The following is a 72,089-nucleotide window of genomic DNA, read 5'->3' as shown; positions in this document are numbered from 1 at the left end:
GTGTCCAGGTGAGAATTAAACTTGTGTGCATACACGACTACTTATGAGACTATGCTATATAAGCATATGTATTTAGGAATGTGTCTCTCTTCCCCCATAGTATGAGTAGAATTTCTAATTTCTCGTCTAACCGCAAATTCAATTTCAATTTGCAGTCTGAACCAGAATTCAGGCCACCAATGTCTGAAGTGGTTCAAGACCTATTGGACATCATACGCAGGGAGCGTCCGAGTAATGAATCAATTGGAGACTGACTTGTGTTAGGCAATACACCTGATGAATTAGTTTATGATCCGAGGTCACAGGGATTTGATCGATCAGATGTTGTGAAAACACATCCATTGTAAAGAGGCAGCAGCGCACAATTTTACATTTGAAGCTCTTGCACAAGGAGGGGGAGGTCATTCAGTAAGAACCTCGCTGCTGTGACTAGGAACAGTCTGAATTTTCAAGTCTGTTAATTTGTTATCATTCTGTTGTTCATTAAATCATGTAACAAAGTCTTGGCTATGGCATAAATATGCTAACCATTTGTTTCGTGATAACTATTATTTTGTTACTAATGATTCATTACGATTTTGTTCCCATTTCATTTCATTTGTTTTTTTTTTCTTTGAATGGATCATTGATGTGTACAACATATGAACATATATTCCTGAATAGATTGTGTGTTTTTTATTTGAAACATAGATATTTAGAATCTTTGCTTTTATCAGATGGAAGAAAGGGGAAAACTGAAACTAAATGATTTGATAAATTACAAATTTTATTAAAGTGATTTATCTAAAACAAAATTATAATCTTAAGCTATTTTATAACAACTAATAAAATGATAAATAACAAAATTTAGGATAAATATTAAACTAATTAAAATTTATCTCCGCAGGTAAAAGACCAAGAGATCCTAATCAATTTATCAGTTCTATCTATGAATCTCTCTTGCGGCAAATAAAACTTGATTTGGTTGGGCTCTGTTTGCCTGCATGGTCATTCAACTCTGTCAGCGGAGCTTTCTGTGATTCTAAATCTTCAAGGGCACTTTCTGATCAACAGCAGAGATTTAAAAAAAAAAAATGTATAATGGAAGTTGTTTGATCAAATACATTCGCAACTTCACGAACTTTGAACCAGTTTAGAAAATTGACTCAACACTGTTTTGTTCTCACCATTATATACACACACAAAACTGTTACCTGCAAGATATATCCGTATCAACCACATCGATATAAGAACTCATGTTACTGGTAGTCTCAACCCAGCTGGTGCCCCTAATCTTCTTCACTCCTCTGTCTTCCATTAGCTGCCTAACCTTTAGAGCATCATTCCACCGTCCAATTGCTCTGTATACATTAGCTAGGAGAACATAGTTCATATGATGGTTAGGTTCCAGTTCAATCATTTTCTTAGCAATACGCTCAGCATTACTGGAACTTGTACTGGTTGTGCAAGCCCCAAGAAGTACGGCCCAAAGGGATGTATCGTCTCTAAAGTCTGCACTCTCTATCAAGTTTTCAGCTTCTTCCAGTAACCCAGCACGGCCTAAGAGGTTAACCATACAGTTGTAATGTTCAATTCCAGGTTTAATCCCATATTCCCTGGTCATTAAGTTAAAATATTTTCGGCCTTGATCCACCAAGCCAGAATGACTGCAAGCAAAAAGAACTCCAATAAAACTAATATAATCAGGCTTAATGCCTTCCTTGATCATCTCATCAAATATACTTAGAGCTTCCCCACCTCTTCCATTCTGAGCAAACCCATAAATCATCGAGTTCCATGTTATCAGATTTCTATTGGACATCTGCACGAAGATGCGATGTGCAAAATCTATACAGCCACATTTTGCATAAAGATCAACTAAGGCTGACTCTACGATAACATCTCTCCAGCCACCCCGTCTCACATACTGGCAGTGAACTTCTTTCCCTAGTCTTACAGCGGCTAAACCTGCACATGCACGGAGAATAGTTCCGAAACAATAGAGATCGGATACATCCATTTCCCTGAATATTCTAATAACAGATTCGTAGTCTTTATTCTGACAGTAAACACCAAGCAATGCAGACCAAGAAACCGAATTCCTTTTCGACATCCTATCGAAAATACGCTGAGACTCATCAATCAACCCACACTTTCCATACATGTCAAGAAGACTGCTCTCGACCACCACATTTCCACAAAGTCCATAGGTAATGACCTTAGCATGCACTTGCTTCCCTTGCCTCAACCTCCCTAAATTCCCACAAGCTGTCAATACTGTTCCAAATGTAAATCCGTCAGGGATCAACCCATGATTCCTTTGCATCAAATAAAAGAAATGCAATGCTTCCTTATACAAATCATTCCTCGTGAGAGAAGAAATAATAGAAGTCCAACAAATAGCATCCGGCTCAGGCAATTCATCGAACAACTGACACGCTTCTTTCAACTGCCAAATCCTCCCATAAAAATCAATCAATGCGCACAGAATTACACTATTCGAATCAAAACCACGTTTCGTAATCACCCCGTGCAAGCACCATCCCAGCCTCAACTTCCCAAGAACGGAACACACCTTGATTATAGCAGATAAGGTGAAGGCATTTGGCTCAACTCCCAAACCCAGCATTTCCGAAAACATTTCAAGGGAACACTCAGGTTTACCCGCTTTAATATACCCCGAAACCATTGAAGTCCACGATATAACATCTTTCACAAACAACCCATCAAAAACTCTCCGAGTTTCTCTAAAATCAGGACCCAACTTAAAATACAGAGCAAGTAAACTATTACCTACAAAACGATCAGTGTCGAGACCAGATTTAATGACGTGTGCATGGAATTGAACCCCAAGAGGAAAAGCTTGAACATTTGTGCAAGTTTGCAAGAGGGAAGCGTACAGAAATCGTTTATTGGAAGAGGAGGTTAGGGTAGGAACATGTAGGGTGTTAAGGAGGTGGATGGCGGGGACAAGTTGAGCTGACCTGCAGAAATGGAGGATTTGGAAATATTTGTCTGATGGGTGTTTAACGGAGTTGTTGGGGTTAAAAGAAGCCAAAGAGCAGCAATGACGTTTAACGAAGAAGAGCTTCATCAAACTGATTTATGAATGAAATGTGGTTCCCTTATGCTGTTGGCTTCAAATGTACTCTGAATTGATTTTTCTTTTTCAATCAAGGCATCCTCTGCAATAAAGATATTGAAAATGCAACGGTACTTTCTGAAATAACTTACAAATTTATTTATTTTAAGGCTTAATGGTAAATTTTGCTATTACATATTTTGTATTTTAATTTTTTTCTTATTAATTTTTGTTATTTTTCTCACATTGCTTTTCTTAAGAGATTTGATGAAAGTATCGGATGATGAATGATGTGAAATATTTTAATGAGATATAATTTATTATTAAAGTAATTTAATAAAATAATTATATATGAAAAATAATAAATATAATTATTATGATACATGAAAATAATTTTTAAAAATAAATGTAAGTATTTAAAAATGGTTTCAAAATGAATGCATATTTTATTTACTTAGAGGTTTCAAAAGTGCGCATTCATTTGAAATATTTATTTAGATAATTACGTTTATTTTTATATTGAGAGTTATTTTAACTTTATAAATTATTTATTTTATTGTTTTCCACATGTAATTATTTTATTAGTTTATCTAAGTAATAAATCATATCTCATTAAAAATATTTCACATATAAAATTTCACATCATCCTCACAAGACTTTCATCAAATCTATTAAAAATAAATTGGGAAAAAAATATTAATGGCAAAAAAACTCAAAAATACAATTAAGACCATCTTAACAGAACATGTAAACATTAGTGATTAAATTTATCATTAAGTTTTATTTTAACCATTTCAACGTTTTCATTCTTAACAAGTATTATGAACAAACACATTTTGTAATTAATCATTTATTTTTCAATAAAAATATTTAGTTAAAATTAATCTATAAGTAAACCAAAATTTAATTAAAATAAATAAAATATATATATATATATAAATTTTAATTTAAAAACCATCATAAAAAATATCAAATTATATCCATAGGTATGAATTGATACATAATTTAAATCATTTTATATTTTCAAAATTAAATTCAAGAGTAAAATAAAAAGAATTAAATTATTGAATGTAATTAATAATTTTAAAGTTTATGTATAAAATGTAATAGAAATATATTAACATATATTTTATTTTATTAAAAAATAGAATTATAAAAAGGATATAGATGGACGAATGAGGTAAAGGAAAATGATATGCTTAAATCAACAGCGACAGAACATCGATTGCCCCAACCTAATCGCTCCACTTCCTTCCTGACACCTACTTATTGCGACCACCTCTCCCCATATTTTCCTTCTCTATACGTGTACGGTCAACATTCAGATGCCGCACACGTGTCTTAAATCTAAAGGGATACTTAAACATCGAGCAACTATTTCCCTCGATCAAATGGTCAGAATCAGACACCCAAAGTTGCTCGGCTTTTAACCCTCCCCCCCCCCCCCCTCCCTCTTCTCTTCCCCTTCGCCTATATATATATTTTTGCCCCTCAAACTCAACAATAGAAATAACTGTCCTCTCTCTCCTTCCTTTTCTTAACAGCTAAGTACTGTATATAACTGTTTAAGGGTACTGAGTTGTTCAACTCGGAGGTTCACAGCCTTGGGCTAGTCAAGTTGAAAAAGAAGAAGAAAAATCATGGTATGTTTCTGTTTTCTGGTTGATCAGACAAAGAAAGTGAGCAAAAGTAAGCCGGCGGCAGGGTTTTGCTCGAGGTGTGGCGGAGGGGCAAGTGTAGCTGATATGAAAACGTGTACAAGGTTTTGCTACGTGCCGTTTTACTGGAAATCGTGGAAGGCAATTGTATGCACTTTTTGTGGAGCCATTCTTCGATCTTACCGTTGAATTCATGGAATACTTATGTTTCTGCAACTTTTGTTTTTATTATTTTTGCAAGGTCTAAGTTGGAGACGAACTTTATTCTTTCATAATTAGATCAAAGGAGAGCGGTGTCCTCCTCCTCTATCATCAGCAGTTAACAAAGCTTTTATCTATATAAACATAGCACTAGCAGTATATTAAAACAGGATTTTACTACAGATTGATCTGAGATCTGATGGATGAGCTTATGAGTCATCGTTTCCAATGACTGGCTCAAAAGGACTTTATTGTTACAGATTTGTACTTTGAACTGTAAATATAAGTAAAAGGTTTTCTTTTGCCCTATTAGCTACTGTTCTAAAATTGCGTTTCATAAATGTTTCGTTTACGTCAAAAAGGTGGGCAGTTAGTGGGTAAAAGCTGTGTGCATTTTATATAGAAACGTATGAAACTTAAATTAGTAATATATTTTCTACAAATTTGCAAAGATAATTAATGATTTAATTTGTTGGGAAAAAAACATATAAAACGTTTATTAAGTGAGAGGTGAAGAATTTATGAGATCGCTGCGGACCATGTATGTATGATATGAACTGTTGTGGTTAGGTATTGTCCCTAAACCTGTATGATTATGTTCTTGCCTTTTGTACATATGAAGATCTTTGGCTATAAACAAATTGACAATACAACTAGCTAGGGTTGCTAAAACGTAAGGTTCCGAACACAGGAAAAGGCAAGTTGATTTAGTGGATGGACAACCGACCATGATGCCCTTCCATGTTGGGAACTGAACTGATGAAAGGCATAATGGTTAAGTCTCATTGGCTAAGCATTTGGTAGAATATAATTTCACAGGTCAAAAAACCATTAAATAGATGCGTGTTAGAGAAAGGCAAAGGTGCATGAATGTATAGCTTTTGGTTAGGAAGTTAAGTCACACACCACAAAAGCTAGCTCACACTTTTCTATCTATGTAAACAAAAATTGTACTTGGGGTTAAAAGAGTTGAAGATATTAATATCACAGGGGTGTTGCACAGAATTAAATAAGGTGCATGTGGAAAGAAACACAAGGGTATAAAAGGCGTTTTCGATCGCTTTCCTTTTTCTTGCTGGAAAGACCTTTTTGCTGTTTGGCTTTGTTAATATACACGACAAACTAGCAGTCAATACTAAATTCTGTAATCAACTATGCTAATAATTTACAGCTTTCAACATTTTATTATTCCAGGTTCATGGAGTGGTCCCCCTACTTAATAAGGTTACTTCTCCTCTGATTTTACCATCCCTCACAAATGCTATTTAAAAGTTGTTCAGATGCGATTTTTAATAAAATAAGTAATATTTGATGCATAATGATTAGTTAATAATAAGATAGTATTGTTAAAAAAAAACTGAAAATAAATATTATTAATTTTATTTAACCTAATTAAATATTAAATATTAAATACTATTATTTTATTTTTCTTATATATTTAGAGTTTTGGATTTAAGATTTTGATTTTCAAATGTTTTTGAATTTATTTATTTTAAAAATTATAATTAATATTTATTTTAAAATAATAATAATAATAATAATAATAATAATATAATAATAGGGAGATGTTTGACAACCTGAATTTAGCAATCAAATTAATCTTGAACATGTATAATTACATTGATGCTTTTTGTGATAATTTCTAACAATATTTTAATCCAAATATCTCATTCTCATTATATGGTTTTCAATGCAAGCATGCAACAAATAATTATTAACTTCTTCAAAATGGGTTCCCGTAAATTACACTTCCAAGATTCATCATTTTTAACTTACACTTTCAAAATTTATCATACCCCATGTAAAGCTTACGAAGAGCCCATAGGTATATCATTAATTTATTCATTACAATATACCTCTCTCTTATTCGCTGATTTTTTTTCTTGTTAATTTGTAATCTCTAATCTCTAAGAAGACCCTTAAAAGATAAAAAATCTCAATCAAAATTTAAATAGAATCAAAGAAGAAGGAAGTTATTTTAATATAGATGTCAATGTAAACCATGATTTAAAACAAACACTAAATGATTTGTTTGGATTCTTTGATGAAGATAGTATAATGAATAAAGAAGGAATTCTAATAGAACATCCGAAGATTGCACTCTCAAGATGTTGGTGATGAGTTTCCTAATTGCTTCATTCTATTACAATCGTTGCAATGAATAAAGAAGGAAGCAATGATGCAAAATGACCATATTTGAATTTGGAATCAAGCCCAACCAGTGAATGCGTTTTTCAACAATTGATTCATTGTTCGACTTTTATCAAAATCATGCCAAGTTGAAAAGGTTTAGCATAGTGAAGAGTTTGGTGTATAAAAAGGGTGTGAAGTCCCCAAATATGCCCTCTTATCTTGTGATAAATATGATAAATCTCGTGGTAATAGGAGTAGCAAGAGAAGTAGTTGTTTTGCAAAAGTCAATATTGTATTAGTTGACGATGGATGTTGGCATGTAACTAGAGTACTCACAAACCATTTTCATGAACTTTTTCTTCACATGTTTAGGCTTATGTTTGCACATAGGCATGTGTTGAATCAATTAAAGAAAAACTTTGAGGCAGATGATATGGAAAACATTCAAATTGTTAGGAACATTAATGGTCAAAGTTCAATAAACCGGTTCAAATGAAATGCAATGTTTATCTGAGGATTGTAGAAGTTTTATTCATGCTAGCTTATCCTCCTTAGGTGTGCTTTGGTTTAACACAAAAATGTTGGGACATTTAGGTAGTTGTTCATAATGTGGCTATTTACCATGGGAGACATTCATCATTATTGCATTTTGAAAAACTCATGTAAAAGTGATGGATGTAGAATCCACCAAAAATAAAAGTCCTATGCCTAAAACAAAATTTAAATTTGGCAGTTAAAGAAGTAGGGTCGATCCTACATGATTGGTCTAACTAGTTTTGAGATTCCTTACAACTAGAGCATCTTATGGGTAATTCCGTGCTTGTGACATTTGCAATATTGCTTAAAACAAGAAAGAGGCAGTTTAAAGTATACGAAATTAAATAAATAAAATTGGAACTACACTAAAACAAAAGGTAAAGAGCAAATTTGAAAATAAAGTAGAATAAACCAATTTAATAAAAACACCAGGCTCAGGTACGTCGTCAGTTTCAATTTCGAAATTGATTATAAATTATGAATGTCTTCTTACTGTATGATAAGTCGATTAAAGTGATCGGCAACTTCAAACCACTAATCATTTCTTAGTTGTAAATTAATTGCGGAAGTATCCTAACAATTAACCCTTGTCAAATGAACAACCTTAAGAGCAGCTCCTATAATATTGCGTAAAACAAGAAAGAGGCAGTTTAAAGTATACGAAATTAAATAAATAAAATTGGAACTACACAAAAACAAAAGGTAAAGAGCAAATTTGAAAATAAAGTAGAATAAACCAATTTAATAAAAACTCCAGGCTCAGGTACGGCGTCAGTTTCAATTTCGAAATTGATTATAAATTATGAATGTCTTCTTACTGTATGATAAGTCGATTAAAGTGATCGGCAACTTCAAACCACTAATCATTTCTTAGTTGTAAATTAACTGCGGAAGTATCCTAACAATTAACCCTTGTCAAATGAACAACCTTAAGAGCAGCTTCTATAATTTAATTCTTTGACAGCCTTACGAACGAGAAGAACATAACTTTAATTAACAATCTCAACTATATGGACTATTTAAATTAGATTGCTTGATCCCATGACGTCACCCAATTGCACACATAATCGAACTACACCAATTTGTTCTACAGTTCAATATTATTTCTTTTACCAACAATTTATTAATAAATTGACAATTATGAATTGAATTATTTCTTTTACCAACTATTTATTGTTCCAAACATCAAATAAGAGACCCTTCCCGAAAATATGCCTAAAACGATGCTATGAGATGATCCTATCTATCTCAAACTTGAAGAAAAAGCGATTATGAAGGCAAGAAAGAATTAAAGTGTGGTTTTGGATCTTATAATTCAAACACCGAGTTTTTCTCAACCTTTGGCTAGATAGAAATTAGCTACTCAAGTACTCATAGGAATATTATTGAAGGGGAATTGTTTATTCAAAAGAAAATAAAAACTTAAAACAACAATAGTTATGGTAGTTGTACTTCCCTCCCCTTCAATGTAATAATATATATAATAAAACCTAAAGCTAACCAAATAAAAGTTTGTTGCCTCTTATATTTCAACTCTTCCCAAAGTAAACCAAAAAATAATCTATCCTTAAAATAAATAGGCAAGTAAAAACTTCTTATAGGCAAGTTTAAAAATATAAGAAGTTTTTACTTGCTCTCTAAGATAAATATAATCCTAATTGATCTCTTCAAGATATATATTTTCAAATAAATAATAAAATAAATATTAAAATAAAATAATCCTAAATTCAAAGTTTTGTACACCAATTTTTTTCTTCCACGGTGAATTCATGTTTCAGCTTGTATTCTAACACATGGGTTGCACCTACATAGAAATAATCAATAAAGTGCCAAAATTAGTAGCATTCATGTCCAAAAGTAATTAGAATAAATCATAAAATATGTCAATTACGCACATTATCAAAAGCATAAAGGTTGCAATCAATGTGGTGATGCCTAACATGACTCATAGATTTTGTGTATGGTACATCTATACTAAATTGTCTTTAAAGATGAGGGGTGTAATTATAATACAACAAAGAAAGAATTCAAGGCCACATCCCAAGAAAGCTTAACTATAGTTGAATTCCAATATATGTGGGCTTTATTTATCAATAATCATGGCTTGAATGGAAATGAATGACTTATGAAGTTGTATGATGAAATGGAAAGTTAGGTTCTCATTTATCTGAGACATCTTTTCTAGGTAAAGATGAAATAAACTAAAGAAGTACTGGCATGCATGCTTATTTCAATAATTTTTTTGAACGACAAAAGCACTTTGAAGAACTTTGTGTAGCAATATGAGATAGCTTTAAGAGAAAAATAGGAGTTTAAGTTGAAAAGCTGAGCTAAAGTCGAAGTAAAGTAAAACCAATTGTTAGTCCAATTTCTTATGGAAGTGCAACTACAAAGGTCCCCGATATGGAATATATTTAAGTTGGTTCATAAAGAATTATTAAAATTGTATTATTATGATTTGAATGTTCCCATGGACGGTGTAGTAGAACCAATACCTAAACATTTATAATATGAAGACATTGAAAATAACATATAACTCTATAAGGAATGACTACTATAGAAACACATTTTTATTCATGGTGGATTATAGATCGATAGGTTAATATTTTTACTATAGTTGAAAGCTTTTTGAATCTAAAAGAATTATATGTTGCCATATTATGAAAGTGTTGGTACACAAAAGGACTTAAGAATCAAACGTCAAGTACATAAAAACAAGACGGAGAAAGGACATGCATCAGCCTCACTTAAACAAGTTTTTTAAAAGAGGGTACCCTAAAATGTCCGTGGAATACAATAAATACAAAGAGATTCTTGGTTATTTTAACAATATTGTTGATATTATTGTGAACAAAGATGCTAAGATGAATTATATCAAAACAAAGTTGATTGAACCGAAGAGTGACTTGTTGCATTGGAATGACAATAATGAAAGAAGCCCTATAATACAAAATCCTACAATAGTTGGTAATGAAGGTGCCCCTAGAATCTAGAATCTTGATGTTGCTCGACCTTGAGAGAGGCCTTGTGTCAATCATTTTTTTATTTGCAATGGAATCAAATATCATTAGCATGTTGGTGTGTAGGGATAAAAATGAACTTATGAGAAATTATAGAAGGCTTCAAGACGTGTATCAAAGTCACTTTCTTTAAGATTCTATTCACCTCCAACTATATTATGGCGTGCAAAAGAGTTATTGGCAAATAAACCTCGAGACTGTCTACGTTTAGCACTCACGAAAATAGTCCACTAAGTACTGAGCAGAGCAAGGATGTCAATTTCTATAAAGAATTTTTGCAGTAATTCTTTAAAGAATAATATAGGAATATGAAAAATGGTAAGAGAATAAAAAGAAACTTTGTTTCTATGGTTTTTTTTTTTTAGTGTGTAATGCAAATGAAATTTTTTTCCTATTTATAAGAGGTCTCATCTCTCTTCATATAGATATAACTACCCAAATGGATAGTCATATATTTAGAAATAAACATAATTATTCAATAGATCTATTCTTGATTGATTATGACTATTTGTTAATAATCAAGTGACATAATTTTGTTGTTACTTATAACTTTTCATGAAATCAATAGCATAAATGAATGTGTCTTATAATTGAATGTTCACTTGGTGCAAACATGTTAAAATTAATCAAAATTGCATGGTAAACTATGTTTTGAATCAACTATTCCTTTTGATTAACCAAACATATTTCACACAATGAATGATTTCAACACCAAACAATGCACGATATCCAAGGACACTATTAAGGACATGTGTCTATAACCTCTTTTCATGAGTGCTGTTAAAGCTAAGCCATTGGGCTCTTAGAAGAGGCCATACTTTCACTCACATAGGTAAATCACATTAAGAGTGTTCCCATAATTATAACACTCTAACATATTTATGTTATAGGTCTATTAAGAGTACAATACTCTCATCTTTTCTTCATCATTACGGGTACCTAACACTTTTTACATTGGGATGATATATTATATATTATTTTATAGTGCTAGCAAACACATATTGATGATGTCCTTTGTCTTATTGAACTAAGACTTGACGTTATACGAAGCATTGAGTTGAGTTTCCATCATGGGTGATTGATCTGCCACAATTGAAGGTGGCAAATTAGGTTCTTCTTAACACTTATGAGCTTGTTTACAAGTACTTTAGTACCGTTTTAGCTAAATTTTCATTCTAGTATGTTTTTAGTTAAAGTTAATAAAATGAGCATTTTTAAACACAAGGGACAAATACAATTCTGGTTTAGGTTTATTATTACAAATATCACGACTCGATTTTAAGAAAATTTTTAAACTTCAGTTGTAACTAAATAACTGTTTTCTTAATAAGATTTTTCCAACATAATCTCTCTGTTATATACCATTAGGAAATCTAATGGTTTTAGGTTTTAGTCCAATGATACTGTCATATGTATGTCACCCTCATAGGATATTCATGATCCCTTTAAATTTGTCTACCTAATTGGATCCATTTTATCTCATGGTCACCATTGTATCTTTCATAATGAAAATGATCATTCATGAAATTAGTAATGATAAAATCATTTATCCTAGACAAATGACTATTGATCAGGTTCCATTTTCAAAATCCCTATAATGACAATGCGCGAATATCGTTTACTCTTTTATCGAGATATGATTCCACTATTGTGAGTGAAACCTTATTATGCATAAGTCATGTACCCAACATACCAACTTTTGACCCACTATTATGAGAGTGCATGTTTTCAATTTATCAAAATACATGAGTTATGCACAGACATAATTATTCACTTTGTTAAGATTTAGGTAAGTCACACCATAAATGTCACAAGTGAATAAATCTATAAATGGATCTATTAATATAAGTTGTCTTCTCGCATTATAATTCATTCATGCAATGTAAATTTTTTTTGAACAATCTCATTATAGGTTTTAATAATATCTGCTCTTTTTGACACAATACGTAGGACTTGCCCATAGTCCCTCATCAGCCCATAAATAGGAGGATAATGCGCTTCAACGCACTCAAACCCACGTGCTCATGTACTGGCAACAATATTCATGCCAATCGAGCTAAGACTCAATTGGCTATAATGTAACTTAATATTAGTTAAACTTTACTTAATATTAGTTAAACTTTAGGTAACTAATCATTTTGCTTTGTGTGTAAAAATTACCATTGAAAACAGTCTAACATAAAAATAATAATAATAGCATTTATTTATTTCTATAAATAATCAGTTTAATTATTTCAATAATTTATCAAATATCATTACATCATTACATTAATGACACCAAAATCCTAAAATAAAGGTAGTAAGAAAATTAGCAGTAGGACACAACTCAACACCATAATCACATCAAAAGAAGTTAGGGCTCTCTCTATTCCCGAAGTTTATCCCTCGTAGAACCAAATTTGATGTGAATAAATTATTCATCCAAAGAAGAAAAGTCAATAGGGGAGGACAACTTCCATAAAGTTCTCAAGATCAAAATGTTGAAAAGTCAATTAAAGGGTGAATTAAAAAGTAAAAAATGGGAGGTGCAAGTGGCACCGAAAGGAAAAATGGTAGGCAAGTTGTTTAAAATTGAATGGGATAATTGTAATTTTGGTCCCTAATTTTTTAGGCCATTTGCAAGTTAGTCCCTGAACCTCAACTATAAATAGGCCTAACCATTTCTCATTTCAACCATCCCAACCAATTTTTCTCTCTTAGTTTTCTCTCTTCTCCCATTTGAGAATTCTTAAGGAATTCTATTTGTTTGTATTATTTTGGAGATAATAAAGTTATCATCTGGTGTTAGTGCCCGAGGACGTAGGTATAATTTATCGAACCTCGTTAAAACTCTTGTGTTTTTTTTCTTGTCCTATTTTTCTTTCAATATTTGAGGGTATAATAGTAGTATTTAATTGTGCTATTAAATTACTATAAAAAGGAATATTCTGACTAAGGAAAGACTTGGTATTTAAGAGATCCTTGTGATCCACCTCTCTTCCCTAGGAATTGAACTTTGTGTGATTTTTTAGTACAATAATTTACACGCTTCCGACCCTATTGGAACTACAAGTGGTATCAAGAGCCAAAGGTTAATCGTAGTATGCTCTGTGGTTGCAGTTTAAACTGATCTTCCACATCAGAAAAGATTTTCTTAGGTATATTGAAAGATTATGGAAAAAACGGTTGGTTTAGGAGCTTCAACATCGTCTATGTGGACAAGACCGACAATTGCAAATGCAAGATTGGCCGTGGAGATCTTTGATGGCACGGGCCATTTTGGTATGTGGCAAAGTGAGGTTCTAGATGCCCTTTTTCAGCAGGGTCTAGACATTGCCATTGATGAAGAGAAACCAGATGATGTACAGGAGAAAGATTGGAAGGCGATCAATTGGTTAGCATGTGGCACAATTCGATCATGCCTTTCTCGAGAGCAGAGGTATGCTTTTTCAAAGGAGACTTCTGCAAATAAGTTGTGGGTGGCACTTGAAGAGAAATTTTTGAAGAAAAACAGTCAAAATAAGCTCCACTTGAAGAAAAGACTGTTTCGCTTCACTTACGTCCCAAGTACCACAATGAATGATCACATCACCAAATTTAATCAGTTAGTCACTGATTTGCTAAATATGGATGATACATTCAAAGATGAAGATTTGGCTTTGATGCTGTTGGAGTCACTTCCTGAGGAGTTTGAGTTCCTAGAAACTACTCTACTTCATGGCAGGAGTGATATATCTCTGAGCGAAGTCTGTGTGGCCTTATACAGTTATGAACAGAGAAAGAAGGACAAACAGAAAAACTCAATCAGAGATACAGAAGCTTTAGTAGTCCGAGGTCATTCATACACTCGGAAGAAAACTCAGAAAGGGAGATCAAAGTCAAAGTCCAGACTTGGGAAAGATGAATGTGCCTTTTGTCATGAGAAAGGCCACTGGAAGAAAAATTGTCCAAAGCTGAAGAATAAGGGAAAAGCTGTTGTAGATGCTTGTGTTGCAAAGTATGATACCAGTGACTCTGAACTATCACTGGTTGCATCATCATCGTCATTCCATTCAGATGAGTGGATATTGGATTCGGGTTGTACCTATCATATGTCCCCTAACCAGGAGTGGTTCTTTGATTTAGTAGAACTAAATGGAGGAGTTGTTTATATGGGCAATGACAATGCTTGTAAAACTGTTGGGATAGGTTCAATCCAATTAAAAAATCAAGATGGATCAACCGAGTTCGATCGATGTTGATGCGTGCCGGTTTGAAGAAAAATCCCATCTCATTGGGAGCCTTGGAATCCAATAGTTCAGTTGTTACTATGAGAGATGAGATTTTGAAAGTGACATCTGGCGCACTTGTAATATTGAAGGGCATCAGGAAAAATAACTTGTATTACTACCAAGGTAGTACAGTTATTGGAGCGATCATTGCAGCTTAGGTAACAAAAAATTGGACTCAATGCAGTTGTGGCATATGAAGTTGGGACATGCCAGTGAAAAATCCTTGCAAATTCTGGCAAAGCAAGGATTGTTGAAAGGTGCAAAGGCTTGCAAATTAAAATTTTGTGAGCATTGTGTTCTGGAAAAGTAAAAGAGAGTGAAATTTGGCACTGCTATCCATAATACAAAAGGTATTTTGGAATATGTTCACTCAGATGTGTGGGGGCCTTCTAAAACACATTCGTTGGGAGAAAACACTACTTCGTTACTTTTGTTGATGACTTTTCCAGAAGAGTTTGGGTGTATACCATGAAAACTAAGGATGAAGTGCTTGGAGTTTTTCTTAAATGGAAAACTATGATCGAAAACCAGACTGGCAAGAAAATCAAGCGGCTTAGGACGGACAATGGAGGAATATAAAGTGATCCGTTCTTCGATGTGTGCCAAGAGTATGGTATTGTTCGACACTTCACGATTAGGGATATACCACAATGAGAATAGAGTGGCAGAGCGTATGAATCGAACATTCTTGGAGAAAGTTCGATGTATGTTGTCCAATCTTTGGGTTGGGCAAGCAATTTTAGGTCGAGGTTGTGACATACGCCGGCCATCTTGTTAATCGTTTGCCATCATCTGCATTAGAAAGAAAAACTCCTATGGAGGTATGGTCTGGAAAACCAGCTATAGATTATGATTCCTTACATGTGTTTGGATCCACTGCATATTACCATGTGAAAGAATCAAAGTTAGATCCGAGGGCAAAGAAAGCTCTCTTTATGGGAATCACTTACGAGTGAAGGGATTTCATCTTTGGTGCTTAGACACAAAGAAAATGATCTGTGGCAGAGATGTTACCTTTGATGAATCTGCCACATTGAAAAAGGTAGCAGATAAAGATATTCAGACGAGCGATACTTCATAGCAGGTGGAGTGTACTCCAAAACAGGTGAAGTTTAAGCAGATGGGGATTTGCCCAGTTAATAAGTCTAATTCTCCAGCCACAATGGAGGAATTAGAGGTTGAAGAGGTTCTGACCCAAGAACCGTTAAGTACACCAGAACCAGTTGCAGTTGCAAGGCCACGGAGAGAAATTCGTAAACCTGCTCGATTTACTGATATGGTGGCCTACGCCCTTTCCGTTGTTAATGATGATATACCTATCACTTATCAAGAAGCAATGCAAAGCTTAGAAAGTGATAAATGGAAATGCGCCATGGATGAAGAAATGCAGTCTCTCCGGAAGAACAATACTTGGGAGTTGGCGCAATTACCGAAAGGTAAAAGGGCAATCGGATGCAAGTGGGTATTCGCAAAGAAAGATGGATCTCCTAGCAAGAAAGATGTTCGCTACAAGGCAAGATTGGTAGCTAAAGGCTACGCTCAGAAGGAGGGAATTGACTACAATGATGTATTTTCCCCTGTTGTGAAGCATTCCTCCATTAGAATTTTGTTAGCCTTGGTAGCACAGTTGAATTTGGAGCTAGCTCAACTTGATGTTAAAACGCTTTTTTGCATGGTGAGTTAGAAGAGGAGATCTATATGACTCACCAAGGATACACAGATCTTGGTGGTAGAAATTGGGTTTGTAAGCTGAACAAATCGCTATATGGATTGAAGCAATCCCCGAGGCAGTGGTACAAGCGATTTGATAGCTTTATGAGAAGGCAGAAGTACACAAGAAGCAAATTTGACAATTGTGTGTATTTGTAGAAGCTGCATGACGAATCTTTCATTTATCTACTCTTGTATATTGATGATATGTTAATCGCTTCGAAGAGCCAAAAAGAGATAGATAAGCTGAAGGCTCAGTTGAATCAAGAGTTCGAGATGAAAGATCTAGGTGAGGCCAAGAAGATTCTCTGCATGGAGATAAGTAGAGATAGACAGAAAGGCAAGCTTTGTTTAAATCAGAAGCAATATCTGAAAAAGGTATTACAATGTTTTGGTGTAAATGAAAACACAAAACATGTAAGTACCCCACTTGTTTCTCATTTGAAACTCAGTGCTCAATTATCTCCTAAAACTGAAGATGAAAGAGAATATATGGCGAAAGTCCCATATGCTAATGCAGTTGGGAGTTTGATGTATGCGATGGTGTGTACGAGGCCTGACATTTCACAAGCTGTTGGAGTTGTGAGCAGGTATATGCATGATCCTGGAAAAGGACATTGGCAAGCTGTGAAATGGATTCTACGGTATCTTCGAAAAACCGTAGACGTTGGTTTAATTTTTGAGTAGGATGAAGCACTTGGTCAGTTTGTAGTTGGATATGTTGATTCCGACTTTGCTGGTGATTTAGATAAACGTCGTTCAACTACGGGATATCTGTTTACTCTTGCGAAAGCCCCAGTGAGTTGGAAGTCTACCTTACAGTCTCACAATGGTGTGTCTACTACTGAAATGAATATATGGCGATTCTGAAGGTCATTAAGGAGGCTATTTGGCTTAATGGATTGTTGAAAGACTTGGGAGTTGTTCAAAGTCACATTAATCTATATTGTGACGATCGAGCGCTATTCATTTAGCGAAAATCAAGTCTATCATTCAAGAACCAAGCATATCGACGTAAGATATCACTTTGTGCGGAAGTCTTTGAAAAAGAAAAATTCTACTTGAAGATTCCATTGCAGATAATCCCGCAGATATGATGACCAAGGTGGTAACAACAATCAAGTTTAATCATTGTTTGAACTTGATTAACATCGTGAGAATTTGAGCACCTTCAGGTGTATGGCGCTCGAGAGCGCATTTGGAGGCACTACAAAAGATAGCTTTATCGAATTTGCGGAGTTGAAGGAAGTATGTGAAGATGTGATTATTCTAATCAAATCTTCAATGTGGAGATTCTTGAAAAGTCAATTAAAGGGTGAGTTGAAAAGTCAAAAATAGGAGGTGCAAGTGGCACTGAAAGGAAAAATGGTAGGCAAGTTGTTTAAAATTGAATGGGATAATTGTAATTTTGGTCCCTAATTTTTTAGGCCATTTGCAAGTTAGTCCCTGAACCTCAACTATAAATAGGCCTAACCATTTCTCATTTCAACCACCCCAACCAATCTTTCTCTCTTAGTTTTCTCTTTTCTCCCATTTGAGAATTCTTAAGGAATTCTATTTGTTTGTATTATTTTGGAGATAATAAAGTTATCATCTGGTGTTAGTGTCCGAGGACGTAGGTATAATTTACTGAACCTCGTTAAAACTCTTCTGTTTTTTTTCTTGTCCTATTTTTCTTTCAATATTTGAGGGTATAATAGTAGTATTTAATTGTGCTATTAAATTACTATAAAAAGGAATATTCTGACTAAGGAAAGACTTGGTATTTAAGATATCCTTGTGATCCACCTCTCTTCCATGGGAATTGAACTTTGTGTGATTTTTTAGTACAATAATTTACACGCTTCCGACCCTATTAGAACTACACAAAATATTTACCTTCGAATTTGGAACACAATCCCTATGTAATAAACAAACCATCCAACATCAGGAATCCGGAAATTCACTATTATCATCACTAAGATCAATTTTGGATGTTTTCTAAATTAATGAGATAATCGTCCAAAAAATATCAATGAGATAGAGCCCTTGACAATCATGGGCTAACTCTTCCGTAATAACTGACTGAAAACATCGTGAGAACAAAAAAACTGCTAAAAACCAACTAGAACAAGGCATTAAAACTTGAAAGTACAGCGAAAAAATTGAAGGCAATAACTCACAACTACCGCGTAAAAAGAGAGAGAGAGAACGGGTGGACTCTACTTTAGATAAGAAGATATTTTAATGTAAATGCCTTATCATATTAATTAAAAATTTATACAAAAAAAAATTAGTCAAATTTAGTTAGAGACTTCATTAAAAAGATAAATAGATAGATAGATAAATATATATTTACATACATAGATGCATAGACACATAAATAGATAAAAATATATATATATATATTTTTTAATTTAAAAATATTTGTTATAATAGATGCTTAATAGAATGATTGCAATAATAATAACACATATTTTTTTTTATGTGGAAATTCATTCGGGAAAAAATCACTAGTAGAGAAGAAGAAATTCATTTATGTTAAAAAAATTATTGATACAAGAGGAGTTTCGACTACATCTATTTAAAAGGTTGAAAACCTCTTTCAGCCCTCAGCCTTAAGCCCTACATAGATCCCTTTATTTTGCCACTGTATTTTATTTATTTAACAAAGATTCAGGTCACACAACTTTAACAATATTAATTATTGAATTTTTTTAGTACGGTTCATATTTGGGGTTCGAGGTTGTCCCTCCAACAGTATAGTGTTCCAGGTTTGAACCTCGTTCTTCCCTTAAAAGTGCAACATGCCTTACAATTGTATCCAAAATTTATTAATTAATTATTGAATTTTTAAAAATTAATTAAGTTTTTATTACAACTATAATTATTCCTAAAAAATATAACCACTCAACTAATCATTTAATTAAGTTTGTTGATAGATAAAATCACATTATAAATTAAAACTATATATGCCTAACTCATAAGTTAAAAAGCAATGGTTGTAGGTTGAGTGTCCTTTCCGTTGGATTAATTAGCCTGTAGGTGGTTCGTGGCTGATAGCTGGTCGAAAATCGAAAGCACCAATTAATGCGTCTCTTGAAACTCAGGCTCCCTAATTACAACCTCCGTGGTAGGTTTTTTTTTTTATTTTCAAACTGAAATCTGCAAAAGGGTTTAAGCTTAAATACATTTTTAAGTTTTGGTTTTGTATGAAAGGGCAGTTGGGAAGTTTCCATGATAATGAAATTACTTCATTAGTTCAACTTCAATTTTTTCTGTGAAAAGCACTTCTTTCTCAGCTTCCATTTCATGAGTAAATCTTAAATAATGGAGAACGTAACTATACTAATTAATTAAGAAATTATTTAACAACAATACCAAGAACTTGATTTAAAATCTACACCATTATAATATATTTGATTAAATTAATATCATTCATTAATCAAATTTCTCTTATCAACTTTTCATCAACTTTGCAGAAATAAAATAATATCTTTGAACTATAAAAAAATGGTTATCTCTATCTTTAATTTTATCTTTATCTGATGTTATCTATTACTGGAGTTTAGCGGCCCCATTCATGAGATGACAGAAGAGAAAAGTCAGCCCCTGTGAATATATTAATACTGTTGGGAAGTGGAAATACTGGAGAAGTCAACTCCTTGAAATGTAAATAAAGAATCAGAGTAACCAAACCAAAGGCAAATGCAGGTGAAGAGTGTCGCCCCCCATGCTTTGATGTCTATGAACTTGGGGGGTTGAATTTGAAGCATGCAATCATGAATGAATTAATGAGACGAGTAAGTTGACTTCTTGAACTAACCAAGGAAATAAATAAACACTTGACAAACTCTTTTTGACTTTTGGAACAAAATAGCCACCTCTCCGCTTCTGTCTCGCGTTTTCCCAATGAACGATTGAAACAAGGCATGGATTGGGCGCCATGCATGCCGCCGCTCTTTTATAGTTACTCCACACGTTCAATTTTCAATCTGGTTAAGAGTCGACACTGCCCAAAAGGCATACGAAACTCGAAATAAAGGGTGAAATCAGGTAGCTATGTTAACTGTACCTACAACTCTATTCTATTGGCGGTGTTAAATAAGGTCGGCTGTAGCGGTTACAAACCTTGAAGGCATACAACAGCAGAAGTAACACTGCAATATTAATTACTCATTTGTAATTTAAACTTTACTTTGAGTAATTTTATATTCATGATAGATAATATACAAGCGTAATCTTATATTCCAGGCTAATATAATAATTTTACACTCGGTAATTACTGTAAATAATCAAATATTTTATATGTAACGTCCTAAGATTTTGATAGCACCCACTTTAAACTTTAATTGCATCACACCTTTCATTGATTATTAAAATTTACGATAAATTATATTGTTAGCCATTAAATTATGAGTAAATTTTCGTTTTGGTCACTTAATTAAAAGTTTTACAATTTGATTATTAAATTTTTAAAATTATTTTATTGTCACCGACTATTAAGTGACACTTTTTAGTCAGTATAATAATAATTTTAATTCTCAATTTTATAAATTTTGTATACAAAAGGATAAAAATTAAAATTCTTTTAAAAAATTAAAGTAAATAAAATTTTCAAAAATAGATAAAGAAAGAGAAAATTAAGAAATTTTTTTAAACCTCTAATTTTTCTCTTTGTATTATTTGAATAGAAATATTCAACACCTATTTTTTGATAAAATAGAAAAAAATAAGCAAAATTATTGATTATCTGTTTTTTTACCTTTTTTTGTTTCTTAACATGGATTTTTGGTTATAAGAAGAGAAAAATTTCAAATATGATTTGTTTTTGCAATTGAGTTTTAAAATTAATTTAAATGAATTGAAATTTTGAATTGAAGATGAAAAAATTGTGATATATTTTATATTTTTGTTAAAAAGGTGGCATCAAAATTGATTTGACAAACCTCTATAATATCAACTTCAGATATTCTTAAGGGATATGAAACTTGGCTTGAAAATATTAGAAAACATGTGATGTTATAACTTTTTATTTTTTTGTTTTGTTTTGTTTTGTTGTAGTTTTAATTTGTTAATGCTAGACATTCTCACTCTTTGCCCTTGAATTCTCAATCCACAACAATAATTAATGAGAATTTCTTGCAGCAACCAAAACAACAATTGCTCACAATAATTACAATGAATTTAAAATAAAAAAACAGCTGAAATAGAAACAAAAGAATCTGAAAATAAATCATTAAGTAATTCAAATAAACAAAAGATCATTTATTATTTGAATAAGAAATTTAAGTACCAACAACCTTTTGGCTTCATGTTCAGAGATTTGAGTGGTGATGGCCAAGAGAAGGCTAGGGGAAGCTTTGATATTTGACTGGAGGCTGATGTAGCGGCTGATTGAAGCAGATAGGAAAGGGAAAGTTGCGGGCTTTGGTTACATTTTCAAGGGCTTTCTGATTTTCTTTGGGGAGCTCCAAGCTAGTAGGGTTGAAGGAGGGGACGAAGGCTACCGTTGGCTTCCAACATCCCCCTTGAACAATGCCGGAATCCGATGGGAGAATGGTGGTAGTGGCGGCGTCAAAATTGAAAAGAGAACATATTCCTATTTTGAAATGTGAGATTATGGGATGTAATGGTACCTTCGACAAATCAAACACACACTCAATCTATTACTTGTAGTAATCGCAAAATAATGAAGAAAAAATTTAAATCAACAAAAAGAAATTTATGATTTTGGATTGATTTAATTCCTTATATAGTAGACATGCACTTAAATTTATAAATTCAACAACGAATGAGTAAAACATGATACGAAAAGAGATAATTTGTAACTTCGTTTATTGTCTATCCATTAAAGGAAAAAAAATTGAGGCTACCTAAAAGTTGAAAACTTATAGAACAAACTGAGTTTGAAAAATTAAGTCCGCGAGATTAGATAGAGGAGGAGATTAAGTAATCTTAAATATGATATTATTGATGTGAAATGACGCGTTTCAGCATCACACTAATCCTCGCTTGTGAAGTCTTCTCTTGCATGCTATGTAGTTCTAAACAACATGACTAAAATAGCTGACGATGGAACTGTTTTGTGGGGTATGATGCTGGAATTATTTTTGTATAATAACAGTTCTGAATAAGTTGTGCATGTTCTCCCTTCCGTTCCACCACTAGTTGTTGTCTGTTGAAGTTGATTTGTTGGCAAGCACGAATCGGAATCTCTGTCGCAAATTATTCTAGTCTTGCTATATTTTTGTTAAAACACGTCTTCAATTCTTCATGATATTTTTTTTTTTTTGGCTCTTTGTTGACTTTAAGTTGTAAACAAAACTAGCTAGTTAAAGTCTAATGATGTTTCTTAACAGATGATGGGTACCAAAGTTGTCGTTGAATAGAGCAATGTAGCTCTCTCTGAATGAAGGTTCTACTCTTTGGATAACCATGCAGATACTGGTGAATGGTTGGATCTGGTAAAAGAGAGGCATGAATGATCAGATCAGACTGAGAAACCGGAAAAGCAATAAAAAGAAAGTAGAAATGATGGCATTGTGTCAGAATCAACACAATTTCAAAGTTTGGATCGTCATATGATTGTTCATCTTCTGTTGTAGGACAATACTTGGTTTTACCATTTTCAGGCATCCCAGCAGACGCAATATGCTATTTTTCCACGCGGATTTATTGCCAAATCAGCACCAGCAGCAGTTTAATCCAATGTTAAGCAAGTACACTTCCTAATATAATATTCACAAATGAACCAATGGCAGATGGGAACTGTCGTTGGGAACCTTGAAAAGTCCCAAAATTTTAACATGGGTCATTATCAAGTCGTGAAAAAAAGGAGCGTATCATAGAGGTCATCAGCAATCCTTATGAGCAGCTTATCTTGTGCAAAATTACCATCAAAAACCAAAATTCATGTCTCGAAAGCACCATCTCTTTTTCTCAACTTCGTAATGATTATAAAAAAAGGGACATGTAAGTGCTGGTTTTTTGTAATCTTTCAAGGAAAAAAACCATGAAAAGTGAGCTTATAGCCTGGCGTTGAGATTGAGAAAAATGGAATCTGTCAATTTTATCAATGAATAAACAGATTTTAATAGTTATAGACTTTGAATAGTGTGATAAAAGAACCAAATAGCAGAGAAAAAGAAAGCGGAATATGGACCAAACAAACATTAATGTGGAGATCAAATTTAATTAATTTAAAGTTTTGAAACCAGTCAATAAGCAGCATGAAGGCTGAAGGCAGGGACTGGCAAATTTTAAGGAGTCTTAACAACATGAAACAAGATTTTATGTCTTTAGGAATGGAGGCTTTTGCATCTTCAGTGGGTATGGGCTCAAACAAAAGTAGCAAATAAAGAACCCATCCTCTACAAGGACTCAAGCTTTGGCGTTCCTAGTGAAGTCGATGCAAGTTTGGCAACTGCAATCGGTGAACCTACAGATTTCACACCCAAAGCACACACAGGAAGTACAACCCTTGCATGTTGGAGAACGGGTGCAGCCCCTGTATACCCTGCGACTTGCTCGTTCTTCTTCATCATCACAAGTTATTCTGAAATCAAATCAAATGTTGAAAACATGTTAAATCATAAAGTTTATGATTTGCAAACCAAATTCTGCATGGAATCACTTAAATGGCTTAAATTTTTGTCAAAACCTTTAACATGTTCATATCAAATCCTACTATTATGAATAAAGCTTCTAAGTATTTGCTTTCATACCATCACTAACAACAGCAATTTTTCAACTCTGAGCATTTTTTTCGGAACTCTCTCTCCCCCCCCTCCCCCCGCCCCTTCTCCCTTTTCACGTTCAATTCAAGAGCCAAAAAGATGCAGGTATTCAAGAACACATCTCAAAACAGAGCTAGAACATTTTGGCTTTGTTAGCAAATGAACAGCAAATAATGCATGTTCTGGCAGATTATAATTTAAATGTACTTGCCAATTAAAAAGGGATCTTCTAAACAAAAACCTAATGGTTAAATGTTAATGCATAAGTTGAGAAAAACACCAGCATTCAGACATGAAACCGTAGCTGGTTCTTAAAGGCAAGTAAAAACATACTTTGGTGCCAAAATTTTAGTCAAGATACTCAAGTTCAAGTACCTGCCAGCTTTTTACTAACATATCAGAGAAGAATAGGAAATATTGAATATGCAAAATAGTACATCTAGAAGCTTTCCTTGAGAAAGACATATCTAATGACCGAAGTGCCCTGAGAACTTTGATAAATAGCCTGTACCATTTCATATAAGGGAGTAATGCTCATATAGATTTTTTGACTGCACATTTCCTCTCTTTATGGCACAAGTTATAGACAAAGTCAGCTGATTAAATGAATCGTTGTTATCAAACAGCCTAAAATGCGAATATCCAGGAATTGCAGTTGAATCAAAACTATACTTCACATGCAATACTCGTTTTTCACCCAAAATTAGGGGTGAGAGTTCGATTAATTCAAAATAAAAAAATTTCGAGTTAATCGAGTTGACGAATCCTATTTTATCAACCTAACTCTATTTGAGATGGACTTTAAATCGAATCGAATATATTTGTTCAAGTTAAATTAAAAAAATGACTTCGGTGTTTTTTATTTTTATGTAATCTTTTTTGAAAATATTTTTCTTTAAAGTTTTTAAACATGATCATAGGAAGAAAAATTGGAGTAAACAAGTGAACAAATAAAAGCAACTAATGAAGAATGGGAGGCTTTTGATTTTTGGGAGTAAAGGGGTGGGGGTAATTTGGTATTTGGTTTATTTGAATTCGAAAACTCAACTCAACTCAAACCCGAAATTCAAAAAAAAAAAAAAAGAACTAGAGTTGACTCAATTAACTCAATTTGAATAATTAGAAATTCAGCCTTTTTTTTATTTTTTCGAGTCAAAATAAAATTTTCTCACCCCTACCCGAAATTACTTATCATGTTTCACAACAACAAATCAACAGATTTGAAAAAGTACAAAAGATGTGGAATAATTGGTGCTTATTACATTAGCAAAGAACATTGAAAACTTTCGGAAGAGCAAACAAATGAGCATTTATGAGCTGTAAAAAGATGCTATCCATTTTAAATCAAACAAGTCCAAGTTCAGCAAGAAAAGTTCAGGAGTTACAAAGCAAAGAATGAATGAATCATTAGTTTCCTGTAGCCATATATATAATACATCACATGAAATGGTTTCATGGTAGAGAAGTAATAGAAGAACAGGTATTGAAAAATATTTTAGATTTAGAAAATTTAAAATTCAATATATATCAAATTGGAGATCAAGAAGAGCTCTCTTACTTACCACATGTATTATCTACAAATTACATTTTAATTTTTAAAAGCCGGATCTTTTAGGGGTAAAAAAAAGGGAGCTAGACCAGAATCATGTTCTAAAATGACTAATACCTTAATATGTTGTAAGCAGCACAACGGGAGAGGACAAACCCAATTTATCAAATAAAAACTCAATCAATAACGGGGAAACAAACCTGTCATATGGAAGATCCGAACATTTCCAATTCACATCTGCTAAAGCATCATGGTGAATTCGACATTCCTCTTTTGTCCGCAATCGAAATCTTCTCTCCTTGTTACACCTGCTACAGCGAACAAACTCATCACGGTGACAAACTCTTCCATTATGGGATCTGTTAGTACCATTGGCATTTTTAGACGCTTGGTTGTAGTATTTCAGCAATGCAGTCTTTGATAAAGAAACCTTCTCCCCATTAACTATCACCCAAACATTATTCTTCCACTTTCTAGCCGTCTCTCTTCCAGAATGCTTCTCAAATGCAGCAGGAGTCAACTTGTCTAGCCATTGAAATTAACATTCACACAATGAGAACAGGAAAAAGGAACAAAAAATAAAGCTTCTACATTGGTTAGGAAAATGAAAAGGAACTAGGACCAAGTGGACAAGGGGAAAAGATGATATCATATGCACCTGACAATGGAAAGTTCTAATAAACAGTAAAGGCAGAGACAACAGTACAGACAGCTCAAGCCAGTTTTAGTTACATTTACTTGTAAGGACCCTGACCAAATAGTTCTGCCACCAAACTCACCTTGTTCTTTTTACAAGCCCCAACCTGACCAAACGTAAAAAAGAAACTATTTACCTGACGTTAGGCTCAATATTGGGGAATTCCACGAGATGAAGGTCTACCTTCAAGGTTTGAAGTGTAACACTATTCTTTCTTTTCATTTGACATGGGTATTCTTTCTTCTTGTATGAACAAACCAGTATCTTAACAGACTTAAGGTTCCTTCACATGCAGACAACAATAGGTATGCAATCTACTCCTAACTAAAAAAACTTCTGAATTAGAAACATTTGTAACACAAATCATCGATCAAACTACAAAAGTTGACAAATGTTTTAAGCTTTTATTTTACCAAACATGATCTTCTCAAGGATACTGTTTCAATGATATATAAATTTGACGCAATAATATTATGGAGTTATATGTTGAAGTGCTAAAATAATAGAATACTAGTTAGTAGAAGTACTGTTTGAACCTACTTTCACATGGTAGCATTATGTAAAGAAAAACACATGCACAAAAAAGAATAAAAAAGAAGACGTTTATCCTAGAAGCATAGCTATCCTTGTAGCATGAGTCATGAATATGCTAAAAAGCATCCTTCACAGCTACACTTCACAACGGCAAGCCATTAGAACAGGAAGAAAGAAACATACGCAGAATCCATATGGTCACATATGTTTTCTCTATGAGTTTTACTCTGTCTAGTGATAAGAAACAGAACTGAAGCTTTGAGAAACCAGATACTGAAAAGACCAGATCGAAGACCTTAGAATCACAACAATAAAGAATACAATGCGGGTGTTATTCCGAGGATGCAAACGCAGAGATCTTTAACCAACAAAAACACTCATATGAGTGTCCCAAAATATGAATAAACATCAACTTGTTGGCTTACAACCAAGGAGAGTCAAGTCACTGAGACAAAACAACATACACATAAACTGTGTCAATAAGAAACCAAAAACCGAAACTCAACCTTCCCATCATCCCCTTCTCACGCTATCCAAATCTTGATTAAATAAGAAAGCGACATTCTTTCAACGTCAAATGCACCATAACTTGAAGAAAGAACGCATTAAACATGAACAAAAATCAAAACCCATTTTTCTAACAACATCAAAGGAAAATAAAAACAAGGATGAAGATAGAAGAAAGTAAGGACGAAAAGAAAAAGGGCTAAACCGAGAGATAGAGATAGAGACAGAGAGACCTTCATTGCAACCAGGGGTGCATTCACAGGTGATTTCAAGGTCACCATTAGAGAAAACCCTAAGCTTGCCAACAGCGTCACCATATCTATGACTGGTACACCCACATGTGACTTCTATAAAATCTCTTCCTTTCTTCAATCCACTCACCTCTATCAACTCCTCATCGCTAAAGATCATCGACCCACTCTCTCTTTCTACTTCATTCTCCATTTTCTCTCTCCAAACAAGATCCCAGCAGACGCTGTATCTCTACCAAAAACACACGCACACTGTTTTCCTTATTAGGTTTCCTGAAAGGAAGAGAAGCCAGAAACCCCAAAGAAGAGAGAAAAAAAATCGAATCAACAAAAAGAAAAGAGCATATGGGTAATATCGAAGTTGTTGGCTGAGGGATTTTATAACAGGTCTAAAGCCTATATACCAAAGGAAGGGCTGGAAAAACACGCATCTTTATGGGATTACTCCCGGAGATCTGGTGGAGAATACGTTGAGATAGAGAGCGAAAGAGAGAGGGGGGTGGTTTGGTGTTGGAGTAGTGTGTTTTTGGGATGTGAATGAGCTGGCCAAGTGACACAATTAAACAAATGTCGTGGGGTGAAGGGAGTGTGTGTGAGAGAGAGAGAGAGAGAGAGCGCAGAGAGGGGTTAAAAACTTAAAAGCTTAGGTGCTACTTGCATGACATGACATGACATGAGAGACGGAGTGAGTGCGTGTGTGAGAGAGAGAGAGAGAGACTTCGGCTTTGGATTTCGGGGTCAGGGCCTTTTGGTTCATGGGAAAATCGCTCTCATGGGAAGGAGACATGTTCATTGAAATTAGTGTTGGGGAACTCCTTATTTATATAGTAATGTATTTCACCTTTTCTTTTCTCTTTCCAATGCATTGCATTCCTCCTTCACCCATATTTTCATTTCCATTTTCATTTTTTCTCTAATTTCAAATATTGGAGACCCGGTTAATAATGTTATACAATTTCATGGTGCTCTGCCCGCATCGCACTTAATTTCTGCATTGCGTCATACTCGTATATTATACTTATTATCCACTCCACTATTGGTTACAACTCGTGGAAAGGAAACTCAACCTACGGTTTTCTTTTATTTATTTTTTCTGGATTCATGAATGAATCTACTGTGATCCATGGATCCCATAAATAAGCAACAATAACATGTACAAGTCATAACAGCAGTGGCGATTCAACTGCACATAGTACGATATCTATATTGCGATGGTATGGTGATGAAGCATGTGAAGCCAGTTATTGTGCCGATTTCAACCCTTACCGATAACGTGTAAGGTTATATCGAGGTTGTTGAACTCTGCATTACATTTTTCTTTTTTTTGGTACAACATATTTATATAATATGACATTGAACTTTACAACAATTATGAAAGATGGCTTATATTTTTAAAAAGAAAAAGAGGAAAAAGAAGCTTTCATTATAGGAAGCCATAAAAGTTAGCATAAAACATTAGAAAACAGTTCACAAAAGGAATCAGGCATAACAGCAAAAAAAAAACCTCAAAAACATAAGCTCAAAGTCACAGGGAGCCTGGCTGCAGGCTCATTGTCCATCCGTAGCTGCGACAGTAATGGACCCACGACTGAAAAAAGTAGGTGGTTGCAACTCAACGTCGAAAAGGAGGCCACCACCTGACCAGGGGAAAAGAAAAAGCTACGGTGGGCTCGCCTAGCCTCACCAACGGAGGAAAAAGGAGTCACGAAACGCTCAGATAGTTCCTCTTGGAAGCTCGACACTGTCACCGCCTGAGCCACCCCTGAATTCGTCGGAGACTTTTTTTTAGAGAGAAGAAAGATTGTCTTTTTGATAAACAACATAAAAGAGCTTAGACAACACTCTATACCAGCTTTTGATGGTGAAATCCATCAAATAATGTCATTTTACATATGCATGTATATGGATATAAACTAAAATTGAATTTTTGATCAATTGGTATTAAATTATCATAAAGTTGGGGGTTGTTACTATTATAATATAAGTATCCTATATAGAACAATGTATAATACAAGTAAAACACCCTCGTCTATTAAAGCTATAATTAAGAACAAATAAATTTGTTTGTTAGTTAACGAAAATCTTTGAGAATACTATTGAAAATCATTGAGGCTAGACTTAAAAGCTATTGCTTTATGTTAAAGTAGGGCAACTAATATTCTTGATTTCTTGTTTGGTTTGACAACAGACAATAATCAAATGATAATTAACATTGGTTTAAAGGAGTGATGTTCATAAAATATTGTGTTGGGGTGGTGAAATTCCAAAATTACAACCGTAAATGAAGCAATGAAGTAGTACTATTTCTTATGACAATTAACATTTAAAAAGAAAAAAAAGAAAAAGAGCCCAACATTCAGTCATGGATATCATTCCATGTCTCCAATGCAAGGAAACAAAAGGATCTTTACCTATAATGTTACTCTTTTCCTTTTGTGTGTATGTAGCTTTTAAAATCAAAGCATTCATTATTTGGAAGAATTGTGGGTAGCTGGCAGTGACAAGGGAGATGGTGAAATGAGTTGCAAATAAATAAATAAATAAAATATATAAGATAAGAAACGATTGCATGACCCAAGAGCTCCCATTTTAATAGGGTTATCACTAACGTAATCCCTCTTAAATTTATTTACTCATTTCAAAAATATGTTTTTTTAAAAGGGTTTTCAATCACATAAATATGTTAATTTTACTCTGCTGATGTTTTAAAATAACATTTAATTTTTTTCCAAGCTTTTCCCATTAATATTATATATTGGTTAATTTATTTTTATTATCTAAAACCAATTTTATTACTTTTGACAAATTTAAGAGTATATCTCCTTTGAATTTGTGCTATGCTAACATTGATATTGATATCATTGTAAGAAGACTTGAGTTCAAAGTATATTAAAACACGTTTGTATTCTTATTTAAAGATTAGAAAATGGGTTAATATACTATTTACCCTAAAGTTACATCTAATTATCTCTTTAGTACATAAAGAAGTTTTTGTTTCGGTTTGTTATCAATTTTCAATCCGTTGTTAGTTTACCCCCACCGTTAATGCCATTAAAAAAGGGTGACATGGCACACTCAGGTCACTAAACTTTATTTTCCTTAAATAAATTTTTAAAAACTAAAAAAAGTAAAAATTCAAAATAAATTTAAAAATACATAAAAACACAAAAGATTGTCAAATAAATTCAGAAAAACCTCAAAAAAATCATTAAAAAAATGAAAAGTTATATAAATTTTCTAGAAATTAAAATTTTTTACTATTTAAAAATAAATAAATTTAAAAAAGAGAAAATTACTAAGATTGTCAAAAATCTAAAAATTTGAAAAATCTGAAAAATATGGAAAGATTTAAAATATGAAGATTGCTGGTGAATGAAAATATAAACTTAAAAAAGTGTGATTTTGGTTTTCTTTTCTTTATTTAAACAATTTCTTCCCATATAAAATAAAGAAAAAGGAACAACCAAAATTGCGGCTTTTCTCTTTTTTTTAAATTTACATTCTCCTCACTACAAATCTATGTTTTAAAGTTCGCCATGTTTTTTTATTTAAAAAATTTGCGATTTTTTTATTTTTTAGATTTTTTTGTATTTTCACTTTTTTCTAACTTCAATGTTCTTTAAAAGAATATATATATATATATTTAATTCATGGAAATTTTATATAATTTTCCATATATATTTTTATTTGTTAAAAGTTGTCAGATTTTTTGAATTTGTTTGATAATTTTCTTCGTTATTTTTTGTGTTTTATGTATTTTTAAAAATAAAATTAATTTTTATTTCAAGAATTTTTTTTTTTAATAAAGAAAATTTCTGAATTTTTGCTTTTTTTTCATGAAAATAGGATTTGGGTGACGTGGTGCGCTAAGAGCGGGCCACGCCATCCTTTCTGTAACGCCATTAACGGTCGAGGTAAACTGATAAAGATTTGGAAATTTTTGGTACCAAACTGATAAACAAATTTCTTTAGGTACCAAAATGATAACAAATGTAACTTTGGGGGGGGCAAATAGTACATTAACCCAAAAAAATTATTGGAGTAAATTTGCCAATAACGCGTTGGCTCATATGGCAAAGGCAAATGCCCTTGTTCTTGAGTGCTCAAGTTCAAGCCTTACTGTAACACCCCCATACCGACCCAATTCTTGAGTAAAGATATTAGAATGCTACATTTGATGCCAAAGCAACAAAAATTTCATTTCAATTCATTTTATCATTCCATTCAAGTTATTAGGATCATTATACATTTCTAACACAATTCAAACTGATTTTATACAAACTTTTGACAACTTTTTTAACGTCTAAGATCGATCAGGGACTAAGTTGTGAAATTTCTAAAGTTTCAGGCTAACGTCGCAACGTAGGGGGTTTTATGTTGCGATGTCACTTACTGTCTTATGTCACAACATGTACTTTGTTTTCATGAATTTTTTTTTGTTTCAATTTTCATTACCTAAAACCCAGTTCAAACATCATACTACAGTCAATTCAATTAACATGTCATTCATATAAGTTCAATTCCAAACTCAAGATTCACATAATTCATCATAAACTCATTCAATTAAGGCTAAGTTTATAAAATAAACAAAGAGTTTCAAGTTCTACCAATAGGTTCATCAAAAGACTTATACTCACAACTAGACTTTACCTATGTATATGTCATAGCGAGTACCAAAATATTCAAACCATACTTTCTTCCAAGCTTGGGACGTGATGAGATAAGTTGATGTCGATTCTCTACTCTAGCACTTCAAGTCTAGCCTTTACCTACACGTTAGAAAATAACGCATTAAGCTTATGATAGCTTAGTAAGTACTATAAAAATTAAACTTTCTATTTAAAGTATAATTAATGTTAGAATATGTATAGTTTCATAAAGTCAATACTAATAAATAAGGATCAATTCACAAGGCTTAAATCACTTATCGGATCCATTGAAAATTCTCTTACCATGTTTCATTGGTATAATTCATTGTAGACTAAATAGAACATATAGGATATACAGAACAGTTATAGTATTGCACCGAAGTGTCACTTTCATTTGCACAGAAGTGCCACATTTCAATTGCATCGAAGTGCCGCTTTCATTTGTGCGCATAAGATTTCCTAATGGCGTGTGATTCATATCCTACTAGTTATCATCTCGTCTACATGGGTTTTTAATACATTTATTCCATCTCATCCACTCATTTAAATGAAAATAATTTATTTATTTTTTTACTTTTTACAATTTAGTCTTTATTATCATAAAATTCACTATACTTTGTAATTTAACCCCACTTTCACTACTCATACATTCATTAATTCTTTACACTTCATTCACATCCAATTGATCAGAAATTTGGTTTTCATAACCATTTTGCAAACTTCATAATTTAATTAATTTTACTATTATTTCAATATATTAAATCAATTCATCACATAATAGTAAGTATATCTAACCTAATTTGGTATTGTTCTTAACTTAGCGATAAGTTAGGGATATCACATTTCTTCCTTACTTGAAATAAAATTTCATCCTCGAAATTTACCTAACTCAAACAACTATGGATATTGTTGTTTCATTATTTCTTCACTTTCTATGTTGCTTCTTTCATATTATGATGGTTACACCTTTTTTTTTTTACAGTGCTTCATATAGTGCTATTTTAATACTAGATCGATGGAACTTGGTGCTTTACTTTCACTTGCTGACAAATCAAACACTAGGAGACATATTCTACTATATCTCTTTCCAATCTTTTCCACCAACAAAAAAGCTTCAAACCATGGTACATTTTATTACATCCCAGATGCATAACAAATGAGCTACAATGAGCCTCTCACAATATGCTTTACTTCAACTCTTCTCTGTCAAGTATACACAATCTACTATGAAACCACAGATATGTTGGGAAATATGTCTATATTGAAGAAAATAATAATTTTTTTCTATGTATTTGAATGATGAATAAATAAAGTTAATTTCACATTTCACCATTATGTCTTTTATGTTTCTATCTTTCATGTTTTGCATGCATAGCGAAATTTTGACAAGAAAATGTTAGCTTATTGATTGTCTAAGTTCAAACTAATGATAAGTGACACAATAAGAACGTTTGCATTGCAAAAAAGACAACTTACTTCATTATATAATTTAAACAAGTTTGTAATCTCATAAAAGAATCAAAGTGAGCATTTGATTCAAATACTTAGAAGAACTATTATGTCGTCTACAATTCCAATTCGGGAGATGACTAATTTGGCTATCGAACAGTTGACTCCACGAGTAGAGAAGTAGATGTGTTCATTGGAAAACGATACATTAGATTAAATCCAAGATAAATTAATTTTGAATTTGTTTGTGAATTAATTTACTTGTGACTTTCATTGTGTGATTTAGCTAAATCCGAAGTTAGTCACTGACCATACGTATGTAACTCATGTGCTTTGATATAAGTGGATGTTTAAGCTCTAAATTTGATTAACCCATAGTTGATATGTTGGGTACATGGCTTGTGTATGACATGCCTATACAAGTAATAATGAAATTCATAGCTCAATTAAAGAGTTAATGATATCCTCTCATTGACATTGTGTGGATTGATAAATATGGAACGTCGCAATAGGTTATTTGTTCTCGAATAAACAATTCATCGTAGTCATTTATTGACAGTGATCATATTAATCATTAAAAAGACACAATGGTGACAATGATATAAAATATGATTATATTGAGTGAACAGATTTAACTCAAAGGAATCAATGATATCATATGAGGGTAACAAACACACAACGAGGCAATTGGATAAAACAACTGGATGAACTATTTTTGTAAATAGTATAAAATAAGGAGTTTTCAATCATAATACTTTTTGTGGACTGACTCCATGATTAAATAATTGTGAATTATCGGAACTATCCTTCTGACATAATTGTAATCATTAAATCCTAATTGTATATATCCAATTAGTCCCTCCGCTATCTCAACAAAAACTCAATTGGACTGTTGGCTTATAAATACTATAAAGAAGTTTGAGGGCATAATAATAGGGAAAAATTGTGGGGATTCCCGCTATAATCAGCGTACTTTTTTTCTCCATTTCCACACAATCAGTATCTTTAACCTTCCTTCTTATCCAAAGGCTGGCACTGCCATGGACGCAAAAGAACTCCCAAGCGAACAGTGGCTATTGCGGTACAGTAAAGGTGATGCTCTTTTCAAGATAACAACGATTTTTATTTTTAAACAACCCATTAATAACAAAAATCGATGCCGTGCTGACCCGAGTTTGACCTCTACTGTGCCAGAACATCCGCTCTCCGCTTGATAACTCTATTGTGTCCACCTCGGTGTTAGTATTTAGATAAGAATGAAATGTTAAATGTAACATCCTATTTTTTGGTGGTTTAAAGACCACAATTCCAACAAGTGAGTAAGTATTTTATTATTTATAAAAGTATTACAAGGTCATATTAAAATTTGGTTAGATAATTTCAACATTTAAATAGTTAATTAAGTAAAAGGACTAAATTATAATAGTTGAAAAAGTTAATCGTTATTAGCTTAAATGAGTAAATTCATTAAAGAAACATGATTGAAGGCATTAAAAAGGTAATTAGACCATAATATGTTATTTTGGATAGTTATGAGTTAATATTTGTTAAGTTTTTTATGTAAGCTAAGGGTAAATAAGTAATTAAGTAATTAAAAACTTTAACAAAAGAAAATACATAAGCTATCGTCATCTTCCTTTGGTCTTTGCCGAAAATTAAGAAGAAAAATAGTCATAGGAAGAGCTTGACCATTTGATCATTTAGGGTGCTTGCATATCAAGAATCTCAATGATAAGAGGGCTTACAGGGAAAAGGAAAATTTATCGAATAGCCCGTGATAGTTGAGCCATTATCACTTCGACAGGTAAGTTCATACTATCTTCTGTGGTTATAATTTGTTATTAAATGTTGTTAATTATTTGTATATAAAATGTTGAAATAGAAATCAAACTATGTTGTAATACATCGAATTCTAAGATAATTCATTTGAACTGAGTAAAAATCTCATACATGAGGTTTATGAATGATTCTCATTCTAGACCGAGCTCCAGCATTTATTGCAGACTCAGATATACATGTGACATAGATTTAGCCTGGATTGGTAATCTGTTGTCGTTTTAAAGATTTAGCCTAGACTGGTAACCTTACATGTATATATAGCCCTGGCTAGACTATTTTTCTATGTTGTTAATGGTTTAGCCCAGACGGGTAACCTGACACATGTATCTCTGTACTCAACTAGCTCGAACGAGCATTAAATGTTTTCTGCACTCGTGTACTGAGTTCTTTTACGAAGTTCCATTGGAAAAATCAAAGGATATACAACGTGTTATTAATGTGGAGAAATTATGAATTTTAACTATCAGTATTGTAACGACCAGATAATCACAAGTATCGAAAAGTGTATTTTCGGGTCTCGTTTTTGCAAAACGAACTCGTAAATATTTATTAAAAATATTTACAAAATTAGTTGTGTGGTTAATTAGGTTTTGGCTAGGTGAATTAACTTGAATTAAGGGTAATTAGGTGTAAGGAATAAATTGAATAAAGGGTGAAAGTTTAATTATAGATTAAAGAAAAAGTAAAGGGACTAATTAAGCAATTAAACCTAAAATTTACAAGTGTTTGGTAATGTAAGTGACATGTGTAATATTTATATACATATATTTATAATAATTATATATTTATTTATTATTTAAGTAAGCATTATTATATTATTATATTATACTATTATTATAAAACATAACATAAATAAATAAAAGAAATGAAATAAAAAGAAAAGAAACGAAACGAAACAAAGAAAGAAAGAATAGAAAGAATAGAGAAAGAGAAAGAAAAAGGGGAAAGTCAGGGATTTCAAGGGTTCGAGCTCAAATTGGTTAGTCAATTTAGTCCATTTTCTTGTAAATTTTATGTTTTTAAAATTCTAGTGTTAAATACTACTTAATCTATGATGAAATTTTAGAAAATATTGAATTTTTAGATGTTGTTCATGTTGTATAATTTAAGTATTTAAGGTTAAATTGATAGAATTTTAAGTTAGAAATGAAAAAATGATTGAATTGTAAGATAAATTATAAGTTTTGAATAATAAGGACTAAATTGTGACAAATGAAAAATTTAGGATTTAAGTGAAATTAGAGAGTTAAATTTAGTCTAAAATGGAAATTGAATGAAAATATGGAATTAGTTTTGAAGAAATAAAGTTAGTCTCGGTATAGGGACTAAATTGGAAATTAGGCAGAAGTTGAATAAAAATTGAAATATTCAATGTAAAATTGTGATGTATTGATAATTTTTAATTGTTGAATTTATGTACCTAATGTTGTGTCGGAAACTTCGGGTAAAAAAAGAAAGGAAAAAGTCGACAAGGAATAGCCTGGAATTTTAGTTTGTATTTCTATAATCCGAATCTAATAATTATTATTTGTTGTGATTTGATTAAATGTTATGGTAAGTATATGAGATGAGTGTTATCATCTTGATATTGAATTGAGATTAGGTGAATTTATAATTGGTGTGGATTTTGATTGAAATTGAATTGAGAAATTGAAAACCCTATTAATTGTATCGGGCTGAGTCGGATATAGATGGCATGCCATAGGATTGAAAGAGTTTAGGGATACTTCGACTTTGAGTCGATGAGACACTATTCGATGAGGTATTGGGTACCAATTTACTTCGACAAGGCTGATGAGACACTGGGTGTCAACTTAATTCTTAGAATTATCCGATGAGGCACTCGGTGCCAAACTAATGTGTTTTGGTTCGATCCGTGTATTCGTCTGAGTCATGTTAATAAGGTTATTGAATTAAACAGTGTTATGATTGATATTGAATAGTGAAATGAGATATGAATAGTGAAATGAGATATGGATAGAGATACATGAAATGAGTATTTGTGAATTGAATATGAATGATCAATATTGTGATTTAAATGATATGTGTTGATATTGTGAAAAGCTATCTGGGATAGCAATTGATGAGGATTGGATGTTTTATGAATAAATTGATCAATTGATTGATTATTATTATTGCATGTTTAAAATGTGAACATTAAATTACTTTACTTTTAAGCATTCGGATTATAGAAATACCATTGAGTTCATACTCAGCGTACGGTTTGTTTCTGTGCGCAGGTTAGGTGTTAAAGTTGATTGTGATTCAGCATCCATCCGAGATCCCGAACTCAACGTGGTGAAGTATATTTCTTTTTGGTAATGGCATGTACTTGGGATGTCTTAAGTTGTCTTAAGTTGTCATTTAGGGAAAAATGAATGTAAATATTATTATAAGATGATATTGGTTACTTATATAAATGAATATATGTATGTTAGATAAGGCTTAATATGGAATGTATGAGTAAATTGCATGAGTGAGTATGATAGACATATTTGGGTTGAAATTGACATGATTTTAGAATTAGCTTGAATGAAGTTTTAATGAATTTTTTTTTATAATAGATATGAAGTATTTATGAAGGAACATTGTTTAGGTCAATAAATTGATTGTTTTAACATGTTTTAGATGTATTTGAACGTGTTTTGGATTGGATAAACGATTGGTTTTTTAGTTGCTTGTTGTTTAAGATTGCAGGATATGGCAAACTTGATGCTTAAGGTTCATTTTGAGTCCACACGGCTATACTCATGGGCGTGTGACTGGACCATGTGAGACACACGACTAACATATAGGCATGTGGTTTAGCCATGTGACCCCCGCAACTTTAAAATTTCAAAACAGAATGCTCAGGTAATTTCACACAAGCAAAGACACGGGCGTGTGGCTGGCCGTGTGGCCTAAGTCAGAGAGTTACACGAAGTCAGACATGGCTTGCGACACAGGCGTGTGTGCCCTGCACCTAAGAAAAATTTTGAAATTTCACGAAAAATTTTCGGAGTACCCGATTAGTCCTGATTTGTTTCTAACACGTGTTTTGGGCCTCGAGGGATCATAAAAGGGACGTTATGATTGAATTATGATGTTTATGTGTGGATAATTATGTAATATTCATATTTGATCTGAAAAGTTCGATAATTTTTCGTAACCCTATTCTGACGATGGATAAGGATTGGGGGTGTTACAAGTATGACCGTTATTTGTTGATTTGAAATTATTAAACTTTGTCATGATAAGGATATTAGTTTGAACAGCGGTTTACAATTAACTATTAAATGAATAATGTAAGTTATTGAATTGAATTGTATGAACTTACTAAGTATTTGACATATGTTTTGCGGATTTTGGATTTTCTAAACATGTTGGTCGAATCAGCGGGAGCTCACACCTACCATTTTTTGACTCGGTAGATTTTGAAGTTTCAAGTTGTGGTTACTTGCTGCATGTATACAGGATGTTTACTTTGTGAATGTTGAATATGTTTTGCTACTTTAGGTGTAATTGCACTTATATGCAAACTTGATGTATGTAATGAATATTTGATATTTTGGTAATGTGTGGTTATAAGTCAAGTTTGAATGGTATTTTAAATGTTTAGGTGATAGTAAGTTTTGGTATGAACATTGCAAATTTTTTATGTTAGAATGACTGAGTTGAATGATTTGGATGGTTGTTGTTTTATGTTTGTAATGTGGTGCCACTGAAGGCATATTGGTTAGACAGTTAGGTTGGATGATTTTTGGTATGTTTTGGGCATGTTTTAATGTGTTTTGAGTAGGTAAAATGATTAGAAATGGTTTAGCTTGGAACTTAAGAAATGTTAGATGGAAAAACTTGGTTTTGAAGTTATTTCAGGTGCACATGATCTACGACACGGGTTGTCACACGACTGTGTGCCACACACACTCATATGGCCATGTGGTTGTGTTATTTTAGTTGCAAGATTTTTCACACGATCACAGGTTGTTACAAGACCCGATGACACAGCCGTGTAACCATATTTTCAAGTTGCACATGGTCTGAGAACACGGGCGTGTGGAGTAGTGAGACAACCATGTTTGGGGCCATACGGGCTGGCCTTTATCACACAGTCATGTGACCCTTGTTTACACTTTTTACTCAAATTTTCATAGAAGTTTCAATTTAATCTAGAATTGATTCCGATTTGTTTTAAATGTTTCATAAGCTCGATTAAGGTCCATATATGATTGAATAACATGGAAATGATTATGATTTATTATGAAATGATATATTTTGTCTATATTTGTTTGATTGTTGAAAGGTGATAGCGTTTTATAGTTGTATCATCTTATAACTCAGGCCAGTGATCGAACTGGGTATAGGCTTTTACATTAAAGATACTGGTTGCTTGGAAATAGAGAAAAAAATATATTGATTACACCGGAGAGCCCTCCACTTTCCCCTATGATTATGACATCAATCTTATGTATGATATACATAAGACATCCTTTGTGAGTATCCAAAATGCTTGTACTCATGACCGCATAACGACCATCAACTGATTCCCGATTATACTTGAACCCGTGACCACATCATGGCCACCAACTGATACCTCCACTTAGACTTCGACCCATGATCGTATAAAACACTGTCACCTCGAAACCTGACTTTCATAGGATGAGTTTCTGAGGTAATGATCCTATCTCGGCATGACATATGAAATGTATGTGCTCTGACGCATCCTTGGCCCCTCAATTCTACCTATAAACTTTCATGGTTTCACCTCTAAAACCCTGGCCCTAACAAAATTAAAAAACCTTAACCCTATAAAAAAATTAAAAAAAAATCGAGGAAAGAGTGTGTGAAAGTGCGCCCACACTCTCTCCAAAATTAACCTATTTTCTTAATTAAAAAAAATCCTAAAAGCCTATAACACCCCTAACCCGTATCCATCGCTGGAATAGGGTTACGAAGCATTACCGGAGTTTACAGATCAAACACATTCAAAACATGCCAAAACAATCATCCTAGGTGCCTAACCAGCGTACCCTCATTGGTACCACGTTTTTATCATCAATTCATATCATCAAAGCATTATTCAAATCCAAATTATAAACAAACCAAATTCAATCCATTTTGCCTAGTTCATAAGCACTTAAATACCAACTTAAATTCACATGCACATATTTAGATTTGGTTCAATTTACCATGCTATAATATGGCTTAAAAAATAAACACATGTTTATATATATATATATATATAGCAAACCAATATTAAACTTATAACTTCATTTACAATCAATTCACGAAATAACTATTATTTAGAGACCCTAGGTACATGCCAGCACAAAAGATAAACATCACCACATTTGAGTTCAGGATCATTGTTGGATGCTGAATCAGCGTTCAAAAGTTAAATACCTAACCTGCGCATGGAAAACAAGGCTTACGCTGAGTAAAACTCAGTGGTATTTTTGTAATCCGAATATTTAAAGACAAGATAATATAATATGCACAATTGAATTTTAAGCACATATTAATGTCTAATATCATGACTATCATATGCTATCATATTTCATTTGTTGAACAATGTCCCAATTCATACAATTGCTATATCAATAATTATTCATATATCAAACCATATTTATTTGTACAATAACATTAGTCATTCAATACTTAATTCATGAATACATCATTTCATACCATACTCAATCCTCGTCACTTGCTATACAATAGTTTTCACAATTTGACCTACATATTATTTAAACAATAGCATTACCCATTCCATATTCAATTCATTCAATTCATGAGTATATAACTCATATATTCCATGTATTTACAACATATTTCACATTCTATTTTCAATTCACTATATCACTTCCATTTCTCATACCATGCCATTTCAATATCAATTATAAAACTTTATTACTTATTTACCCCTATTAATAGGACTTGGACTCGAACGGATACACAGATTCAACCAAACACCAGTTTGGCACCTAGTGCCTCATCGGATAAATCTGAAGTAGTAACTGCGCCCAGCACTTTATAAATTTGACACCCAGTGTCTTATCGGTTAAACCGAAGTAAATTGGAGCCCAACGCCTCATCGACTCTAAGTCGAAGAATTCCCTGAACTCTTCCTATCCTATGGCATGCCATCTATATCCGACTTAGCTCAATAAAGTTAATATGGTTTAATTTCACATTTTAGATATAACTAATTTCCAATACTAATTTTTCATATAATTACATATATACACGTGAATTAAATTCAATCTATAATAATAAATATCCAAATTTCACGTTAACACATATATTCATTTCAATTCAATAATTAATACATTCAATATGTATCTACCAATTCAATCCATTTCAATCAATTATTGAATGTCAATTACTCACCTCAATACTTACCATATGCATTAAATTGAATTATAACAATTAACTACTAGGTTCGGATTATAGAAATACAAACCAGGAATTCCAAGCTATTCGACGTCAACTTTATTTTTCCCATTTTTAGTCGAGGATTCCGGTATGACGTTAGCTAGGGAATTAAACAATTAAAATTCACCAATACAACACAATTCAATTTCATATTGAATATTTCAATTTTGCCTAAATTCCAATTTAGTCCCTAAACCGAGACTAATTTTTATTATTCATAAATAATTCTATATTTTCATACAATTTTCACTTTAAACTAAATTTAACTTCTTATTTTCACTTAAATCCTTAAATTTTTATTTTTCCACAATTTAGTCCCTATTACTCAAAATTTATAATTCATTCTACAATTTAATCCTTTTCACTTCTAGCTTAAAAATCTATCAATTTAATCCCTAATATTAAAATTATTTAACATTAACAACACTTAAAAACTTAATAATTGCTAAAATTTTGAGATGAGTCGGGTAGTACTTAACACCGAGATTCCAAAAACATACAAATTACAAGAAAAGATGACTAAATTGACTAACTAATTGAACTTGGAAATTTTTGAAGCCCTTAGGCCCTGCGTCTGCTTCTTTCCTTTCTTTCTTTCTTTTCTTTCTTATTTTTGCTTTTGTCTTTCTCTATTTCTTTTACTTATTTACCTATTGGTTTTATTATTATAATATATATACTTAATACTTAAGAAAACTTTAATTATTATAATATATATAATAAATTTACAAATATCTTACTTAATGCAGTCCCACTAAAGAAATAATGGTAAAATTTTTTCTTAGTCCCTTTAATTATTCTTTAATTTATAATTCAACTTTTATCCTATATGCAATTTAGTTGTTATACCTAATTACTTTTAATTTATGCAAATTCACTTAACCGAAATCTAATTAACTACACAACTAGCTTCGTAAATATTTTTAATAAATATTTACGAATCTGATTTACAGGAACAGAGTCTCGGGAATGTACTTTTTTATTTTTTTCAATTAAGTCATTTTCTTTTACTTAACTATCGAAACGTTAAAATTTCTTAACGAAACGTTAATATCACATTAATGGTTATAAAAATATTTACGGCTCGGTTTATAAAAACAAGGTCCCGATACCTTATTTTCTAAAACCATTTGAATTTAATAAATCACTTATATAACATAAATTATTAAATCAAAAACCTTTTTAAAAATCACATTAATATTTATGAACTTATTCGTTGAATTTGATGGTCCTGAAACCATTATTTCAAACACCACTAAAAAACGAACTATTACAAAGCCAATTAATTTATTTTACATGTACCTTTAATTTAGCCCTCATATCATAAACCATAAAATTTCTAATAAAAAAATTCATTTGAATTATAATGATAATTAGTTTCTCCTCCTACTTATCTAACATTATTGCATGTCACGGGGTTAACATCATTAAGATGATGCATTTTGAAAAATATTTATTTTTAATTTAAAAATTTCTCCGCAGTATAAAGAATGCAATATTTTAATGAAAACAGTTAAAATAAATATGACATTTAATATTAAACCATTACTGAAGAAGTTTGATTCATATTAAATCAATGACAACAAAGAAATTTGAAATTAAAATATTTTATTTTCACATAAATATTGATTGTATTCATTATGACTTTATATTACTCAATGTTTGCTACACTCCTTATTTTACTAATATTTTTAATTTAATATTATATAGCATATTATAATTTATTTATTTATTAACATAACTTTTGTATGTCTATGAGATACATATATATAAAGTATATGTGATATTTATCTATATGTGATTTTGGTATAAAAATAAATTTAATTCTTAATTTAATTATTCTATTTTACTAAGTTAATTCCTCTACTTTAATTTTTCAGATTTTGATCCTCATACTTTATAAAAAATTACAAGTTATTCCAATCGATAAGATATTTAACCTAACTATTAAATTGTTGATTTAAGAATTAAAAGTTCAACAATTTATATTAAAAGTATTCGTAGGCTGAGCCAAGTCAAGAATGAGCCAATTTTATGTATGATATTAATAAACTCTCAAGCATGGCCCGACCAAAAATAAGAGGCCTAAAATTTTGCCAAGCCCATTCATATTTCTAAATGGCTAACCCAAGCCCTTTTTAGACCCCTTCACATTATTTATTTTAAAATACATTATTTTAATTTAATATTTAATGTTTTAGACATTTTATCACCTAACTTTAAAATTTTACATAATAGTCACTAACTTCATCAAATGGTTATATTTTTGTCACTTGGTTGTTAACTTCTGTTAAAAAAGTAATGTTGCATCTTAATGCAAAGGGTTAATAGCTAATTTGGTCACTGAGCAATAGTTAAAAATCATTTTGATATTTTTAAATTTTAACCAATAAATGGAAAAACAATCTTAGACTAAAATTTATTAGAAAATCTATAAAAATAATTAAAAATCATAAATTTTAAAAACTATATAAATATTCAAATAAGTATAAATCTAAAAATTCTTAAAGTTAGTAAAACATTTTTAAACTAAAATTTCTTGAAATTTCTTTATTATATAAAAATTATTAAAATTTTCAAACTAAATTTTGTTTGTTTCCACCATTAATAAACATCTTCCATCACATCAATAACTTCATGTTGTTTTGCCCGAAATTGCTTTACAAATTTTATTTTGTTTTAATGTTTTCTCAAAGCCCTAAAAGCCCTAGCAAAACAAATCTCAATGCAATATTTGAATTCCACTATTAGACAGATTGTTGCTACTCAAGTTTTCAAGAAGCAAAATATAGGCTTGCAACACTACTTTTGTAATGACCCGATTTCCAGTGGTGTCGAAAAATACAATTTTGAGACCTCGTTTCTGTAAACGAGTTCGTAAACATTAAATAGGGATGTTTATGAAGTTATTATATAAATGAATTGAAATTTAGATGATTAACAATGACTAAATTGTAAAAAATAAATTGCTATAAATTTTTAATTAGGATAAGGTTTAGGGACTTCAATAGAAATTATCCCAAGAACAAAAATGATTAATGAACCACCTTTGAATAGTGGATAGTGGAATGTGATGATGGATGGCATTATTTTATCTCAAGTATAATTAAAGTTAATTAAATTTGATTAATTAAACTAATTAAGATAAATTAGAAATTAAACATGTTATAAAAGCCAAAAGTTAGTGAGGATATTATCATTTTCTCTAATTCATGCAGTCCTCCATTAGAAAGAAAAAAAGGAAAGCTTTCACCTAGTTTGAACATTTGACCATCATTTTTAAGTAAGTCCCTAGTCATTTTTCTTTAGTTTTTATGGGAATTGAATTATAGAACTTCATTTAGTTAGCTTATGTACTAATTTGTGAAATTGTTAAAGTTTTTGAAAGTTTTCATTGTTGAGAAATGAATAAAATTGGTGTGAATTTGATAAAAAATAAGCTTAGATTATGAAAAAGACTAAATTGTAAAGCTTAATTGTTAGTTTATTACATTAGATAAGAAATTGAATAAAATGCAAAAATGTTGTGAAATTTCAATAGGAATAGAAAATTGAAGGTCCCTAATGAATATATGTGAAACCAGATTTTAATACGAAGCTTTAGATTGAAAGTTATGCCTGTCCAGGGTTTAGGGATTAAATTGAATAAATTAAAAAATATGTTTGTCTTTGTAATTGAATGCGAATTCAATGGGAAATTGATAATATATATGTTTTATGACTGTACATAGCTAATGTCGACGCAGATCTTGCGAGAGGGAAAGGAGAAATGAAAGTTATCTACGAGTGACTTGGAACTCAGTTTCTATTCTATGATTTATGATCAATTTAATTATTGCATATTCATAATATTTTGCATTATATGATGTTGAAGTGAGTTGTTAATGATTATTTGAATTGAATTGTTATGGTTGAGATTGAATATTGAGACAAATACTAAATTAAATAGAATAGAAAATAATATGATTTAATTGATATATGATATTTGGTATGAAATCAAGTTGAAGCATGCTAAATTATATGATGAATTGATGGTGAACTGGATATGACAAAATATGGATTGAACCATAAAATGAAATTGAAAAATTGGTTAACTTATTAGCTACTCGTATAGGGTCGGATATAGTTGGCATGCCATAGAGTCATGATATTATTGAAAAATATGGTTGCCAGGCAGCCGAGGTGGTAGATTGTACATATAGAGTCATCATTCTTGGGCAACAGGCTCTGCCCTGGGGATCATCTAGAGGTGCAGCCACCTAGGGCTCAAGGCTGAAAGTGGTTCAAAATATTGTTTTTTAGTTTTTAAAGGGCCCAATTTTATTTTTTTAACTTTTAAAAGTTGAAATTTTTTTACCAACTTTTAAGGGACTTAAAAAAATTTTTCTCCAACTTTTAAGGAACTTAAAACCCCATTTTATTATTTTGTATAGGGCCCAAAAATGTCAAGAACGGGCCTGCCGAGCAACCTAGGATTGACAAGATAACCAGATTGTGAAAACCATTGTTGTCGGGCAACCCGGAGTGATGGATCTGCGTATCCATTCTAAGTCCGTGTTTGTTAATAGGTTTATAAAAACATAAATTGACTATATGGTATATGAAATGAGTTGAAAACAAGCTTAATGGTTGGCTGAGTAATAACAAGCCACTCGGAAAGAGTTGAAATGTTGATATGAACTGGAACATATGTGTTTATATGTTGATGATAGTAAATGAATAAATATATATGCATAACATAAATTGATTAGGTTGTTGTGAAATGACAAGTTTAAATTGGTGAATTAGTGTGTAAAAATAATTTAGAATTCAAACATATTTAGATGTTTAAGTGACCATGTGACACTCTTTAAAAGAATTCAAATTTAAGAATTAAATTAAAAAGTTGTCAAATTTAAAATTAATATAAACAAAAACTAAGTTAAAAATTTGTTTCTAAATTTAATAATACCAAGTTACTGTTTGTCTAACTAACGTAAAATCACATGAATATTTCTTTTGATCAAAACACATGAATGTTATACCACGATTTTATATTTATATCATTTTTATAAAATATTTATCATGCTTTAATCATTAAAAATATTTTATATTTGAGAGTCTTAATAATTTATTTTATATAAATTAAAATATTCCAATTTATCATATTATATATTATAATTATTTTTAGGGCTAAAATGAGATAAAAGATAGTGAAACATTTACATGCAAAAATCATAAAAAAAAAATGAGCAATTTCTTAATCATGATTGCATTATTTCCGAGTGAATTTATAGACATGAAACCCTGAAAATATACGATGTTGCATTTGGCCTTCAGCTCAGTACCGGTTGCCGAGGTCATTGCCACGTGATTTTTAATTTTTTTCAAAATTTTCTATTTTTGCATTTTAAGAAATATTTATATATTGGTTGAGTATTTTAGATTTCATTTGTACTATCGTTTTGAAATTTTAACATTTACAAAAGATATATTTTTAAAATTTTTATATAAAATTTAAATTATTTATTAAAAAATAGTACCAAGATAATAAAATTATTCGCATGGATGTCTACATGTGCAAATTTTATTGACTCGTAATTTATTAAAGATCACATAGTTAACGAAGATTAAAGTGTTTATTTAATTAAATTTTTTCTAGTTTGAAGACTCATTTAGGTACAAAATATTTGAATGATATAATTTATTTTTTCTGCAAATGCCTTGGGATGAGAATCAAATTACTTGGGATTAAATAAAACCTTTTAACATAATACTTTCATTACTAATCAATTGTTGAATAAATAAATCAATCAATCTTGAGCCATAATGTAAGCGAAAAATTCTCAATTTGGTAATGGAAAATCAAAAGGGTTGATCTTGTTGGGGAAGATTTTGGGTGAGGTGATATGACAGGTGAGGTGGGTGGGGATTAGGTAAATTGTACATTTATTTATACCCGTTGACACTCCATCCTTTTGCTGGGTTCTACCCATCTTGGTTCAAATTGGCCAATAATCATATCACACCTTTCATTACCATGGCTCGAATTCAGGTTTTGCTTAGAAAAACTGACATATATGATGGTGAAAAGATGATTGTTGTTAAGTAACTGGATTTTTCGAAAAAGAAATACAAAGATGAGAAGACATCAACCATTAATGACCTTGAAAACTTTTAAGGATGTTGGAAGAATATGGGGGGGGGGGTGATTGTTGAAGATGGTGTGATTAGTGGAAATGAGTTAAATTGGTGGTGCTGTTGGAGGAGGAAAAACATTTACCCAATATCTGAAATTGTTTGTCCCTTACAAGAATATTCATGTCCGCTGCCTAGGAAAATGACACCATTTTGGCAGTAGAATAGTGCCACTTTCCAAAACGAAAAGAAAATAGTGCCAACTGTTAGATTAAAGATTTTAACTGCTAGGTTTTGCCCAAAAAATAATTTGTTACAACTCACTTCCACTTACTTTCAACATTTAATGTTATGAAAAGACGCGAAACGACGTTAAATTTTGAATCCTTGTAAATATTAAACAATCTAATTAACATAATAAATCTCTCCTTCCTTAATTGCATTCATGTCCCTCCAATCACTTCACTAGACTAGCAGGCATATTCGTTTATTAATTATTTTTATATACAAAATTTTAATTATTTATTTCGATATTTAAATTTTTTTTAAATTACATATATAAATAATTTCTCATAGGTAGATGACAAAAAGAATATAGTTAAATGAAGTTTATCCTAAAAACAATCATTCTCCCCATCAATATTTTGGCAAAGTTAAAAAAAAAGAAGAAAAAGAAACCCTAAAATGTAAAAGGTGTACTCCAGAAACTATGGACGTATTTCATAGAAAAAAAACTATGGAAGTATAAAATGGAAAAAATATTTAACAAGAACTTAAATAATAATAAGAAGTTGTGCGTGATTCAGTTTATAAAAAATAATTAGAGCTCTTCTTAATTATATTATAATACAATGTCTAGCATAGGGCATGAGTTTAAAAAATACAGAGCTTCAGAGTAGGAGCTGTGCAGTCTGTGTTAAGAGTGGGAATAATACGAACCCAACTCCTTTTTATATTCTTGTATTCTCCCAAAGTTCAAAGTACGCATGTCCGCATTGTTTACTATTAAATACGGACCGAATGATGATTACGATGTTTAGAGGCAGCGCATGAAGTCGTCCTCATGCTAGATATCTTCACGTTATAGATGCCTGTTGCGGTGCTCAAGATTTTGCTTACTAAAACAAAACATTCTAGTTTCAGCATTACATTAACCCATTATTATATAATCCTCATTACTGAAGCTGAAGGAGAATCATTAACGTCATGGAGGCTATAAAAAGCAGCGGTGGGATTATATCTGCTTTTGTTTTTCTTTTAGTCTAAGCAAAAAAGGCATCATTGCTGTGTTGGGATTTTGGACCGACTGTAACAGCATTTCAACTGTTTGCTCGCTATCACCTTAAATTCTGGTGTAGCTCCCCTTTGTCCATTAATACCTTGCAAAATATGCCTTGGATTGATTCAGTTAAAAACCAGGAAAAATCCCACTTTAGTGCCTGGATTTGCTTCAGCTTTAGTACTGACTTGGATTCCATATTTTCTGCATTGAAATCCAATAAGATTTTGTGTTGGTAGAAGTTATTGTCCTCCTATGCTTAATTCACGGCATTTGAAATCTCCACATATCTTGTGCCACTGCTGGGGCAGATATTCTATATCATACTAACTTCCTGTCTTTATTCTAGGTACTTCATTTCATGACAAAAAAAAAAAAAAAAAAAACCTTGGGGTTAATTACAAATAACTCAACACAAAATAATGGATTAAGCTTCAAATGGTCTGCGTCCATTGAACCAACCAACTGTGCACAGTGCAGTGCCCCTGATAAGATTGACATGCCATCATATTCTCAAAGGAAAGTATGAGGCATGACTAAATTGTCTTCCCTTCTATATAGCATGCGGCTCGCAATAAACCACTTGCCAATTCTATAACTATAAAAAGTGGTATCTAACAAAAATAAAAATTCAGTCAACCAATTATTATATTGAAGAAGTGCAACATACAATTATCGATGTGTCTAAGATAACGCATATGAAGCATTTAAATTAGGTTCATATCACTGTTACATATTCAATATATACCATGTCCTTGATTACAATGATTGCTACCTTTTTTCCCACTTTAGGACAATCAAGCCATACGAAATCGGCGCCAATTGGAAAAAGAAAAAAGAAAAGATGAAAGCTTTAGTAAAATTAGTGAAAGACTTTTGGCACATGGAGAGATGCCGTGGGTGCCGGGTGGTCGACCCAACTATATACAGGAATTGCTTGGAGAGGTTTAAGGAGCTGAGCTATCTTTGGCTTTGAATTTGAGTTTGACGACTGACTGTGAAGGGCCACTTCAATTTTTATCTTTGATAGGTGGCCTACCATTTTGAAATATCCACACTACTCTAGCTTTCTAGTTTAATGCCATATTCTTCTGACGTTTATTTGGTACTTTGGCGAATGATTAGTGGACACCAACCAGTGGCAGAGCCAAGGATTGGCAGGGTCTAGGCTCTTTCTAAAATAGAAATAATTTTCATCTACACTCCTTTATAATTTATAAAATTTTAAATCAATAATAGTAAAATTACTTTTTATCCTTCCAAAAATGATAAGAAATTAATTTAATAGTAAAATTACTTTTTGTCTTTCCAAAAATAATAAGAAATTAATTTACTCCTTTAAAAGTATAAAGATATAGACTATTAAAATAGTGAAATTATATTTTTACTATCATAAAAATATATAATGAGTTATTGGCCACCAATGTACGCTTTTCGCGTAATCCAATAGGAAGCTTGAATGTTAAACAATTGAAAGCGCTTGAAAGCAACTCAGCCCACATCACTAGGCTCCCAATGATCTATGCCCATGTTGACCAGCTGCTAAAGAGTAAAGACCCTCAAGCTGTATCGCAACCACAAGTATACCGTGAAATGCCCTTGAATCAATTCAACTCAAACAAAGAGGCTTAATTGTCCAAAACCCAAAATTTTGCATATCTTTTAGTTCACTAATCTATTAATTTGGTCACTTTGAATATTCAGATAATTGGTACATTTGATTATCATACGGCCTCAAGGCAGACCAAAAAGAAGAAAAATATATTGTAACACCTCGATACCTAATTCGATCGTCGGTTCCAAGTAACAAAGTGTCACATTCATTGTCCGAACAACTACTATCAAAAACACTATAATTAAAATTATTTAAACACCCAAACAATTCATAATACAGTCATTATACATTAAACAAACTTTTTGTAACACCTCTAATCTGTATCCGTTGCCAAAACAGGGTTACAGAGCATTATCATAATTTACAGAACAAATAAACAGATATTTCATATAATATAGCATTCATATCACATTTTAACTTTTCATAGCAGTAGTTAACAGCAATGCTAAAAGATTAAAATTCCCAAACCATAATTTTTCAAAGCAACATTTTTCAAATGCACTTTTTTTCAGACCAAACTTTTTACAACTGCAGCCATAATGCTAAGCTAAGCAACAATAAAGGTTGGACTAAAATGATAGATATATTAGGCAAGATTTGATTTTGTAATGACAAAAGCCAAAACTCAAAGAAATCAACTAGAATATTTACAGGTTTGATTTAATTCACTTCCTAATTACTTTTTTTTCTTATTTTAATAAAACAACACTTTCAAATTCACGAACAAGTCGTTAAACATGCTTATTTGCAGCTGAAGAACGACCATGAGAAGCAAAATATTCTTTTGGAAGCCTATCAAGCTTGAACCTTTCAAAAAAGAACAAAAACCAACAGTTTCCTATATTTTCTTTCACTTTCTCAGCAACCAAATAGAAAACTACTATGTTAAATTAAAAACCAAGAGAAAAAGCAATTACAAAACAGATCACAAGCATTAATAATTGAAACAAGCACATTCATCCACAAAAATGTCCAGAAATTAAAATCTAGGTTACTTACTTCACTACTCTCTCTCACTCTCAATTTCTTCAAAAACTTTAATCTAGGTTTCTTGACGACCATTTCAATATCCTTTGAGTCCTCTCAAACTAACCACACTAACTAGTCATAATTGCTGCAGCTCAGCTATGGCCTCTCAAACCCACATATCTCTCGATTTCAAGATTGGTGTTATTGGTTAGGGCTCCCAGGTACCAAACCAAACCTCTAGAATTTTATTTTTTTATCATTTTTTTATCAACAATGAAAAGAACAAAGATTAGAGATTTTTGAAACAGATCGGTTTCAATTTCAAGTTTGTTTTCGATATTTCTCTTTTCTAAAAATTTGAGTTTGGGAATCCCTAAATCATTCAGGTTTCTTCCCTAACTAAAGAAACAGAGGAAAGCATAAAATTTCGGGCATAAAATCTGTGGAGAAGTAAAGAACAAGAAGAAAAAAAGAGCTTTATGCTATACCTTAAGCCAAGACCCAGTGAAGAGGAATGGTATAATCCTGAGAAAGAGAGAAACAGATGAAATGAAACAACAGCCTGAGAAAATGATATATGCGACGGACTAGAAAATAAAGAACAGAAGAAGTAAAAGAAATAAATAAAGGAAGAATGAGAGACTTTTACCTAGATGGAGGGACTGGAAAATGTCTTACAGAGATGAAACCCGTAAGACAATTTCCCTAAAACGTAAGACATTTTACCCGTGTCTTGGAAATCATTTTCCAAATGAAAAATGTTTTCAAGCAAACAAACACTGGAAAACCAGGAAAATAGTTTTTGGAAAACCAGGAAAATATTTTTCGTAAAATATTTTCCTGGCAAACAAACGCACCCTTATTCATCAAATAATCACCTAATCATACCATTTTTAACTGGTAAAAATTATCTAACCATTCACATATATACAACCATTCAATTCTATCATTTGAAACATACTAACTCATTCATCTAAGCAGTTCAACATAGGCAATGCATAGTTATATCAACAAGGCACTAAATCATTATCACACCCTCATTTGGTGAGCTAATTGTGTTTGGGAGACTATGTTGGCAACGGCTACCTAAGTCGCGAGACTTAGATAGGTTAGGGTTGGTAATTTTGTGGCAAAGTACTTTGTTGAACTTAACTGATACTGCGAAGTTCCACTACGCAGAGTGGCGAGTTCTTTGTTGTGGTGAGAACCTTATTAGACGGACTTTCCTTCTAATAAGTCTGTCACTTGTGTTTTTTTGTCACTACTGATTTAAGTATAGTAGTTTAGTGGGACACATTTTAGTCATCTAGCATCTTAGTGAGGTAATGCGTCAGTAAATAAGACACTTGAAGAGCCTCGTAGGATGTGATTAATTACTGGAAGGGTATGGGTATGATTTCTGCTTAGATTTAATCCTAATTAGGATTTAGATGTGAGTTATCCATAAATAGGAAAGCTTGTAGTGAAGAGATGACTTTTGTTTCATTTTATTTATTAGTTTTTGTTATAATTAAAGAAAACCATAAGAGCTTTTTATCATTAAAGAAGGTGTTGTCTGTTAAGCTTAAAAGGGATTCTATTTTAAGTCTTCTGTTGGTAAACTCTTAAACCTTTCTTTAAGTTTTACCAAATAGAAAGAAGCTATTGTAAGAGAGGTTCAATAGAATTTTTATTTGGATACTGGACAGGAAGAAAACTTCTATCTAGAAACTATTTACATGTCTATAGATTCATGTTTTATAAAGTTTTGGTTGTTTTGGATGTCTAAAGAAATAGTTTTATTGTTGTAGCCAAAGAAATAGGAGAAGGTCCTAGTGCCAAAGGGAAAGAACCCATTGAGTAGATAGGGCTCTGAGTAAAGAATTTTGGTGAGTTTCTTTGTACCTTGAATCTGATATCTGCATTATTTCGCTTAACCTTTGTCACTGTACAACCAGATAAGTGGCTTTGTCCTTTGGTTCTGATACTCATGTCTAAGGAAATCTATCTAAGGAGTCAGTGCATGCAAGGGTATAAATAGTTAAATAGATCCATAAATTTAATATAGACATGGTATAAATACTCCTTCCTTGGTGCACAAGCTTTATATTTAGATTGGTGTAAGGAGGCAACGGAGGGATGTTACGTATGATAATGTAAAGAAGACACGAGATAATATGTTTTGCCTATGATATGGCACTCTGGTCCAAACTGTGACTGGTGAAAACCCGGCCTTGAGGGGAACATGTGAGTGTTTGAAACAAAGAAAAATGATGTAACACCCCTTTACCCGGTCCGGTCGCCAAACTCGAGCTACAAAATGTTATATAATCACCAAAATGGATCACATTCAATTTAGGCTAAAAAATCTAATTAAACAATAAAATATTTCATAAACAATGCAAAAAATGATTTACAAACTAAAATAAGTTTCAAACGAGTTTACGAAAGCTCTTAAGTCGACCCGAGAACAAATAAGAGTCAAACTGGAATTTTTTCAAAAAGGAGGAAAATTTTACAAACAAGGGTCACTGGATTTTATGCTTGTTTTGTGCTATTATGAAACCCAAATTGGCCAAGGGCGCCATTTGGAACCAAATGAGTGATTGAGTGTTGTAGGAGCATGTTGGTGGCCCAAAATTGAGTGGAAACCATGCCACAATAAAAAGTATTGTGACATCGGAGCTTGGGTATCGCAACACCTCAGCCAAACCCGAAATGAAGAAGAAAATGAGCCATCTACAATGGTATCGCGATATCCTCCCTAAGGTATTGCAATACCCTTGTCATATAGGGAAAAAAATTACATCAGGGGTAGACTTTGTCCACCGAATCACCAATAAAAGAAGACCTATTTAAAGGTATTTTGGGTAACAAAAAAGGGGTCAAAATAGTTGCTTAAAGAGCCAAAAAGTTTGCTAAAGAATGAGAGGTTGTAGTTTAGGTTAGAAAGCTCTTTAGTTTTAGGGTTTCTTTCATTTTTTTAGTTTAGGTTTAGGGTAGTTTTCTTCATACAATGTAGTTAGTTAATTTAGTTTCTACTGTAGCTAAATGTTGTTTACATTTAAATACTCAAACTTTACATTGTATTTTCATTTTTCATTGCAAGCTTTTAATATAGTTTAGTTTTAGTTTCAGCCTCTTAGATAAAAATCTGTTCTTTAGTGTTCTTTTACATCTCCATTGTTGCCATTGTTGTTTTTTTCAAGCTTTTCCTGTAAAGCTTGGAGCTTTTCTTGTTTTTCATGTGTTTACCATTGATGTTTATTGTGCTTGATTGTTTTTTATTTGTTTGCTTAAGTAGGAGTATGGGTAATTAGATTTAAAGTGTTTGGTTGATGAAAATGTTGTCTAGTTAATTTTCGGTAGAGGGACTAAATCACAAAATTTGGATTAAATCAAATAAACTTCAAAACTTAGGATTGATGCCCCAAGAGAAAATCAAGATAAGTGAGACCAAGAGGAGATCTTATTGGACATTAATTCGTTAGTCTTGGGTTAGTCGGGTGAGGTCAAGAGATAAACCGGACTAATTCATCTAACTTGGTAAAAATAAGATTGAGAGGTAAAATGGAGCCAAATTAAGAGTCTAAGTGATTTAGATCCCTAATCCAAAAATTAATGAGTAACATGAAATTCAACTAATTGATGTTAATTTTAATTTGTTAATTTAGCTTAATTTTATCTGTTTTATAATTTAGTCCTCCTTAGTGTTAGATAGTTAATTAGTTTAATTAAATCCAAATTATGATTTTCCGTACTATAGGAATTAGTGAGTAGCTAGCTAGACTCCTTTCTTGCATGCATTTTTTTTTATAGAAATAGCTAAATCGCTATCTCCTTTAGGTTCGATACTTGGAATACTCTAGTGTTCCATTGTAACACTACAAATATTACAACTGACCTATCACACTTATAGTAAGCCACAATATTTATTTTAGTTCCTAGTGTTGATTTCCTCCCGTCGTTCGTGAGGGCAATGAGAGAGGGCGATCACTAGGAAGGCCAATGTGGTCTTTTCGCATTGTATTTTCTTATCTTATTTAAATGTAGCAATGTGGTCTTTTCACATTGGCTCGTGATGTTGCCTTAAAAACATTGTATAAAGTTTTTTTTTTTTTAACATTTAGAAGAAAGGAGATCATCTTCGATAAAAATAATTTTCTTTAGTTCATTTTCATAGTTCTTAGGAAGGATTATTCAACTTTAGATTCACTTATGGATTTTAGTAACTCGATTGAGATTTATTTAATATTAAGTTTACTTATTTTTATTCATTTCTCTTTCATTATGCATTATTTTCATATCTTTTACGTTACTCGCAAATCGACAATGTGCTAAATTGTTTACGTGGTTGGAATATTGGTAAGTTAATGACTTATTGATCAAAATTGGATTAAGCACTTTTCACCAAAAAAATGGATTAAGCACCAATTTAGAAAAGATGTCGACAATTTAATTTTCTTGACTTGTACTCATGTCCTTAATTCTAAGTGACAAAATTTCTAGGGAAAGTGAGTTGAAATCCAGCTATCCATTTTACACTAGCGATCTAATGGAGAGATTACCTAAAATTTATTCTATGCAAAAACCTCTAGTTGAAGACCTCAATAGCCAAGGGCAAAGCTGGTAACTGTAGTTTTAACTTTGAGGCGTTGAGGAAGGTGCAATTGTGACACTCGTGCTTATGATCATATATTTCGAGATTGGTTCTAGGGAAAACGATCAATTGAGTACTACATTGCACTTCATATGAGGTTAAGTAAGTTGTAGTGTACCACTATGAGGTATTGTTGACGGAGTGCCAGAGAGAATTATGCTTTTTAAGCACTTGACTTAAAATTGGAGACTCATCTGTATAATTGATTCTACATTCAAGTTATTTTACATTAACTGAAAATGAGCCTTAATTACTCCATATCAACAAGCAATCAATATAGACATTTCCTTCCTATGTCTTTAAGGATGTGTTATTTTATTTTATCTAATCATTTTTATATTTATTATGGATATTTGTGGACTTCATAGAAAAAAAAAATCAACTCTTTATTTTGTTTTAATATTAGGATAAACTATCTAGTTGGTCACCCAACTTTTTAGGGCTCTTTCATTTTAGTCACCTAAGCGTTAAATCTCTAATAACAGTTAATTGTGCATGCCATATCAAGTTTACACTTTCATTTCGATCAACCAACTTTTAGGTCGTTTTTATTTTGGTTACCCAAAAATATTTTTTAAGTATTGATTGGGGTAAAAAAATCAAGAATTAAAGTGAAAAATTGATAGAAACTAAAATAATACCCAAAATTTGTTAAATTGTTATTGCTTATCCCATTGTTGAAATTCTATATATTTTTTTAATTTTATATTTCAAAACATCAAAATAAATTGAATAATTTGTTGAAAATTTTTTATCCATTAATAATGTCAACAAATTTTTACTATAATATTAAAATTAATTAATTTAATCTCCTTTTAAATTTTAAAAATTATTCTATATTTCTAGATCATCCTTAATGAAACCAACTTAAATAACTTGTATTTAATAATTGTCTATGAAAATTAAATTTCTTTTGATTATATAATCCCAAATCTCCCATGCTAAGCTAGAAGTAAATAAAAATACTTACAATTAATTAAATTAATTGTTTGTTCTTCGTTTGAGAAAAGAGGTGATGAAAAAATGAGTTTTGATTGGAATGGAATATTTAAGATCATATAATCCAAAAAATTGGGTGTCGTATGCAACTATTAAAGACAATAATTTTCATTGATAGTTTTAAAAATAATTTAAAAATATTAAAATAAATTAAATAAATTGTTAAAATATTATCTACCGATAATGTCAACTGGTTTGCTACTATAATTTTCATCTTAAAATTAAAAAATTTGACAATTTTTGGCAATGAGATAGACATGTAGAATTTGACAATTTTATGTAATATTTAATTTCTACTGTTTTTCACTTTAATCATGATTTTTTACTTCAATCAATACTTAAAAGATATATTTTTGGGTGATCAAAATAAAAGTGCAAACACAATTAACTATAGTTAGAGATTTAACGCTTGAATAACTAAAACGAAATTAAGTGCCCTAAAAATTAGGTGATCCCAAAATGAAAGAATCCTAAAAATTAATTGACTAAGTAAATAAATTCCCTTAACATTATAAAGATTTGACCTCTATTAGATAGCTCAGTTTCAGTTACTGAAATCAATAATTGCCCGACGATTTGGCAAAACCATTCAACATCTTGGTGCTTATATTTAACTGCCTTTACAGGAGCCAAAGTTGAGCCAGCTTTTACTTGTACAAAATGTTTGAGATTTGCTTGATCCAAGATGGCTCCCCCAATCTTTCAAGTTGTATACAGGATGGTTATTATTATTATTAAAGGTCATAATGCATTTATGTGAATTGTGTTATCTTGAGATTAATTTTTGTTGATGTTATCAAGCTTTAATAATATCAGCCAAATATATTATAAAATGAAAATCATTACTTGACACACTAATAATAAAGGAGACAGTAATTTCTGGGGTTTCTCTTGTTCTTTTTCATTTTTTTTTATTAGTTTATATTGATATAAGGAAGAGAGTATTTGGAAACAGATTTCAATTTCTCAAATTCACTTTCGTTATTCAATAACTCAATAACATCTTAACTAATTTTATTTTCCTCCAACAACCTCTCTCAATAGGGTATATCAGTTTACATTCATAATTTTTAGTTCTAGGTAACAATTTGTTGAATGAATGAAATACAGATAATGGGTTACCAAAGGACATGGCTCCAATTTAAACATCAATAATAAATCATTGATAATAACTATGGATTTGGATACATCCTTTGCTCAATGAAACAATTGAGTTATTGGTAAGCAATTATTGAATTATTATAAATTTGTAAGTTATATTATATATTCAAGTGGAGGGTATTTAATTATTTTTGCAATATAGACATTATGTGGGGTGGACTCTTGCCTATATAATGAAAACTAGATAAAAACTTGCTTTTCTTGTTGGAAATACCAAAATGGAGAATCTGTGGGCTACCCTGGGCCTAATCTCTTTGTGTAAAAAGAGTAGTGTGATGAGAATGGGGTTGCTCAGGTGAAAATGGGGTTGAATAAAAAGTGCAATAGGTTAGGGAGTTGTGCAACTAATAATCAAAGTCGCGTACATCCTCACAAGATTTATTGGAAGGGTCAGATGTAAAGACTGCACCATCAACATTTTATTATTCAGCTCTGTTAGTAGAATTTATGTAATGACTCGAACTTTATGGTTATAAGAAAAGTGTATTTTAGATTTTTATTTTTGAAAATAGATTCGTAAATATTTTAATAAATATTTACGAAGTTAAGTGAGTGGTTAATTAAAATTTAATGAAGTGAATTTAGCTTAATTAAGGATAAATGGATAAAAGGATTAAATTGAATGAAGTGTGAAAGTTTAATTATAGAATAAAGAAAATTGAGGGACTAAATAAGTAAATAAGCTAAAGTGAGTGCCAAGTGTGTGATAAAAATAAAATACATGTGTGATAAATAATATACATACATTTGTAATACATGTATGTATTTACTTATTATTTAAATAAGTATTAATGTATTTATTATTATTAAATTGATATTATATGATAAATAAATAAAAGTAAGACAAATGTATGGTAATAATTAGATACAAATGTATTAATAAAAATACATATACTTGTAATACTTGTATTTAAGTATTAATAGATATTTATTATTTATATAAGATATTTATTAATTAAATAATTATGTTATACGATATTTATATAATAAATAAATTAAATAAAGACAAGTGTATAGAAATAAATTGATACAAGTGTATTAATATATATGTATACAAATGTAAAAGAAATAATTGATTATTAAATAGATATTTATTAATGTTATTATATATATATATATATAAACAAAACAAGTGAAATAAAGGAAATAAAGAGAAAGAAACAGAATGTGGAATAAAAAGCAGGGGAAGGAAAGAAAGAAAGAAGAAAAGAAAGGAAAAAGGAGAAATGGGGATTTTAAAGCTTGGAAGTTTAATAGGTAAGTTAATTTAGTTTTTTTTATTTAATTTTAATGTTTTAGAAGCTTTGGAACAAGATTTTGATGAAATTAAGTTGATATTTTGAAAGTTATTAGATTTCTAGATAATATTCATGTTGAGTAAAATGATGAAATACGGGTTAAATTGATAGAAATTCAAGTTAGAAATGAAATAAGGATTGAATTGTAAAGTAATTCATAAGTTTTATGTTGAAGGGCTAATTTGAGGAAATTTCGAAACTAGTGAAATAAGCTGAAAATTTAGTAGTTAAATTTGAGTTTGGATGGAACTTGAACAGAAATAGAATATGAATTAAGTTAGTAAAGTGAATGAATTAGTTAGGACCTAATTGAAAATAAGGTGTAAATTGAATAGAAATTCAATTATTTGTTATAATGAGTGCTGAAAATTAATGGTATAATTATTTTAATTTCCGTAGCTAATGTTGTCTCGGGAAATCTCGGCTAAGCAAGGAAAAAGACAAAGACAACGAGAGTTAGTTCGGAAATTAAGGTTTGTATTTCTATAATCCGAACTTAATACTTAAATTGTTGAATTTATTATTTAATATATATATAGTAGGTGTTTTGAGATGATTATTTGAATTGGATTGAATATTGGTTATATTGAATTGATTTATGAATATATGTGAATGTTTGAATTGAAATGAATATTGATGTGGAAATTGAATAATAAATATTTGTTATATTAGAAAATATATGTAGTTGGAAGTGTGATGAAATTAATAGAAAAATGTGATTATTGTGAAATTGAATATTTATTAGTGAAAAGTTAATGAAATTATATTGAATTGAAAAGATATAGTTAATTAATTAAAATATGAATTAATTGAAAACTGAAAAGTGAATTAAATACCCTATTAACTAGTCGGGCTAGTCGGATATAGTTGGCATGCCATAGGATATGGAAGAGAACGGGTTTTACCGGCTTCGATCGAGCACTTATGTGCCGACTCATCATTATCATTATCACATCATTTATCGATTCGACACTTTGTGTGTCGGATATTGTTACCGTTAACGCTATCATATCGCTTTGATTTGTTCCGATGAGGTACTCGTACCGCATCTTTATCTTTACTGCTCCGGATTTGTCCCGATGAGGTACTCTATGTACCGCATCTTATCTTTATCATTATCGTTCCGACTTCGCCGATGAGGCACTATGTGTCGATCTTGGTGTGTTGGTTGGATCCGTGTATCCGCTCTAGGTCCGAGTCATGTTAATAGGGGTAAATAAAGGAACCGGAAAGATCGATCGTTCTTGAATAATTTAATTGTTATCAGATATCGATTTTTATTGAATAATTGATCATATCGGATAACCGATCAATTGATTGATACTGAATAACTGATTATTATTGAATAATTGATTGTTACCGAATAACTGTCTGTTACTGAATAAATAATTGTTCTGATTGACTAATTGTTAATGAATATTACTGATTGATTAATTGCTATTGAAAAATAACAAATGATTTTGAAGTTAAAGCAGAGCAAAACATTGGTTGGAAAATGAATGTTTGAATACTCATTGAGTTTGAATAGTTCAATATATATAAATTAATATGTTTTATAATTGTTTAAGTGTTCAGATTATAGAAAGACCACTGAGTATATACTTAGCGTACAGTTTGTTTCCGTGCATAGGTTAAGTTAAGGCTAGACTATTGAATCAGCATCTCAGGTCGATCCCGAATTCGATGAGGTAAAGTATGTTGAGTATTGGTAATGGCATGTACCTAGGATGTCTTATGAGAGTCATCTAGGTTGTGAAAGTATTGATAAAATAAGTAAATTATGGTTGGCAATGGTATATAGTATGAAGTTGAAATAATTGATAAAGTAAGTGATATACTTAAAAAGATTCATTGGATAGGTTATAAAATGTTTTAGATTGGTAAGATTTGAGTATATTTAAGTGTATTTGGATTATTTGAATGTTGGCTAATTGTTTTGGTTGAAGTTTTAATTTGCAGGGTTAGAAACATTTATTTTAATAAATGACTATAATTGAACTGTACTGACCGGTAATGCCCTGTAATCCTGTTCCGGGGACGGATAAGGGTTAGAGGGTGTTACATTAAGTTTAGATATTTATCAAGTATCATTTCAGATAAAGAATCAGTAATAGCCTGTCTCCACATCCAACCCTTCTTGGGCAGCAAGCATCTCAACCCGGGACTACACCCTGTCTCCTTCAACCCGGTTTGGTTCCAGAAGCATGCAAGCTATCTTAATTGAGTTTTCACCATGGACCAGACCTAGTGATTGGACCGTAAGGAGACCACCGCCTCTAGCGCTCACCATCCTTGCGATTCGACGAGCTACAGAAACATCTGTTGATATCATGGTTACATTGTATAGTCTAACCCATGGGCGTGCCCCGATCATGGTGATCCCTCTAGCTCGAGATACACAGGTTGGCCCTTCGTCGGGCTTTACAAAGAGGATTTCAGGCATTGTCCAGCCTGCCCATTGATTGTCCATGAAATTGGGCCTGTAATAACCAAGCTCCCGCCTGATGCTGTCTAGGGCCTTGCCTGTTGGGTGTGCTGCACCATACAAAAACACTGGCACTGCAACAATAGAGAAAATGTAACCATAAGAACCCACGATGTGCAGAAATACATTTATAAACAGTGTTCTGAATAATTATAGAATACTAATTAGACCCACCTTGGAATCGGTTGCCAATGTCTGTTGTGACAGCCTTGGTAAGCCAAGCTGCTTCATCCAAGGATGCCCGAGCCAAGGGATGCAAAACAATGTCATCAACCACACTAAGCCGAGGGTATGTACCAGAATGCTGCTTCAGGTTTATGGTCTCATAAGCAACCTCGGACATGGCTAGGATAGTTTGTTGCAAGGGGCTATAAATTGCAAAACCAGTACTGTCATGAATAACGTATGAAACTAGAGTGAAGCGTGTCTGTTGTATGCTCGATCCTAAAATTTGTTGACGATCACAATTTCTGGGTCTAGCCTTGCAGCTCTCTCTATGGTGTCAAGGGGTGCACGGCTATGGGCTTCAGAGAAAAATATCTTGCAGCATAGTGGCACCGACTGATTTGTAGCCTTTTTCTTCTGGTTAAAAAACAAGGTGAAAATTTGAGAGATTATGTATGTTGTAAAAGGGTAAATTTAAACCTTAAGATTGTGAAAAAAGTAGTGCATATGTTTATAAATAATAAAACTCATGGTCATGGAAGTATAGTTTTGGTCTGTTTTAGGAAAAGAAATGCAGCATTGGGAAATTGTTTTAAGTAGCAAGCAAATTTAACACTGACACACAACCATATTTGTAAATCACCTTGTTCCTTAATGAACAACAAAAAATACATGGCTGCTAATTAAACTCACCCCAGAATTTCTCAAAGAAAGAAAGAAAAAAAGGAGTAACTTTGTTGGTCTTAAAGAGGTTATTTAGTACTGATACGTGGTTAAAAACAGCATGGCCTTACCTTGCTACTTGAGCTAATTTCAATTGCTTCTTTCTTCTCGTGATTTCTCATCTTCTTTCTGACTTCAACCTAAAAGTTTCCCAATACTGACTGCTGGGGGCAAGCTTTTTCTGTTGCCTTTTTATGTTACGAAAGTTGAGGGCCCCAGGAGAAAGCAAATCCCCCATATGCTTCATAATAGACATGTAAAAACAACTGTTACATTGATCTTTATGAGTCAGCGTTTGGACATTTAAAGAAAAGGGCCCCGCAAGTCTATCACCATATCCTCAACCTTAGAAGGACAAGACCAGTTTAGCCTGGAACCATGTTCTACACATGGTGGGTAAAGATAATTTTTGTCGTCTATGGTGTTGGGGAACAAACCTCAAAGCAGAAATGTCAAGAAGTTTCCCTGTCCACTCAGCCTTTTCAGTTAGAAAATGGTACATCCCAAAGGGGTCAGAACCGTGGTTACTGAAAAGAATTGGCAGCCCATCTTTTTGGGCCCTTCCCAGATAAAAAAAAGAAACGCTCACAAATTCACAAAGATGTGGATAGAATTAGGTGAGCTTTTAAAGTAAACCCACGTGACTCGCCAATTAGTATACTAGTATTGCAAATTCCACCTCACAAATCGAAGATATTTTACGTACTGATCTTGTGAGTTTGAAAACGAACGAATATTACGTGTTTTTGTCGAAGGTAATCTGATTACTTGAGTTAGGTGGCATAGACATTTTAATTATAATTATGAACCAAAGAAAGAAAGAACTGAGAGTAGGTACGTGTTCAAATTGTTCATATTATTGGTAGCCTTATTCTTCCACCTGAAAAAAAATTCCAACCATACTTGTCCTTTTTTTTTCTTTTTTTTTTAAATTTTCATTACATTTATTATTATTTCCACTATATTCGAGAAAATTCAAATTAAATGGATAAGAAATCAATACTGTGGCTGCGGGACAATGCAACTAATTAATTAACAATATTTTAATAAATTGATCTAAATTCTAACATTTGTTTTGAGTAAAGACAACTCATTGATTTTTAAACCAAAATGGATAATTATCAAACGGGAATAGCAAGAGGACAAGAACGGTTAGAATTATTTTATTAACAGATATTAAAAAATTAAAATTTAAAGATATGCTAATTGGCTTTTTTACTCCAATTATACAAAATAAAAATTAAATTCATAACTGCAATGTTATTCCAATCAAATTAATTATCAAAATGGTATATTTTGAGTAGTAACTATGGATAGTGTCTGACAAGGCGACAACACCACCAATTTTTTCCCACCATCATCAGATCATTATTAGGCCATAATAGGATTTCAGAAAAAGATAATTTTTTATTGGTAGTGCCATCTTATACGGCCACACCAATATGAAGTAGAATCGGATTTAATAAACGAATGTGGCGGCGATGTGGCAGATGCAATAAATGGATCTCTATTAAACACCGGAACACCTAATCGCGACAATTAGTCTTTTCAATCTATCGAATATTATGCAAATGTTGTCTTCACTAACAATATACATCCGCAAGTTAGCTAGGAAGAATTTTCACAATTTCATGTTGGCAAACGCTATCGATAGCAAGTTTCGGTTCCCATCTTGTGCAACCGTAATAAGGAGGATCTGTGTATATTTTCCATATAACCATGTGTCATTAACCTGCACAAGCGACTTGCAGTGGGGAAAGGATTGCACTCATGGATCGAATGTCTAGAACATCTGGTGGAAAATTTTCTTCCCAGTTGTAGTTGGTCGTCCGAGTTTTAATAAGGTCATGTCTGCAACTCAACAACAGTTCCTGGCATGTACTCTCGCATAGAGGCTATCAATCCATAGAGTTCATTGTACGATGCATTCCAATCTCCGTACAACTGCTCCATGACTATCTGTTTAACTATCCATGCTTTCTGATATGACACTCGGTACTGGAATTTTTCTTACATTTTGATAATCAATACCAATACAGGAATGGTCGGCATGTCCTTCTCCATTAGCATGATGCAATTGCCACACACGCTCGTGTGCTAGGTTGTGTAACTCTCTAAGTTGTCACACACGTCCGTGTGCTAGGCCGTGTAACTCACTAACTTAAAATGCTAAGAAACTATCAAATGACACACGGCCGTGTCGCCAAGCTGTGTAAACCCAAATTTACCTAAAAATCAAGTCATTTCAAGTCCAATTTATATCTAAACATTCAAACAATTGGGCACACATTCAAGGGGTTCCAACACCATCCAAACACACATGAATGTACCATTTCAAACATCCTAAATCACCTAACCAATATGCCATTCAAAGACACCACAATTGTATCAAAACTTCAATTACCTAAAAATGCCAATATTGCCATATTGCAAGTATAAAAGTTTAATTCCTTAGCTACCACATAACATTACATTTGATTATTTACATAACACTACAAACACACCAACAAAGACTTTAAATGCAAGGACTTGAAAGTGAGCAAAATGACATAATTTGGTAAGGCACCAAGTGCACCAAACCAACACAATTTCAAAAGCTTAAACATACCAAAAAATACATTACAAAGATCCTATACATGTTATTATTAACCTTGGCAAAAATACACAAAATCTACCGAAATAGTTGATGGATAATGTGATAGTTCTCCCATAAGCTTCCAACCGATCGAGCTTCTGATAACCTATAAAAAAAAAGAAAGAAAATACATAAGGAACGAGTGCTTAGTAAGCTCATATAAACTTAAACTTAACTTACCATTTCATTTATAAATTTCATAAATTAGGCATAAATCATTACCAATACCATAAGCTTAACTTAAGCCTATACAACATCATCAAATTCACAAGTTAGCACACTTATTCATGATACTATTGAATTCTACTATAAGATAAGTAGTTTACCATATATAAACACATCATTAATGTTGTCATAAGATCATGATTCATTACATTTGCATACTTACCATTTTATTTCCTTTTCTTACCCGTTGAACCATCAAGAATTATGTCGAATACTCGGGAAAGCTCACACATAGTGTGCCTTTACATATAACCCTAACCTTTCCTTTACATCAATACTGTAACACCCTCTACCCGTATTCTGAGCCTAGAATAGGGTACGAGGCATTACCAAACTTAATATGATCAATCATGTAAAAAAATCAGCCATAAATTTTTTTCTAAATTAAAAACTTTCATACATATGTTTAACGTCCCTTATATGGGCCTACGGGGCCCAAAACATACATTCAGGGTGGTTCGGGACCAAACCGTAAACATATGAAACTTTTGCAACACTTAGAAAATTTTCACACTTTGGAGAGTCACACGTTTGTGTTTTCAACCCGTAACTCTCTGCTTATAACTTCATCACCCTTGTCATCAGACACTTCATATAAATAACAAGAAACGTGTATGGGCTTAATTCTCATTCAATTTCTCACATATATACACAATTTCACGTTATGTAATCATACAACATATATCAGCCATATCTCTGTAATCTAAATATATTTTCATAACAACTTATCTTGATTTCGACTATTTTATATTTAAGCTTAAATAACCAAAGTATTTGAAATATCATCTTTATGCAAATAGTACACATGAGGTATATAATTCTATAATTATGAATAAACACATTTATCAAACATTTTCCATATTCATATATCAATGTCTCATGTCTCCATATATCAATAACCGTCATTTTCATGAATTCCGAGTTCAATTTCATAATTATTTGTCTCGTGTTCAATTTATTCCATATCGAAATTTTATTCATTAAAACATTTGAATTATCAATACATATAGACAGTACATTCAAGATGAACAATTATATAATCACAAATGAATTCATTTATCAACCAAGTTCTATACTCGTATCTTATCAACTTGTACTTCCTTGTATCACATAATTCCATGTAACACTTACCAAACTTTGTCAAATTAGTGAACGTCTTATGAAATTGAGTACTTCATTTTCTCGATGCCATAGTTCAACTATGGTCTTACACATCTTCACATAATGATGCCATAGCCCAGCTATGGTCTTACACATATTCATATATCGATGCCATAGTCCAGCTATGGTCTTACACAAATCACATATCTCACTGATGCCATATCACAGATAAGTTCTTATACAGTAGCATATATCACACCGATGCCATATCCCAGATACGGTCATATACAGAAATCACTTGTCACTTGTCACTTGTAGCCGAAGCTACCACTATTCACTGATCAAGTAGCCGGAACTACCACTTTTCACTGATCAGGTAGCAGAAGCTACCACTTTTCACTGATCAGGTAGCTGAAGCTACCACTTTTCACTTGTCATTTGTCATTGATTAGATAAGTGTAGCCGAAGCTATCACTTATCACTTGTTGCTAGGGTCCAACCATGGTCTTTTCCTTCAATTCATCTTGTCACTGAACTAAAATGTTCAATTTGATCATTTATTCAATTTTCATGCTTTTACATTATTCACGATTTTATCATCAATACATATGAAATAACACATCATGAAATTCATAAAATTAACAAATAATCACTAAAATTTAGCCATATAAACTCACAAGTTCAATTTTTGTATTATAACGATAATCATAATTTCATAATAAATATACCAAATAAAATATTATATCATTTCTAATCCAACACTTATCAATTATAATCGGGCATGTGATCAATTTATACACGAGTCATTCATATATTTTTGTATATTTTCCTCCTCCTCCTCTCCATCCACATTCTTAGTATAAACAACACACTTGTAGGTAACATTATCCATAATTTTCACTATCTACTTATGTGAATATTCAAGCTGTCCATCTGTGTCATAGTCACTAAATTATTTTTATCTTGAGCTACAGAACTCCAAATTAAGATCCATAAATTTTCCCAAAAACTAGACTTATATGTCTTCTTACCATAAAAATTTCATAATTTTTGGTTGGGCCAATTAATACAGTTTATTCATTGAAGTCTCTCCTCTTCTGCTGTCTGACAGTTCCGACCCTTCTTCACTAAAAATTAATTATCTTCTCGTAAAAGATTCGAATGATGTCCTTGTTTGTTTTTATTGAAAATAGACCCATTTAGGATTCTAAACATATAAATTTAAGCCTCTAATTATTTTTATCCAATTTTTATGATTTTCTAAATTCAGAATAGGGGAACACGAAATCATTTTGACCTTTTCTCACAAAAGTTATTGTATCTCATGATTTACAATTCCATTGCTTACATAACTTCTTTTATAAGAAACTAGACTCAATAATATTTAATTTCATATTTTATTCATCCTCTAATTCGATTTCTAAAATTTTTGGTGATTTTTCAAAGTTAAACTACTGCTGCTGCCCAAAACAGTTTTAGTGCAAAATGTTGATTTCCATTTTACCCCAAATTTCACAATTCATACAATTCAGTCCTTGCTCTATTAACCCCTCAATTAAGATAATTTTCTCAATTAATACTTTTTCTAGACATGATAAGTTATTTCATAACTATTGAAATTCAGAATTTCCACATAAAACTCTAACTTCAAACTCTTTTACAATTAGGTCCCAAACATTCACTTTCTATTCAATTCTTTCAATAAAATCAGAATATAAACAATTTAAAGCTCTAATTCCATGCCAAATCATCATATACTTCCAGCACTCATCCATAACAACTTCAAAAATTAGACATGGAATCAAAAACTAATGAAATAGTAAGTTGGACCCAATTGTAAAAGTCCAAAAACATAAAAATGTCAAGGAGAAAGCAAGAATTAAACTTACATGAAGCTAGAGTATGAAAAACAGCTTGAACCCTCCTCCATGGCTGTTTTTCAGCTGATGAATATGAAGAGAAATAAAGAGAATTCTAGATATTCCAATAGTCCCATTTTTATTTGGTCAATTTTGTCAATTTTCCAATTTTGCCCTTATTTCATCCATTTCCTGATTTTTCTCAGCTATTTCCGCCCAAAATATCTCCTTTGGGCTTATTTGCACTTTAGGTCCTTCCTCATTTGACAATTGAGCTATTTAATCCTTTTAGCAACTTTTACACCCTTTTCAATTTAGTCTTTTTTATTTAATTAACCACCCAGACGTCAAAATTTTCTGACTAAATTTTATTAGTACCTCACCAACACTCCATAAATATTTCTAAAAATATTTATGGCTCGATTTATGAAGTTGAGGTCTCGATACCTCATTCTCAACTCAATTTACCTAGTTAATTCTTTTAAATAACCAAATTCACTAATTCAAAAATGCTTTTATATTCACATTTGACTCATAGGTATTAATTTATTAAATTTTCAACTCACCCGTCGGATTTAGTGATCTCAAATCTCTATTCTCGATACCACTAAAAATTAGGCTGTTACAAATACTCACACGAGTTGTGGGTCGGATTGTAAGCTACACGATGCTGCTCACATAAGCTATGGAGAATCTGCAACAAATGTAGGACCTCAGTTATCGCTAAGACATTTAATACCAGCACCTGAAACATGAAATTCCTAATGACATGTCATTTGTATCTTAAGAATTCTTAAGGTTCAACCGGGACTCGATATCTATCAATTCATCATAGCAAATCAAAATAACATAGTAAATAGTTAATTTAGCTAGCATTAAAATGATTGTAGTTCATACGAACTTACCTTGATACTAAAGTTGTGATAGTAAAGTCGAGTTAATATGAAGCTTTAGCTTTTCCTCGATTTAAGTCCGATGGTGGTTTATCTTGATCTAAATAAATAATTTCATTCAATTACGTACTTCTAGAATTCAATTTAATCCAAATTTCCTATTTATGCAAATTAAAAAATTGCCCATAATACTTTGACTTTTCACAATTTAATCCTTAAGCTCATAACTTAAAATCTAACCATTTTAACTTAAATCCAACTTAACCAAAGTTACAAGGGACCTTGAAACAACTCATTATTACCAAAATTTCACCATAAAACCCATGAATTTATACTTTTTAACAATTTAATTCCTAAATGTAATTTCACCAAAAATCACTCAACAAAACATGTTTATTTTACAACAAGGGTTCATAATCTATCATCTAACATTAAAAATCATTAAAAAACATCCATGGTAAGTCCCTCAACCTTTAAAAAATTTTCAAATTAACCATCGGGCTAGCTAGATTAAGCTAAAACGATCGTAAAAATATAAAAATCATTAAAAAGGGGTTGAAAAACACATACCATGCATCAAAGATAGCTTGGTCGAATGTTCTCAACCTAACAATGGTGATTTTCAGCAATAGCAAGTGAAAATGGAAGAAGATGATAACTTTTACTTAGTTTATTTTAGGTTTATTTACTAAATTACCATTTTACCCTTACTAATAATAAAAAAATTCATTAATACCTTGTCCATGCACATCCACTAACTCATTAAATGGTATATTTACCATTTATAGCCATTGAACCCCTTTAACTAATAGAATTCAACTTTTATACTAACTCATTAAATAAATATTAAAATAATAATTTACTCGTCAAAATTGTGGTCCGAAAATCACTGTTTTCAACATCACTGAAAACGAGCTGTTACAATCCTACATTTGCGACCTCTGGATAAATGCAGTTCATACCCACCAATTGCACCTTTTTGTTGACCTTCAACACTACCTAATATATAATTTCGGTTTAGACACTGTGACTTCGTATTCAACTAACACATTCATGATATACCACTTAATAGCAAATACACAGTCTTCCTTGGTCCCGAATTTTTAGCCCACAAACAATTGGGATCTATGTTTGACATGTGGGCCCCAAGATAATTGTGTATGATAATTCCTCGACTCGCTGAAGACGCATTATTATTTCCATCATCATTCGTGCCTTCATTGTGATCGGGATCACTATAATCTTCAACCTCATGATCAGAACGACCATTATTATCATATCTATCTTCACTATTCGCATCAGTCTCAATCAACATCGGATGTATTTGTAAACGAGGACCCCGGTTAAGGTTTTTAGACGTAGGTGAAGTATTAAGATCGATGTCACCTCGTACAGACAATCGCCTATTAACAGACGCTCTTGGAATCTCTGTAAAAGGATCTTGAACTCTATATTATTCACTTAATGAAATGAAATATTCAATTAACTCCAAATCGGCTAACTCAGTAAAAAACTGAATCGGTTCATTGTTGACACTCCCAATCCGGCAATAAAGTGTGACCATTATCTCTACGTCTTCATCGTCTACAAGCTTCGTCTCGATAAATTTGATAGGATTTGACGAAACTAGGAATTTGTAGAATAGTTTTGACATCCTCCTTCCACAATGTCTTAAAATTTTTGCATTGTTCCTTTTTTACATATCATCAACAGACACATTTCTATTAAATCTCATTGTTATTTGTTGGTGAA

General features: G+C 31.9%; 4 protein-coding genes, 1 long non-coding RNA gene and 1 pseudogene across 10 annotated transcripts in view; 2 read left to right on the top strand and 4 right to left on the bottom strand.

Annotated features, from left to right (window-relative positions):
* The window catches only part of LOC108475969 (protein STRUBBELIG-RECEPTOR FAMILY 3), an 8,070-nt gene extending 7,478 nt beyond the window's left edge, over positions 1-592 (top strand). For all 6 annotated transcript variants that reach the window (XM_053025475.1, XM_017777985.2, XM_053025474.1 and 3 more), the window contains 2 exons: positions 1-8; positions 156-592. The exon at positions 1-8 is cut by the window's left edge and continues 149 nt beyond it. In XM_053025475.1, the coding sequence (XP_052881435.1) occupies positions 1-8; positions 156-254 (107 nt within the window). In that variant the 3' untranslated portion in view covers positions 255-592. The remainder of the gene's footprint in view (positions 9-155) is intronic.
* A 156-nt stretch (positions 593-748) lies between these two features.
* Positions 749-3,188, bottom strand: LOC108475970 (pentatricopeptide repeat-containing protein At1g03540). The gene is made up of 2 exons (XM_053025478.1): positions 1,194-3,188; positions 749-979 (listed from the first exon to the last, which is right to left on the bottom strand). The coding sequence occupies exons 1-2, from the start codon at positions 3,071-3,073 to the stop codon at positions 868-870; spliced, it is 1,992 nt and encodes a 663-aa protein (XP_052881438.1). The 5' UTR covers positions 3,074-3,188; the 3' UTR covers positions 749-867.
* A 1,344-nt stretch (positions 3,189-4,532) lies between these two features.
* On the top strand, positions 4,533-5,229 carry LOC108475479 (uncharacterized). Its single transcript, XM_017777447.2, has one exon. It carries the CDS (start codon positions 4,702-4,704, stop codon positions 4,906-4,908), a length of 207 nt encoding a protein of 68 aa, XP_017632936.1. The 5' UTR covers positions 4,533-4,701; the 3' UTR covers positions 4,909-5,229.
* Positions 5,230-23,720: 18,491 nt separating this feature from the next.
* On the bottom strand, positions 23,721-28,642 carry LOC108476276 (protein ULTRAPETALA 1). The gene is made up of 3 exons (XM_017778440.2): positions 27,809-28,642; positions 26,038-26,362; positions 23,721-24,107 (listed from the first exon to the last, which is right to left on the bottom strand). The coding sequence occupies exons 1-3, from the start codon at positions 28,017-28,019 to the stop codon at positions 23,933-23,935; spliced, it is 711 nt and encodes a 236-aa protein (XP_017633929.1). The 5' UTR covers positions 28,020-28,642; the 3' UTR covers positions 23,721-23,932.
* A 33,667-nt stretch (positions 28,643-62,309) lies between these two features.
* On the bottom strand, positions 62,310-63,746 carry LOC108475024 (uncharacterized; annotated as a pseudogene).
* Positions 63,747-65,997: 2,251 nt separating this feature from the next.
* LOC128290151 (uncharacterized) lies at positions 65,998-69,558 on the bottom strand. Its single transcript, XR_008279792.1, has 2 exons — positions 69,475-69,558; positions 65,998-66,365 (listed from the first exon to the last, which is right to left on the bottom strand). It is a non-coding gene; the product is annotated as an uncharacterized LOC128290151 (long non-coding RNA).
* Positions 69,559-72,089: the final 2,531 nt, after the last annotated feature.

Source organism: Gossypium arboreum, chromosome 3 (assembly GCF_025698485.1).
Source record: "Gossypium arboreum isolate Shixiya-1 chromosome 3, ASM2569848v2, whole genome shotgun sequence".
NCBI lineage: Eukaryota > Viridiplantae > Streptophyta > Magnoliopsida > Malvales > Malvaceae > Gossypium > Gossypium arboreum.
The sequence above is the reverse complement of the archived record's forward strand: the minus strand, read 5'-3'. Positions and strand labels throughout refer to the sequence as shown.

Coding starts and splice junctions, on each gene's coding strand:
- LOC108475479 (XM_017777447.2), top strand. CDS start 4,702: ATGGTATGTTTCTGTTTTCTGGTTGATCAGACAAAGAAAGTGAGCAAA.
- LOC108475970 (XM_053025478.1), bottom strand. CDS start 3,073: ATGAAGCTCTTCTTCGTTAAACGTCATTGCTGCTCTTTGGCTTCTTTT. Junction 980..1,193: donor GATACGGATATATCTTGCAG/GTAACAGTTTTG, acceptor ATGACCATGCAG/GCAAACAGAGCCCAACCAAA.
- LOC108476276 (XM_017778440.2), bottom strand. CDS start 28,019: ATGGAGAATGAAGTAGAAAGAGAGAGTGGGTCGATGATCTTTAGCGAT. Junction 26,363..27,808: donor CACCCCTGGTTGCAATGAAG/GTCTCTCTGTCT, acceptor TTCAATGGCTAG/ACAAGTTGACTCCTGCTGCA. Junction 24,108..26,037: donor TCGGATCTTCCATATGACAG/GTTTGTTTCCCC, acceptor ATTTGATTTCAG/AATAACTTGTGATGATGAAG.